At 43.9% G+C, this 56,021-nt stretch overlaps 1 protein-coding gene across 1 annotated transcript; it reads right to left on the reverse strand.

Moving 5' to 3' along the window:
- Positions 1–6,404: 6,404 nt before the first annotated feature.
- Positions 6,405–53,705, reverse strand: LOC129705569 (vesicular glutamate transporter 2). Its single transcript, XM_055649163.1, has 12 exons — positions 53,036–53,705; positions 50,373–50,625; positions 49,422–49,540; positions 23,396–23,510; positions 21,814–21,901; positions 20,353–20,439; positions 18,027–18,169; positions 16,977–17,126; positions 13,577–13,709; positions 11,358–11,468; positions 8,223–8,350; positions 6,405–7,607 (listed from the first exon to the last, which is right to left on the reverse strand). Exons 1-12 carry the CDS (start codon positions 53,119–53,121, stop codon positions 7,278–7,280), a joined length of 1,743 nt encoding a protein of 580 aa, XP_055505138.1. The 5' UTR covers positions 53,122–53,705; the 3' UTR covers positions 6,405–7,277.
- Positions 53,706–56,021: the final 2,316 nt, after the last annotated feature.

Raw genomic sequence — 56,021 nt, forward strand, 5'->3', positions numbered from 1 at the left:
CCTTCTCCCCTTCTCCCCATAAGTTTATTTGGCCTTCCATCACAGCTATGTGATGGATGTTTATGTAAAATGTAATTATGTTGTGTCTGGGGTCTATTTGCGTGTAATGTATGGCTGCAGAAACGGCATTTCATTTGGACCTCCAGGGGTCCAAATGACAATTAAATATACTATTGACTATTGACTATTGACTATTGATATCCCCTGACTCCGCTAGTTTCAAGAGCCCCATCTAACTCTCTCTTGAAAGTATCCGGAGAACCGGCCTCCACCGCCCTCTGAGGCAGAGAATTCCACAGACTCACAACTCTCTGAGCTAAGAATAAGGAGTAAGCCATTTAGAATGGAAAAATAGCGTAGTCAGGGGATATGGGGAGAAGGCAGGAACTAATTGGGGATGATCAGCCATGATCACATTAAATGGCGGTGCTGGCTCGAAGGGCCAAATGGGCGACTCCTGCACCTATTGTCTATTAAATTACATTGAATTGGAAGATATGTCAGGATTATGGGGCCATTTCTGTTCTGTTTCTGGGGCGGCACGGTGGCGCAGCAGTAGAGTTGCTGCCTTACAGCGCCAGAGACCCAGGTTCAATCCTGACTACGGGCGCTGTCTGTACGGGGTTTGTACGTTCTCCCCGTGACCTGCGTGGGTTTTCTCCGAGATCTCTGGTTTCCTCCCACACTCCAAAGACGTGCAAGTTTGTAGGTTAATTGGCTTTGGTAACATTGTAAATTGTCCCTAGTGTGTTGGATAGTGCTGGTGTACGGGGTGATCGCTGGTCGGCACGGACTCAGTGGGCTGAAGGGCCTGTTTTCGCGCTGCAACTTAAAGTCTAAAAGGTTTAGGCCCAGGTTGTGGGATCCTTAATGTTAGATGCCGCCTTGTTGAGGCATCCATCATTTATTGATTTGTGATTTGCAGTGAAGACAAGAGTAAACAAGGCAAACGTTAGGAGATCCATGGTACTGCCAGCGGGCCACAGCACAGTAAAGATGGTGCATGGTGTGCTTGCCTTTATTGAGGGTGCATTAAGAGTCATGTTGCCACTTTATAGAATATAATCCAAACCTTAAACGCCACGTATCCATGTCCTCCAGATATGCCACCTGATCCGCTGAGTTCCTCCAGCAGTTATGTTTATAGGACTTTGGTTAGGTTCCATTTGGAGTGCCATGCTCTGGTTCTGGTCTCCCCGTAATGGAACGGAAGATGTTCAGTCTTTGGAGGGTGTTCACCAGAATGTTTAAGAAGGAACTGCAGATGCTGGTTTAAACTGAAGATAGACACAAAAAGCTCAGCGGGACAGGCAGCATCCCTGGAGAGAAGGAATGGGTGGCCCTGAAGAAAGGTCTCGACCCGAAACGTCACCCATTTCTTCTCTCCGGAGATGCTGCCTGCCCCGCTGAGTTACACCAGCATTTTGTGTTGATTACCAGAATGGTGCCTGGATTAGGGGAGACATTGGACTAACTTGGTTTGTTTTCTCTGGAAGGTAGGAGGTTGAGGGGAGATCTGGTTCGATTCCCACCAAGGGCACTGTCTGTGTGGAGTTTGCTACCAGGTATTAAAGACGTGCAGGTTTGTAGGTTATCAAGCCTCTGTAATTCACCCCTAGTGCATAGGGAGCGGATGTGAAAGTGGCGGAGTAGACTTGATGGGCGATGATAACATGGCAGAGTAGACTTGATGGGCCGAATCGCCCAATCCTGCTCCCATTCTTATGAACTTATGAAATCAGAAGACTGAGGTGTGGATCATGTTCTGTCTTGGATTTGTTTTTAAGCACCTCTGATTAACAGAGACATTTAACTAAGTGTTCATATTGATTTACATGGATGATAAAAATAACATTGACTGAAATATACATTTATTAGAGAGCAGCTTTGTTTTATGAATGAAATTAAAAAAAAGTTAAAATTCAATAAAATGCACAGTGGTAGAGCTGCTGCCTCACAGCACCAGTGACCCGGGTTCCATTCCGACCTCCGGGTCTGTCTGTGTGGAGTTTGCATGTTCTTCCTGTGACTGCCGGTTTCCTCCCGCATCCCAAAGCCATGCGGGTTTGTAGGTTAATCAGCCCTCTGTAAATTGCCCCTAGTGTGTACGGAGTGGATGGGAAAATGGGATAGCATGAAGTTCGTGTGAACGGGCGATCGATGGCCAGTGTGGTGGGCTGAATGGCCAGTTTACATATTTTATCTTTCACTCTACAGACTCATGCTTATGGCATTGTATGGATGAATATTGTAGATATAAATACGAGACACATTCCTCAGAAAATGTGATCTGTTTTAGTGCTCCATAGATGCTGCTGCACCCGTTGAGTTTCTCCAGCATTTTTGTCTACCTTCGACTTTCCAGAATCTGCAGTTCCTTCTTAAACATCTATTTTAGTGCATCATTTTATTACAGTTTGTCAATAGGTACCAATGATATAATTGTTTTTAAAGTGCCAGAATTTGTTCAATCAGCCCACTGCCTGTGTTGTCATCTTTTACATGGAGGGCCTGCGAGATATCGGAATCGGTGGGCGGCGCGGCTCTGGCCAGCAGCGGCCTCTGCAGCCTGTCCGCATTTTATTATTTTTCTGTCTGTGTTTTAATGTAGTTTTTGTTATTTTTTGTTGGGTGTGTGTGTGTGGGGGGGTGGGGGTGGGGTGGGAGGGGGGGGGGGAAACTTTTTAAATCTCTTCCTGCACGGGAGACCCAACCTTTTCTCGTCGGGTTTCCGTTGTCGTTGGGGCCGCAACGAGGAGCGGCCTACAGAAGGAAGAAGCCGGGACTCTGGTGCTACGACTCACCGTCACCGTCGCGGGGCTGGCCGAGTCCGGAGCGGGTGGAGCGGTGGAGGAGCGCTGCTGCTGCTGCTGCTGCTGCGGCCCGACCGGAGAGTCGGAGGCTCCAACGGCAGGTCTGCGGACGGCGGCACCGGGAGCCCGCGGGTCCCTGGAGGGAGACCGCTTTTCAGGGCTCTCGCAACGGCGACTTCTCCCGCCCGAGTTGCGGGGTTGAAGAGCTCCTGGAGCGGGGCCTAACATCACTGCCCCACGCGGCTTGGAATGGCCGCGGGACTCTGCGAGCGCACGCCGGGGGCTCTAACACCAAGACCCGGTGTGTGACCTCGCACCACCCGGCGCGGCTTTAATGGCCACGGGACAATTGCCATCGCCAGCCGGGGGCTTTGACTTTGACTCTGACATCGGGGGGGGGAGAGTGCAGTGGAGAGATAAGTTTATTTGGCCTTCCATCACAGCAATGTGATGGATGTTTATGTAAATTATGTTGTGTCTTGGGTCTATGTGTTTGTAATGTATGGCTGCAGAAACGGCATTTCGTTTGGACCTCAAGGGGTCCAAATGACAATAAATGTATCTTATCTTATCTTATCTTATCTTAGATACAGCTTGGAAATAGGCCCTTCGGCCCATCGAATCGATGCCGACCATCGATCACCTGTTCATAACGCGTGCTATATTTATTCCACTTTCATAACCGCTCACCACAGACAAAATGTGTAGGAAGGAACTGCAGATGCTGGTTTAAACCGAAGATGGACACACAATGCTGGGGTAACTCAGCGGGACGGGCAGCTTCTCTGGAGAGAAGGATTGGGAGGTGTTTTGGTCGTGCATTTTGTGTCTATCTTCACTACATATCCGAAGCAATTAAAAGAGGCCAATTAACTAACATATTCTGCATTGGTACATCCATCCATCCATCCATCCAAGGATGCTCAAGACCAGATGAACCAACATCTGATCTTGTGTTTAAGAAGGAACTGCAGATGCTGGAAAATCGAAGGTACGCAAAAATGCTGGAGAAACTCAGCGGGTGCAGCAGCATCTATGGAGCGAAGGAAATAGGCAACGTTTCGGGCCGAAACCCTTCCGGGTTTCGGCCCGAAACGTTGCCTATTTCCTTCAGGGTTTCGGCCCGAAACGTTGCCTATTTCCTTTAGGGTTTCGGCCCGAAACGTTGCCTATTTCCTTTAGGGTTTCGGCCCGAAACGTTGCCCTATTTCCTTCACTCCATAGATGCTGCTGCACCCGCTGAGTTTCTCCAGCATTTTTGTCTAACTTCGAGTTTCTCTAGGAGATGCTCCAGATTCCAGCATCCAGCTTTCTCCCACTTTCCCCTCCCCTTCCCAGCTCTTCCACAGCCCACTGTCTCCGCCTCTTCCTTTCTTCTTCCCGCCTGAAGAATGTCCTTCCTCAGATTAGAAGGAATGTCCTTCCTCAGCGGGTGCAGCAGCATCTATGGAGCGAAGGAAATAGGCAACGCTCCGGGCCGAAACCCTGAAGGAAATAGGCAACGTTTCGGGCCGAAACCCTTCTTCAGACTGATCTTGTGCAGGTTTCTAACCCTATTCACTGCCATGTATGAGCTTTGGAATGATTTGGCCCAATATCTGTCAAATCCATTGGCTTAATCCTTTAGAGATACAATATAGTGTGGAAACATTACATCTGTCAGGGGTTATGGAGAGAAGGCAGGAGAATGGGCTTGATAGGGAGAGATAGATCTGGCATTGTTGAATGGTGGAGTAGACTTGATGGGCTGGAAACTCCTATTACTTATGAACAGGCTCTTCGCCCACTGAGTCCATGCTAACCAGTGATCACCCCGTATAATAGCACATTAGGGACAATCTGTAATTTTACAGAAGCCAATTAACTTACAAATCTGTACGTCTTTGGAGTGTGGGAGGAAACAGGAGCACTCGGGGAAAACCCACGCAGGTCACAGGGAGAACGTACAAACTCCGTGCAGACTACACCCATAGTCAGGATCGAACCCGGGTCTCTGGCGCTGTGAGGCAGCAACTCTACCGCTGCGCCTCTGTGTTGCTGTGTCAAACACTCTTGACATCCTACAGTATGAAGCCAAGTACAAATATAGATGTATTCACGCAATCTAATTATTACATGTTATACCACCAGCTTTAAGAATATAACTTTTATGTAAAAGTATAGATAGAGTTTTTTATTAACACTTCTTGCAGCAACATAAGTGACACAGTCCACATCTTTCCAAAGTACACATTTCACATCACTTTGAGGCACAAAGCAAGGGCAATACCATTGGGTCAAGTAGGTATGTTTTCCCTCATTAGTAACAGAAGCCATTCCCAACTTGTATACAGAGACAACAGACGTTAAAACAGCCTCCATCCACGTGTATGGAATAGCCAACAAACAGAAATAGCCCATCGCCAGCATCTCCTCGAATACACAGTACAGCAGCGAATGATCGATATGTCCCGAACTGTGCTATCAATGAGTAGGACTGTCATTGTGTGTGGAGCAAAGTTTCAGTCGAGAGTGTGGTTTGACTCAAGTAGACATGAGTCGCTGATGAATCCAGCGTGTTTATCACCTACCTACAACCAAAAGCTAAAAATACCAAACTACACTAGAGGAGCCTAGAGCACGAGACAATGCCGTTGAGAATGGGGAATTATTGCTGTGTAAACAATAACTGCAGTCCTTGCTGAATCTAACAACGTGGTTGGGCAATGGGCTTAGCCAAGAAGGGACATGGTGCAATGATAATCCTACATCTGATGAGACATGCTACCTTTAGTTCTCCATGGGGACTATGAATCTATCCTTTTGTTCTGCACTTCATTCAAAAGTTCAGATGCAGATGATAAATCTGGGGATACGATAGATTTCTGTAGAAGCATTTTTTTTTTAAGTAAATTAATTTTTTACAAAACATGAACTCCTTTACATCCGATAAATAGCCTCTTACTTTTCAGTATTACTTATATTGAAATACAGATAAATAATAAATATGTGATTTTTCTTTCCATTACAAAAGCTATTTACTAATCTAGAATATCAATAGACAAATTATTTATTTTTTAAATATGTGTGCTCTATGGAACTTCTCCCTTGCATACTTTGTTCATGGTGATGGCAAGACTTGTATAACATTAGTTTGTTTCCGTGGAGAACAAGGTCAATTTACTACACATCGAAGAGTGACGTACCAATTCATGCATTTTGGTTATCAAGTGTATAAAAATGTCTAACCAGGAATGAAAACATATTGACTCAGTGGGATTTCACAGATACAGGTATTAATTTTGGAAAAAAATCCATATTTTGAATATATGGGTTTTAATTTATTAATATTTTGTTTGTCCCAAGTATCTAAACACAATAAGCTCTCACAATAACGGACCTCTCTATGTAACGGACTTCTGTTATAGGGGACTGAGGCCGCCATTGCAGTGGTCCCTACATCCGCCATGTTGCGTCAGCTTCTGATCACGGCAGGGGAGAGAATGAGCGGCATGAGGCGACGCGAGGCCTGTGTGGGACCGATGGCTCTGCGGCTCCCCGGCCTGGTTTAAACACCCCCCCCCCCTCACTCCCCACCCCCCAAACTCCACGTCTCATCCCTCACGGCCTTGGGATAAATTCACCCCCCCCTCACTCGGTTTTAGTTTAGTTTAGTTTAGAGATACTGCGCGGAAACAGGCCCCTCCTAGTCCGCGCCGACCAGCGATCCCCGCACACGCTAACACTATCCTACACACACTGACGACAATTTTACATTTTCTCCAAGCCAATTAACCTGCAAACCTGCACGTCTTTGGAGTGTGGGAGGAAACCGAAGATCTCGGAGAAAACCCACGCACAGCACCCACGGTCGGGATCGAACCTGGGTTGCCAGCTCTGCCAGCACTGGAAGGCAGCAACTCTACCGCTGCACCACCGTCCTGCCCTATGGCGGACAATCGGCAACAATGGACACTTTCCTCCCCCCCCTTCCCGGGTCCATTAATGTGAGGGTTTACTGTATGTATATAACACGCATTAAACTTTGGCTTGGATCCACTGAGACTACTTAAGATTTATTTTAACATCTACAACTCCACAATACAATTGGTAACTAGACATTCATCCAAGCACAAATGTTTTTTTAGTTGAATGGATATCCAGTTAAACTGCATGAGATTTCTCCTTTTGAATAGCCACATTATCTGGGATATCCCAGCCAAATGTCCTGCCAGGGTCACTGACCGTACCGCCCAGCAGACCCTGAAGAAGACCTTGCAAGTCCTTCTAAATATGACAAAGCCTGGGCTGAGATGATGCACACCACCATTTTATACAGATTGCACTCAAATGCTGTTTTGTACACCGCTAACAATTGTCGTTCGGATGTGTGCACATTCACACCACAGTAGTCAGTGCAAACAATCACAATGAATCTTAGACACAATACAAAATATCGAATAGACCTCTTTGTTTGTTGCCCCGTTATGAATAATCTCCTTCCTGGTCTTTACAGTAGTAAGAATCTTTCGCTTCCTCCTGTACAAACTCTTCCTTCTTCTCCCATCCGTTTGGCCAAACGCCGTTGCCACAAGTGGTGGCCCCGTAAGACTTTGCTGTGCCATAATTTTGGGTAATGTCACCGGTTTCCTCCGCCAGTTCGTCTTCGTGTATGAAGCCGCACTTTTCATCGCTCGTCTGCTCAGGATCTGCCCAAGGTTGTTTCTCGCCCGACGCAAAGAGTCCGTAAAAGATAACTCCCGCGTAGTGGACCAGCGCCGCAATTAGAAAGACATACTGCCACTCCTGCTGACTCTGTGAATGCAAACAGACAAACGCATTTAACCATTCTTATTCCTGGTACTCCATTGAAATAGAGGAACTACAGTATTGGAGTTAAGGTTCAGAGGCAATTATAGTTTAACAAATGGATACAAGGTGCTGGGGTAACTCGGCGGGTCAGGCAGCATCTGTGGAGAACATGGATAGGTGACGTTTCACAGAGTGCTGGAGTAACTCAGCGGGTCAGGCAGCATCTGTGGAGAACATGGATAGGTGACGTTTCACAGAGTGCTGGAGTAACTCAGCGGGTCAGGCAGCATCTGTGGAGAACATGGATAGGTGACGTTTCACAGAGTGCTGGAGTAACTCAAGTGAGTTTATTGTCAAGTGAGTTTCCATGTGTGATAGGACAATGAAATTCTTGCTTTGCTTCAGCACACAGAACATAGTAGGCATTGACTACAAAACAGATCAATAAGTCCATATACTATAATATAAATATATACACACATGAATAAATAAATAAAATGATAAAGTGCATTCTCTGGAGAAGAATACAAAGATATAATCTGAAATTAATCTGAAATTGCATGCGTTATATAGATTGAAATCTGCAGTTCGACAGTTATTGATCTGATAGATCGGTACCTTATTTTTGGTCATAGCACCGACAATCAGAGGACAAACCATTCCGGACAATGTTCCCACACCGTTGGAAATTCCCATGAGAATACTGGCATATCTCGGAGCAATATCCAGATGGTTGACATTGAAACCTGAAGTGAAAGTTAAAAAAAAAACAATTATCGATGAACGTGCGTGACTTGTGAGAATATAAACTGAATAGTCAAGTGAGGTTTTGGACAATAGATTTCCTTTCGCAACATAGGTAATTCATTAACGGTAGACAAAAATGCTGGAGAAACTCAGCGGGTGAGGCAGCATCTATGGAGCGAAGGAATTCCTTCGCTCCATAGATGCTGCCTCACCCGCTGAGCAGCATTTTTGTCTACCCAATTTTTCGAGCATCTGCAGTTCCTTCTTAAACAGGTTTATTATATTTGTAATCATGGCTGATAACAAGACCAACTCAGAAATTAGGTGCAGGAGTAGGCCCGGCCCTTAGCCTGCCATTCAATATGAACATGGCTCATCCAACTCAGTACCCCCGTACCTGCCTTCCTGATCCCCCTGATCCCCTGGCCACAAGGGCCACATCTAACTCCCTCTTAAATATAGCCAATGAACTGGCCTCAACTACCCTCTGTGGCAGAGAGTTCCAGAGATTCACCACTCTCTGTGTGAAAAAAGTTCTTCCCATCTTGGTTTTATAGGATTTCCCCCTTATCCTTAAGCTGTGACCCCTTGTCCTGGACTTCCCTAACATCGGGAACAATCTTCCTGCATCTAGCCTGTCCAACCCCTTAAGAATTTTGTGAGCTTCTACAAGATCCCCTCGCAATCTCCTAAATTCTAGAGAGTATAGACCAAGTCTATCCAGTCTTTCTTCATAAGACAGTCCTGACATCCCAGGTAAACTATTAAGGTAATTCATTAACGGTAGACAAAAATGCTGGAGAAACTCAGCAGGTTAGGCAGCATCTATGGAGCGAAGGAATTCCTTCGCTCCATAGATGCTGCCTCACCCGCTGAGTTTCTCCAGCATTTTTGCCCAACATCAATTTTTCCAGCATCTTTGTATTGTATTGTATTGTATTCAAATTTATTGTCATTGCCTCAATTTGAGACAACAAAATGAATTTCCCTTACAGGCAGTATCATAAAAACAAAAAAAAATCATTAAAATAAATAAATAAATATAAATAAATAATAAAACATATTAAAAATAAAATTGAAGTTGAATTAAAAAAAAAAAAAAAAAAAAAATCTGCAGTTTCTTCTTAAACAAGGTCATTTATTATGCAATTTAGTAAGCTGAAGTAGTTCTTAAACCAACAAGCAAGTCTAACAAGACTAAGATAGACACAGAGTGCTGGAGTAAAGGGCCCTGTCCCACTTTCCCGAGACCTCTGCCGCGTTGAAAGGACCTTAAAAAAAGAATCAAGATTTTTGTGATGTACGAACTCCTCCTCCCGACTATCTTTTCACGTGGACTTTTTCATCGGGCTGGAAAAAACGTCCCAACTTACCTGATGCCCCGAGTTCCTACGGTTGGCAGAACGAGCCGCTACGAAATATCTACGGACTCCGAGTCCTACGAACATTCTCCGAGTTTGAAAGAAGGGGAAATCTCGGGAGAGTCAGGAAAGTGGGACATGCCCTTAACTCAGGCAGGTCAGGCAACATCTCTGGAGAGAAAGGATGGGTGAAGTTTTGGGCGCTTCATGCTTTTTCTCCAGAGATGCTGCCTGACCTGCTGAGTTACTCCAGCGCTTTATGTCTATCTTCGATATAAACTAGCATCTGCAGTTCCTTCCTACGCATCTAACGAGTAAAATGCCGTCATGAACTGGTGTATTTAATATCGCAATACATTTTCTGTGAATATAAGTTCCGTTTAGTTTTCGTTTCGAGGTGCAGTGTGGAAACAGGCCCCTTTTTCACACAGAGTGGTGAATCTCTGGACTCTCTGCCACAGTGTGGCTATATATTAAGAGGGAGTTGGAACCAGGGCCAGGTCGGCTCAGCCACATATTGAGTGCAGGCTCGAAGGGCCGAACCATTTTCTATGTTTCTATGTTTCTATGACAATCAATCACCCACACTCTATCCTAGACACTAGGGGTAGTTTACACAGTCCAATTAACCTACAAACCTGCACGCCTTTGGAGTGTGGGGAGGAGAGCAGAGCACCCAGAGAAAACCCATGCGGTCACGGGGAGAACGTACAAACTCCGTACAGACAGCACCCGTAGTCAGGATCGAACCCTTGTCTTTGATGCTGTGAGGCAGCAACTCTACCGCTGCACCACCTTGCCTTCCACTTGAGATAAAGTTAGAACTGGCATGCCCACTGGCATACACGTTTCCTTAAATTTACTATAAAGCCACAGAGATCCATGATGGTTTAATGAAATTATACGGGCTCTTTTTTTAACCAGATGTCCCGGAAAATGAGGTTTACGCACATCTGATCGGCTTCCTGTAATTTCCCGGAAACCGTAAGGGTGGTTATTGTGGAAAATGAAGCGGTTCTCGTTAACAATGGCCTGTATCGCCCTTGTGAGCTGCTGTTCTCAAGCTAAAACATTATGTTTTCATTCCGCATTTCATAACTAGCAGCTTCGGGAAGTGCCAACCATGAACGTCGCTGCCATCTGTTTGGAAGCGATATTTTATTTGCACTCTGTGAGTAGAATTGAATATATTTTTATTGTCAATCTTGGCTTAATTTCATTATTAAAACTCATTAACTATGAATGAACGTCAAGTCACACATTGTCCAAAGCAATATGCCTCGGTAGACGGCTTTCTTGCCTAAGTGACAGTAATTCAATCATCTCACACAAGGATAGTGTAATACGTGGCGCTATGAACTCACTAATAGGAATGAGATACTGGTCACAGGCATTTTAATAAAGGCCGACAAAGGCTGTGAAGAGGTAAAATACTGAAGTGTTGTCTCTACAATGAGACAGGCAGAGGTACAATGGCCTGAATCACTGCATGTGGGAGTCCATTGATCTGCTGGGTCCACTTGGGTTGAGACCTGGACTTGCACAAAGAAGAAATCTCACTGCTAAATATCCCCTGCAAACTTTGTAAAAGCTTGTGTTTCTTAAAATAAGGTCACGGAATCGAAACGTAAATGAAATGCCTTACCTGATATCGCAAAGCCACTGAAGCCAACAGCCATGACAAGGAAGGAAATCGCCACGCCTTTACTATGTGAGTAGCCAACCACAAGAAGAAATGTTGCTTCCAAGCCAAAACCTGCAGGGAAATGAAATACAAGCAATTAGCAAATAGCGAGGGTACGTTCCCCTTGCACCCCCCTCACTCCCCCTCCCTCCCTACCCTGGTCGTTGTACCAGATTTGGATGAAGAAGGGTCTCGACCAGAAACGTGGCCTACTTCCTTCGCTCCATAGATGCTGCTGCACCCACTGAGTTTCTCCAGCATTTTTGTCTACCTTCGATTTTCCAGCATCTGCAGTTCCTTCTTAAAAACCTTCAAAACACGTCTTTGGAGTGTGGAAGGAAACCGGAGCTCCCGGGGAAAACCCACGCAGGTCACGAGGAGAATGTACAAATTCTGTACAGACAGCACCCGTAGTCAGGATTGAACCCGGGTCTCTGGCGCTGTGAGGCAGCAACTCTACCGCTGCGCCAGCGTGCCGTCAAAACTCAAAAACTCATATTCCTCAACTCATAAAGAATGCAATAGGTTCCAACACAATAATCAATGCAACAGGATTAAGATTTATAAATTACTCAGTATCGACACAAAAAGCTGGAGTAATGCCCCTGTCTCACTTAGGAAACCTGAACGGAAACCTCTGGAGACTTTGCGCCCCACCCAAGGTTTCCGTGCGGTTCCCGGAGGTTGCAGGTGGTTGCCAGATGTTGCAGGTATTGGAAGCAGGTAGGAGACTGACAAAAACCTCTGGGGACCTCCGGGAACCGCACGGAAACCTTGGGTGGGGGGCAAAGTCTCCAGAGGTTTCTGTTCAGGTTTCCTAAGTGGGACAGGGGCATAACTCAGGCAGCTTCTCCAGAGAGAAGGAATGGGTGAAGTTTCGGGTCGAGACCCTTCTTCAGACCGGTTAGGGATAAGGGAAACGAGAGACATAGACCAAAGATCCTATAGTGGAGCAAGATAGACCACTCCTGCTAAATGCAATGGGGCTGACGTGTAGTACGCAATGGAACGGAACGTGGGCCTATTATTCATCCATTTCAATAACCCGACCCGAATCGCAACGTTACGGGGGAACACTTTGTGTTAATAAATTATAATTCTGAAAATGAGGAGACGATTTTTCCCAAATAACTTTTATTTTTACGAGGATGTTTCCGTAACCGGCTTCCGTCTCCGCACTAGTTATCGTACGGGATCTTTGGTGTGGAGACGGAAGCCGGTTACGGAAATGGGGCCGAAAATGACCCATGAATCTGCCCATGACCGTACTACATCTTTTTCGTCGAGTGGACTATCTTGCTCGCTGTAGGATCTTTGAATAGACGGTGATGTGGAGAGATAAAGGACAATGAATGAAAGATACGCAAAACAGTATTCAATTCAATCCAATTCAATTCAATTCAATTCAACTTTAATGTCATCGCACAAATACAAGTATCAGTACAACGAAATGCAGTTTTGCGTCAGTCCGTAGTAGTTGTACATAAAGAAAAACAAAAAAAAAAAATAGAAAGAGGGAAGATACAGAATAATCAGGAAATACAGAATGATTAAACAAAGGGGACGGAGGGACCAGAGAAATCTATCGTCGGGACTCCGAGTTCAGCAGTGTGATTGTGTTGTTATAGAAGCTTTTCCTCATCCTACTAGTACGTGACCTGAGGCTCCTGTACCGCCTCCCTGATGGGAGGAGGGCAAACAGTCCATGGTTGGGGTGTGAGGGGTCTTTGATGATCTTCCCAGCCCGTCTCAGACACCGTTTTCGGTGGAGGGCATCCATGGCAGGGAGCGGGGCACCGATGATGTGCTGCGCGGTTTTCACCACCCGTTGTAGTGCCTTCCTGTCCGCAGCAGTGCAGCTGCTGTACCATACCGTGAAGCAGGTGGTCAGGATACTCTCTATGGTACAGCGGTAAAAGTTGGTCAGAATCTGGGGGGACAGGTGGGCAGTAAGGATGATAACAGAATCAGGTCGTTGTTGGCTGTTTGTTGGGTGAAAACGAGAAGCTGGTGCGACTTGGGAGGGGGAGGGATGGAGAGAGAGGGAACGCCAGGCTGCCTGAACCTAAATCACTCATACATTTTTGTGAGCGTACGCACATCTCAATATTGTAGGTCGAGCTATGAATAGAATATCCAGAGAAATAATTAAATACTGGCATGAAAAATAAAGTGTGTACCTCCACAGTTCATTATCTTTCTGACCATTGTGGTTGACATTATCCTCTTGGCTCTGAGGTAGTCGGCGATCAGTCCACCGATAGGCACAATAATAGTCATGACAAGATGCGGCAGGGCAGATAACATGCCGACCTGAAATAATAACATTGAACAGTCAACGAGAATAAGGGACATTATTTCTGTACGACCGTCGGGCACATAGGCAGAATTAGGCCCATTGAGTCTACCCCACCACTCAAGAATGGCTGATCTATCTCTCCCTCCCTCCTAACCCCATTCTCCTGTCTTCTCCCCATAACCCCTGACACCCGTACTAATCTAAAATCTATCTATCTCTGCCTTACAAAATATCCACTGACTTGGCCTCCGCAGCCGTCTGTGGCAATGAGTTCCACAGATTCACCACCCTCTGACTGAAGAAATTCCCCCTCATCTCCTTTCTGAAGATATGTCCTTTTATTCTGAGGCTGCGACCTCTGGTCCTGGACTCTCCCACTAGTTGAAACATCCTCTCCACGTCCACTCTATCTAGGCTTTTCATTATTCAGTCGGTTTAAATGAGATCTCACATTACGCATCCAGCTGGGCCTGTGGACTTTGGGAGCCGCGGTCTCTGGTAGGAAGCGGCCAATTCGGGAACTCTCCAAGCCGCTGAGAGTGTTCTCCGTTCCCACGTTGGAGTTCCGATCATTCTGATCATTCCAGCGAGAGGGCCTGATGGGTTCATGGCCTCGACCACGGGTGAACAAAGAGGAAGTTGACTGAACTTTAATGCCTTCCCTCTCAGTAGGAAACGTTGGTTCTGTCTGCTGTGTGGCCGATGTTTAAATTCTATCGCATATTGTATTAGTTTTATTCGTATGGCTGTATGGAAACTCAAATCACACTGTACCAATTGATGCATGTGACAATAAATGTAACTTGATCTTGAACGCTCACGAGTACAAGCGCAGTGCCACCAAACGCTCCTCATATATTAACCCTATCATCCCTATGCTTATGTTGAACAGTGAAAGATATTCATTGCAGGGAAATAATTAATTTACTCAAAATTCATTTTGAAGAACTTAAGTATGGATATCTTATGTGGTAGGAATTCCAAAAAACAGCATTTAATGCAAATGACACAAAATGCTGGAGTAACTCAGCGGGACAGGCAGCATGTCTGGAGAGAAGGAATGGGTGATGTTTCGGGTCGAGACCCTTCTTCAGACTGAGAGTCAGGAAGAGGGAGACATAAAGATATGGAGGGAACTCCCTCGCCCCTGACTCTCAGTCTGAAGAAGGGTCTCGACCCGAAACGTCACCCATTCCTTCTCTCCAGACATGCTGCCTGTCCCGCTGAGTTATGCCCCTGTCCCACTTAGGAAACCTGAACGGAAACCTCTGGAGACTTTGCATCCCCATCCAAGGTTTCCGTGCGGTTCCCGGAGGTTGCAGGTGGTTGCCGGAGGTTGCAGGTAGTGGAAGCGGATAGGGAGACTGACAAAAACCTCCGGGAACTGCACGGAAACCTTGGGTGGGGCACAAAGTCTCCAGAGATTTCCATTCAGGTTTCCTAAGGGGCATAACTCCAGCATTTTGTGTGTATCGTCTGTGTAAACTAGCATCTGCAGTTCCCTGCGACATAATGCAAATCAGATGTTATTTCAGAAGAAGTGACCCTAATGGGCCTGTCCCACTTAGCCGTCATTTGCGCCTCATTTACGCATCATATGTAAAATAGGTTGACGTGACGTGACGCGTGAGTGACGCACGCATTGCGAATGGTGAGGCGTGGAATCGCATACTGACACATTGACCACGCATGCTGGCGTCCCAACATCTCACGTGTATCGCCTGCTGTCCGTCAAATAATCGATTTCAAAATACTACTGCTGGTTTACAAAGCACTGAATGGTTGAGGGTCAAAATACATTTCTGATCTTCTGCTTAGCTACGAACCACCCAGACCTCTCAGATCGTCTGGGACACAGGTCTGCTCTCTGTCCCCAGGGTCAGAACTAAACATGGAGAGGCAGCATTTAGTTTTTATGCACCACATATCTGGAACAAACTCCCAGAAAACTGCAGGTCCGCTGCATCTCTCAGCTCTTTTAAATCTACTGAAGACTTTGCCGCTGCCTTTCAATTTATTAATTACCTATACTGCACTGTAACTTCTATTCCTGGATTAATTCTATTTTAAATATTTTATTTGATTGCTTTTAATTTTGTAATTATTTTAACTGAATAATCTAATAATCGTTTTACATCTAAATGTCATTTTATATGCGTTTCTTTCCAATGCTTTTAATGTATTATGTAAAGCACTTTGAATTACCTTGTTGTTGAAAGGTGTTATACAAATAAACGCCTTGCCTTGGTGATGCATGGTTACGTCACCGTGCGTTAATGTCCGTAACCACACATCGCCGCGCGCCGCAGGGTATTCTAATGATGTCATGCGCGCCTGACGGCTGTGCTGACACGTGATTTGCGCGCGACGTCACGCATCACGGTAGGCGGCGCGGCTCTGGCCAGCAGCGGCCTCTGCAGTCTGTCCGCGTTTTTATTATTTTCTGTCTGTGTTTTAATGTAGTTTTTGTTATTTTATGTTGGGGTGTGTGTGTGTGTGTGTGTGGGGGATGGGGGTGGGGTGGGAGGGGGGGGGGACTTTTTAAACCTCTCCCTGCACTGGAGACCCGACCTTTTCTCGTCGGGTTTCCGTTGTCGTTGGGGCCGCAACGAGGAGCGGCCTCCAACAGGAAGAGACCGGGGACTCTGGTGCCGACGACTCACCGTCGCCGTCGCGGAGCTGGCCGAGACCGGAGCGGTTGGAGCGGTGGAGGAGCGCTGCTGCCGCTGCTGCTGCCGCTGCTGCTGCCGATGCCGCTGCTGGGTTGGAGGCTGCTGCTGCGGGTCTGCGGAAAGCGGCGCCGGGAGCCCGCGGATCCCTGGAGAGAGACCGCTTTTCGGGGCTCCTGCAACGGCGAATTCTCCCGCCCGTGCTGCGGGGTCGAAGAGCTCCTGGAGCGGGGCCTGACATCACCGCCCCGCGCGGCTGGAATGGCCGCGGGACTTTGCGAGCGCACACCGGGGGCTCCAACACCAAGACCCGGTGTGCGACCTCGCACCACCTGGCGTGGCTTTAATGGCCGCGGGACAATCGCCATCGCCAGCTGTCTGGGTCTATTTGTGTGTAATGTATGGCTGCAGAAACGGCATTTCGTTTGGACCTCCAGGGGTCCAAATGACAATTAAATTGACTCTTGACTCTTGACTCTCTTGACTTGACTCTTGACCTATTGTACATATGACGCGTAAATGAAGCGCAAATGACGGCCAAGGTCCTTTGGAGACCACTTGGATATCAAAACGAATTGCTGACGCCCATCAATGTTAACTGTAATAAATTACCTTGCTGATCTCAAATCCAAATACTTCTTCAAAGTAGGCAGGTTGACTAATCAACAACAAGTAAAATGTCCAGCTTCTGCAGAAGTTTGCCACAATTATTGCGTAGACTGGCAGAGAGGTGAAGAATTTTCTCCACGGCGTCTTGTATTTCTAAATTAAAAAGTGCAGAAACAGTTATGATGTAGTTGTTTTTTTAACTTACGGTTGTGCATTGGTTCATTCATTGCCTCAAGCACATTTGTAAATTGGTTGCGTTAAAAATCAGAAAATTACATCACACTGTGACTTGAGAAAAATCAGCCCACATTCAAAAACCAACGCTGGATAGGGTGCGGAGATGATTTACAAGGACGTTGCCAGTTCTTCAGGGCCTGAGCTGGATGGAGTAAGCAAGGACTCTATTCCTTCGAGCGCTGGAGGATGAGGGGCGATCTTATAGAAATGTGCAAAATCATGAGAGGAATAGATCTGTTAAACACAGAGTCTCTTGCCCAGATTAGAGGAATCGAAAACCAGAGCACAAAGGTTTAAGGTGAGGGTGGGGTGGAAGTTTTAATAGGAACCTGACGAATAACTTTGTTTACACAAGGGTGCTGTGTGTGTATGGAACGAGCTGCCGAAGGAGGTAGTTGAGGCAGGTACTACAGCAAAGTTTTTCACACAGAGAGTTGTGAGTCTGTGGAATTCTCTGCCTCAGAGAGCGGTGGAGGCCGGTTCTCTGGATACTTTCAACAGAGAGCTAGATAGGGTTTTTAAAGATAGCGGAGTCAGGGGATATGGGGAGAAGGCAGGAACGGGGTACTGATTGGGGATGATCAGCCATGGTCACATTGAATGGCGGTGCTGGCTCGAAGGGCCGAATGGCCTACTCCTGCACCTTTTGTCTATTGTCTATAATGTTTAAGAAATATTTAGACGGGTACATGGATAGGATAGGTTTAGAGGAGTATTGGCCAAACACAGGTAGGTTGGACGACAATGTTAAAAAAAATGCTACAATGCTCACACACAACTAAACTAAAAGATAAAGATAGATGGAAATGATCATACATCGATCCCTCCAATTAGGTTGGCACTTTCCCCAATGCTCTCTTCAATGTAGGTGCGTTCTTCTTCTGTAATGGTTGGGTGAGCTGCAGGACTTTCATAGGATACCAGAACCCAAAATATATACCACACCATTCCAAAAGACCCTAGTCCAAAAACAGCAAATGAAAAAAACAAAATAGCTGGGTTAGTTGGTGGATTTTGTAATACAGAATACCTTTGTTCTATCACAACGCAACCACTAATTGCAAGGTGTGTCAATGTTCAATGGTAGTCCTTGCTTTCTTCCTTCTTCCCCCTCCCCCTTCCCAGCTCTCCCTCCGCCTCTTCCTTTCTTCTTCCCCCCCCCCCCCCCCCCCCCCCCCCCACCACCCCTACATCAGTCTGAAGAAGGGTCTCGACCCAAAACGTCACCTATTCCTTCGCTCCATAGATGCTGCCTCACCCGCTGATTTTCTCCAGCATTTTTGTCTACCGCTAATGACAAATTATTTTAGTTAACCATATAACCATATAACAATTACAGCACGGAAACAGGCCATCTCGACCCTTCTAGTCCGTGCCGAACACTTATTCTCCCCTAGTCCCATATACCTGCGCTCAGACCATAACCCTCCATACCTTTCCCGTCCATATACCTATCCAATTTATTTTTAAATGATAAAAACGAACCTGCCTCCACCACCTTCACTGGAAGCTCATTCCACACAGCTACTACTCTCTGAGTAAAGAAGTTCCCCCTCATGTTACCCCTAAACTTCTGTCCCTTAATTCTCAAGTCATGTCCCCTTGTAAGTTGCGTTTAGTTTATTGTCACGTACACCGAGGTACAGTGAAAAGCTTTTGTAGCGTGCTAACCAGTCCGCGGAAAGACAATACCTGATTACAGCCAAGTCATACACAGTGTACAGATGCATGATAAGGGAATGCCGTTTTGTGCAAGGTAAGGTCCGATCAAAGTCCGATGGTCTCCAAATGATGTGGGTACTAGTTCAGGACATGTTATTAATGTGTTATCAGGACTTAACATTATTATTCAGGTATTAATTGGCGTAAGGAGAATAAATCAGAATTCTGGACATTTGAAGGAGGAACCTGCTCCGTCTCCATTTGCAAGGTAATGTCAAAGCTTCTACAAGTAAGTTCAGCCCATCATTGGAGGCCTTATTCTGTAAAGAACTTTTAGCCCCATTTTCAAATATTGACATAATTCATCAAACATTGTGATCAGATTGTAGTGTCGGAGGAAGATATCGACAACATCGCCAGGCCAGGCCAACACCTAGTGCCGTTGCCAGGACAACCGGCCTTTATGGCCAGGTTAAGACTTTGAACTTAAAGTGTACAAGATGGCCCAGGAAACCAAGTTAAGACTCTACTTGGCAGCTCTTGTTTACTACCTCAGTGTAATCTATTCAGCTCACACTCTAGGGCGGCACGGTGGCGCAGCGGTAGAGCTGCTACCTCACGGCGCTAGAGATCGGGGTTCGATGCTGATCTCAGGTGCTGTCTGTAAGGAGTTTGCATGTTCTCCCTGTCGCCCGCGTGGGTTTTCTCCAGGTGCTCAGGTTTCCTCCCACATCCCAAAGACACGTTGGTTTGTAGGTTAATTAGCCTCTGTAGATTGGCCCTAGAGTGATGGCCGTGGATGAGAAAGATAGATCACATAGAACTAGTGTAATCAGGCGATTGATTGGGCGGCATGGACTCGGTGGGCCGAAGGGCCTGTTTCCATGCTGTACCTTTCAATCAAAGTTCAATAAAAATCTGTCTTAGAAAAGGCGCGGCATAAAAAGTATCATATAGGTTGCTTGCTCTACTCAACAATCAGGTCACAATATCAATAAAAATGAATAATAAGAAGCCAGATTGAACCAGATTTTAAGGCAGAGATAGATAGATAGATAGATTTGTGATTAGTACGGGGTGTCAGGGGGTATGGGGATAATGGGGTCTGAAGAAGGGTCTCGACCCGAAACGTCACCCATTCCTTCTCTCCAGGGATGCCGCCTGTCCCGCTGAGTTACTCCGGCATTTTGTGTCTATCCCAGGGATTTCTTTAGTCAGAGGGTGGTGAATCTGTGGAATGAATTTGCCACTAAAGGCTGTGGAGCCCAAGTCGATGGATATTTTTAAGGCGGAGGTTGACAGATTCTTGATTAGCAGGGGTGTCAGGGGTTATGGGGAGAAGGCAGGAGAATGGGGTTAGGAGGGAGAGATAGATCAGCCCTGATTGAATGGCAGAGTGGACTTGATGGGCCAAATGGCCTAATTCTACTCGTATCACTTATGGCCTTATGAAGCATTGAGTGAACAATACAGAACCTACCATACACATAAAACACAGAAGGCCACCCAGTGTACTGCACTAGAATCCCAGCGAGAGGCATCGCGATAACAGCTCCCGCGTAAGAACCTGCAATGAAACAATCCACACGTAAGATCACATTGAAAGGATGAAGCCCAACAACATTTATCAACATTTGATCTTTGTGACATTTGATGAGCCTATGTCAGTAACTGGGCCTGTACTCGCTGGAGTTTACAAGGTTGAGGTGGGATATAGAAACATAGAAACATAGAAACATAGAAATTAGGTGCAGGAGTAGGCCATTCGGCCCTTCGAGCCTGCACCGCCATTCAATATGATCATGGCTGATCATCCAACTCAGTATCTCGTACCTGCCTTCTCTCCATACCCCCTAATCCCCTTAGCCACAAGGGCCACATCTAACTCCCTCTTAAATATAGCCAATGAACTGTGGACTCAACTACCCTCTGTGGCAGAGAGTTCCAGAGATTCACCACTCTCTGTGTGAAAAAAGTTCTTCTCATCTCGGTTTTAAAAGATTTCCCCCTTATCCTTAAGCTGTGACCCCTTGTCCTGGACTTCCCTAACATCGGGAACAATCTTCCTGCATCTAGCCTGTCCAACCCCTTAAGAATTTTGTAGGTTTCTATAAGATCCCCTCTCAATCTCCTAAATTCTAGAGAGGGACCTCAATGAAACTTACCGAATAGTACAAGGATTGGATAGAATGGATGTGGAGAAGATGTTTCCACCGGTGGGAGAGTCCAAGGCTAGAGACCATAGCCTCAGAGTAAAAAGATGTTCCTTTAGAAAGGAGATGAGGAGGAATAACCAAATAGGCAAAGTTTCATTTGCATGCGGACTCTGATACATCGGCGAGACTGGGCGATCGTTTCGTTAATACTTTCGCTTAGCCTCCCTGGATCTACCTGATCTCCCGGTTGTTTCCAGTTCTCACCGAGCTAACACCTAACAACGGCCTGTTCCCTTTATCATTGTTACTTTTTCGCATATCTTTCATTCATTTGTTTTGCATCTCTCGCTACATCACCGTCTGGATCTCTTGTTTCCCTTTCCCCCGACTCTAGTCTGAAGAAGGGTCTCGACCCGAAACGTCACCCGTTCCTTCTCTCCAGGGAGGCCGCCTGTCCCGCTGAGTTACTCCGGCATTTTGTGTCTATCTGAGGAATTTCTTCAGTCATAGAGGGAGGTGAATCTGCGGAATTCATTTGCCACAAACGGCTGTGGAGCTCAAGTCAATGGATATTTTTAAGGCGGAGGTCGACAGATTTTTGATTAGTACGGGTGTCAAGGGTTATGGGGAGAAGGCAGGAGAATGGGGTTGGGAGGGAGAGATAGATCAGCCATGATTGAATGGCGGAGTAGACTTGATGGACTGAACGGGCTAATTCTGCTCCTAATATATGAACTTACGAACATTTACAAAAAAACTTACAGGATATAGAAAGGGTTAATTACCACAGAATGAGGTTGTTGCCAGTCGACTTCTCTCCAGCGGTGGAGCCCATTTACTCCAAATGCCATGGCAGGCCGGATATGTCACGCCCTGCAAACATATATCATTCATAGTTTTATACACAGCTTATGTATTAGACTATTAGTCAAACTTTTTTTTCAGATTCCATCGTTATTGTCATTGTGCAGTGTACACATTGTACAGAGACAACGGAATGCAGTTAGCATCTCCCCCAGATGAGCGGACATAGAATAATGAGCAATAAATATATATAGGTACATACAGTAGCAGTAGTGCAGTTTTTCTGGGGGAAGGGGTGTCCGGGGGGTGGGGAGGGGGAGGGGGTGACTGGCAGTCACCAAGTTGCAGAGTTAAGTAATGTAACAGCCGCTGGGAAGAAGCTGTTCCTCGACCTGCTGGTCCGGCAACGGAGAGACCTATTGGCGCCTCCCGGATGGTAGGAGCGTAAACCGTCCATGGTTGGGGTGAGAGCAGTCCTTGGCGATGCTGAGCGCCCTCCGCAGACAACGCTTGCTTTGGACAGACTCAATGGAGGGGAGTGAGGAACCGGTGATGCGTTGGGCAATTTTCGCCCAATGCTTTCCGGTCGGAGACAGAGCAGTTGCCATACCATACTGTGATGCAGTTGGTAAGGATGCTCTCGATGGTGCAGCGGTAGAAGTTCTATAAGACATTACTATAAGCACCAACACTACTATTACCAAACTTGTTACAGGTTGGGCGACAACGGACAGAGGCACGAGAATGATCCCCGGAATGTGTGGCTCAACATATGATGAGCGTTTGACGGCACTGGGCATGTACTCGCCAGAGTTTAGTGGGATGAGGGGGAGGGACCCTCATTGGAACTTACGGAATAGTGAAAGGCCTGGATAGAGTGGGTGTGGAGAGGATGTTTCCACTAGTGGGAGAGTCTAGGACCAGAGGTCACACTCAGAGTTAAAGGACGTTCCTTGAGGAAGGAGATGAGGAGGAATTTCTTTAACAGAGGGTGGTGCGTCTGTGGAATTTCTTGCCACAGAAGACTGTAGAGGCCAAGTCAATGGATATTTTTAAGGCAGAGATAGATAGATTCTTGATTAGTACGGGTGTCAGGGGTTATGGGGAGAAAGAAAGAGAATGAGGTTAGGAGGGAGAGATAGATCAGCCATTATTGAATGGCGGAATAGACTTGATGGGCCGAATGGCCTAATTCTTCTCCTATCACTTATGACCTTAAGACCTAACCAGAGTATGTCAATATTCAATGGCTAAATATGAAGTTTTCCCACACTTTGTCCTAAAATGTTTATTCTGAATAAAGTGTATTTTTGAAGTTAAAATAAGGGGTGGGCTTATTTTGGAGCAAGGTCATAAGGAATAGGAGTAGAATTAGGCCATTCGGCCCATCAAGTGTACTCCACCATTCAATCATGGCTGATCTTTCTTTCCCTCCTAACCCCATTCTCCTGCCTTCTCCCCGTAACCTCTGACACCTGTAGATGTCCGGGTCAGAAGGTCATTGTGAACGTTTGAGAAATGATCCCTCATTCTCTTGTTGCCTCCAGAAGAGACAAAACCTACCTCCACCAGTCCCTGCAGAATCCTGACACACATAACAAACCCATAATGGACTTTCGCTGCCGATGGGATGAGCAAATTCAGGATGGAGGTCAGGAAGATGGCAGCACCAAATACTCTGGGGAAAAAACAGCCAGAGAAATACCATCACACATGTTCTAGAAACATAGAAACCAGGTGCAGGAGTAGGCCATTCGGCCCCTCGAGCCAGCACCGCCATTCAAATTGTTCATGGCTGAGCATCCAAAATCAGTACATAGAAATGTAGAAACATAGAAATATAGAAACTAGGTGCAGGAGTAGGCCATTCGGCCCCTCGAGCCAGCACCGCCATTCAAATTGTTCATGGCTGATCATCCAAAATCAGTACCCCGTTCCTGTTTTCTCCCCATATCCCTTGATTCCGTTAGCCCTAAGAGCTTTATCTAACTCTCTCAGTGAAAACATCCAGTGAATTAGCCTCCACTGCCATCTGTGGCAGAGAATTCCACAGATTCACAACTCTCTGGGTGAAAACGATTTTCCTCAGTACCCCCGTTCCTGCTTTCTCCCCATATCCCTTGACTCCGTTAGCCCTAAGAGCTATTTCTAACTCTCTTGAATACATTCACATCTATTTTATTTAACAGTCAAGTATCACTGTTTTATTATCATGTGTCCCAGATAGAACAATGACATTCTTTCTTGCAGCAGCACAAAGAATATGTAAACATAGTACATTGTAAACAATATCATAAATGTGAGAGAAATAAAATGTGCAGTGTGTGTGTGTATATATATACATACTCACAAATACACACACACACATATATATATATATATATAGATCATATATATATATCATATATATATATATATATATACACACACACATATATATATATATATATATATATATATATATATATATACACACACACACACACACACAAATACGCACATGTATATATATAGATTATATTTATATATATATTATATATACATACCCACACACACACACAAACACACAAATACGCACATATATACATATAGATTATATATATATATATATATATATATATACATACACACACACACACACACACACACACGCACATGCTCACAATATATCCTGCCACACACACACATAGGGATATGGACCTAGGTATTATAATATAGTGATCTCCTGGACAATCGATATAATTTCCCGGATTTTTTTTTACGAACACCTGGGTTTTTACGCACACACACTTGGGGTGGCACACACACAGGGGAATGTCGCACATGTCTGTTTAGTGTTCAGCCATATAGAATTACCTGGTATGCTTCGCACCTACTTTATATGATTCTATATTCTATACACACACACACACACACACACACACACACACACACACACACACACACACACACACACAGGCTCACAAATACGCACCCACATGTACACACAAATAAACAAGCAATAATAGTGCAATTATAACAATAATAGTCTATGTGGTTCAGGGCTTATTTGAGGTTGTAGTGTTTAATTGCCGAATGGCTGTAGGTTGATATCTTGGGTGCTTTTCCTTGCCTGCGTCTACTATCTTTCACAGTGAATATTATCATTAATTATTGCTTTTTAATATATGCACGAGTTTTTCTCGGTTAATAGGTCATAAGGTCATTATTGATAGGAACAGAATTAGGCCATTCGGCCCATCATGTCTGCTGCGCCATTCAATCATGGCTGATGGATACATAGAAAAAATAGGTGCAGGAGTAGGCCATTCGGCCATTCAAGCCATTCAATATGATCTAACTCTCTCTTGAAAACATCCAGTGAATTGGCCTCCACTGCCTTCTGTGGCAGAGAATTCAATAGACAATAGACAATAGGTGTAGGAGTAGGCCATTCTGCCCTTTGAGCCAGCACCGCCATTCAAAGTGATCATGGCTGATCATCCACAATCAGTACCCCGTTCCTGCCTTCTCCCCCATATCCCCTGACTCTGCCATCTATAAGAGCCCTATCTAGCTCTCTCTTGAAAACATCCAGAGAACCGGCCTTCACCGCCCTCTGAGGCAGAGAATTCCACAGACTCACAACTCTGTGAGAAAAAGTGTTAAACACAGATTACACTCGATGAAATGTTTATTGGTAAACCAATTATCGTAGGTTTAACCTTACAAACCTTTTAAAAATGTTTATTTATAGTTGGTACTAGCAACTGGAGTGGATTTTAAAAGAAGAAACATAGAAACATAGAAACATAGAATTAACTCAGGAGTAGGCCATTCGGCCCTGCGAGCCTGCACCGCCATTCAATAGGATCATGGCTGATCATCCAAGTCAGTATCCCGTACCTGCCTTCCCGCGATACTCCCTGATCCCCGTAGCCACAAGGGCCACATCTAACTCCCTCTTAAATATAGCCAATGAACTGGCCTCAACTACCCTCTGTGGCAGAGAGTTCCAGAGATTCACCACTCTCTGTGTGAAAAAAGTTCTTCTCATCTCGGTTTTAAAGGATTTCCACCTTATCCTTAAGCTGTGACCCCTTGTCCTGGACTTCCCTAACATCGGGAACAATCTTCCTGCAAGAAGATAGGCCTAGAGTGCTGGAGTAACTCAGTGGGACAGGCAGCATCTCTGGAGAGAAGGAATGGGTGACGTTTCGAGTCGAGACCATTCTTCAGACGGGTTAAGGCGGATTTTAACATATGACCGATAGAAAACTAAGTCTGAAGTCCCAGAACGTCACCCATTCCCTCTCTCCAGAGATGCTGCCTGTCCCACTGAGTTACTCCAGCATTTTAGTGTCTATCATCGGTTTAAACCAGCACCTGCAGTTCCTAAACCAACATCAAGGGATATTCCCAGTTGCTGTCAAATTCGTTACATGAATAAAAATATTCCATTTCCCGGGGTGGGATATGTAGAATCATACGAAATATTCAGGAATGAAAAATGAATCGTTAGACCAGCCTTGTAAACGGAGGCAGATTAAGGCAAGTTGTGTCTGAAACCACGAATAACTGAAATGACAAATCGCTGAATGAAACTCACGATACATTTTAGTTTGGGTAGACAAAAATGCTGGAGAAACTCAGCGGGTGCAGCAGCATCTATGGAGCGAAGGAAATAGGGCAACGTTTCAGGCCGAAACCCTGAAGGAAATAGGCAACGTTTCAGGCCGAAACCCTTCCGGGTTTCGTCCCGAAACGTTGCCTATTTCCTTCGCTCCATAGATGCTGTTGCACCCGCTGAGTTTCTCCAGCATTTTTTGTCTACCTCCGATTTTCCAGCATCTGCAGTTCCTTCTTAAACATTTTAGTTTGGGTGTTTGGACGAAATTCTATGACAATCAGTAAAGATGCTTCTGCTGAAGATAGACACAAAAGGCTGGAGTAACTCACCGGGCCAGGCAGCATCTCTGGGGGGAAGGTAAGGTGATGTTTCGGTTCGAGACCTAACATATAAGCGAATGGTACTAGCTTACAGCATAGAAAAAGGCCAGTCTAGGCCCTACAAGTTCTACGTGTTGCACATGGTTTTTTCTCCCTTAGTCTGACCTGAAGGACACTATTGCCATAGAGGGAGTGCAGAGAAGGTTCACCAGACTGATGCCTGGGATGTCAGGACTGTTTTAAATGATACCAATGAACCTGTTTATACTCTCTAGAATTTAGGGAATTGAGAGGGGATTCCACAAACTTACAACATTCTTAAGGCGTTGGACAAGCTAGATCCCCCTCATATTGGGGGACCCCTAAACAAGGGGTCCCTTAAGGATAAGGGGGAAATCCTGTAAAACTTGTTTGAATCTTCCCTGTTCTCACACAGAGAGTGGGAATCTCTGGAACTCTCCTGCATCAGACTCTGTTGATCCCAGTCTCATTCATTTTAAAGACCTCTATCAAGTCCCTTGTGGCTTAACCTTCTGCGCTCCAGAGAATAAAGACCTAACTTATTCAACCTATCTCTGTAACTTAGTTGTTGAAACCCAGGCAACATTCTAGTAAATCTCCTCTGTACTCTCTCTATTTTGTTGACATCCTTCCTGTAATTGGGCGACCAAAATTGTACACCATGCACTCCAAGCGGGATTTGGTCTCACCAATGCCTTGTACAATTTTAACATTACATCCCAGCTTCTATACCCATTGTGCTATCTGTCGTTTATAGAAGGCTAGGTACCATACTGCTTTGGATGATCAGCCATGATCATATGAATGGAGGTGCAGGCTTCGAAGGGCCGAATGGCCTCTACTCCTATACCCTAATCCCTCTGTTTCTATGTAACTGTATTCTTCTAAAGATAGACACCTAGGCTGGAGTAACTCAGCGGGACAGGCAGCATCTCTGGGGAGAAGGTATGGGTGATGTTTCGGTTCGAGACCTGTCTTTAGATCGGAGCCATTCCTTCTCTCCAGAGATGCTGCCTGTCCCGCTGAGTTACTCCAGCTTTTTGTGTCTAACTTCGGTTTCAAAGTATTCAAAGGTTTTTATTAGTCACATAGGTGTAATGAAATGAAATGCTTTTTGCCATTTTGCAGCACACATCTGCAGTTTCTTCCCACACAAAGATGCTTCTGCTGTTCGTTTCCACAGCGGTTGTGCCTTTAATATGGGCGCATTCTCCCGATATCATGCAGTGTTTTTCTAAATTAAAATAGGTGTTTAATCGATTGGTTTCGATCACCGCGCGGTGCGGCCCCTGTCCGCATTACACCAGCAAATGCAGCAGAGAGAAACACTTTCCACAGGGACAAATTACAGACGTGTTAAACTGCCCAGCCCACCTGCCGTGTACTGCACTGCGCTCCGACTAGTGGTACCATCCCCGGGCAGGCAGAGAGAGAGAGAGAGAGAGAGAGAGAGAGACAGAGGGAGAGAAAGAGAGAGAGAGAGACGGAGAGACGGAGAGAGAGAGAGAGAGAGAGAGAGAGAGAGAGAGAGAGAGAGAGAGAGAGAGAGAGAGAGAGAGAGAGAGAGAGAGAGAGAGAGAGAGAGAGAGAGAGGGAGAGAGAGAGAGAGAGAAGAGAGAGAGAGAGACGGAGACAGAGAGAGAGAGAGAGAGAGAGAGAGAGAGAGAGAGAGAGAGAGAGAGAGAGACAGAGAGAGAGAGACAGACACACACACACACACACACACACAGGGAGAGGGAGAGAGACAGACAGACAGGTAGACGGAGATACAGATGGGGAGAAATATACAAACGGAGAGAGAGAGACACACAGAGGGAGATAGATAGATAGATAGATAGATGACAGAAAGAGAAATAGAGAGATAGAGAGATAGAGGGACAGAGATAGATAGAGAGACAGATAGAGAGATAGGTAAGAGATAGATAGATAGAGAGAGAGAGAGAGAGAGAGAGAGAGAGAGAGAGAGAGAGAGAGAGAGAGTGGAGAGAGAGAGACGGAGAGAGAGATGGAGAGAAATAGACAGAGAGAAAGAAAGAGAGATAGATAGAGAGAGAGAGGGAGGAAGAGCGAGAGAGACAGAGAGAGACAGACAGAGAGAGAGAGAGGGAGAGACAAGTGGGTGGGGGGGAATAGACAGAGTGGCGGAGACAGACTGAGAGGGACAGAGACAGTGAGAGAGAGAGAGACGGAGAGACAGATGGGGCAATTGACAGGCAGAGAGAGAGAGAGAGAGAGAGAGAGAGAGAGGTGAAAGAGTGATTGAAAGAGAAAAAAAGTGGACAAACTACACGAATGAGCAGAGTGAATTCTTTGTTTCGAGTCTGATAAACACCTCCCATGCCAGTGCAGTCGCCACATTCGGCTCGCACACGTCAGGATAAAAGATGTGGGAGACAGAATATTGCATCCTCGGGAAATAACAACAAAGTCCAGTCACATCCAACTAGATCTCTGGAGAAATCAAACAGCGGCGTAAACCCTCATGCTCAGTATTAATATCTTTACATTATTGTCCTAAGCGCATCTAAATATGATCCGTCAACATATGTTGCGTCGTGTTTCATAATTAAACAATCTAATCTGGGTGACTGAGGATCTTTTGAAATTTCCAATTAATATGTAAATGCCATTGCAGTGGTTAGCGCACCGTAAATCTGGGCTCCAGCGTCTAAATATTTAATGAGTCCAAATACATCTTAGATTCATCGGGGATGGGAGACTGTGCTTTATCCCCTCTCCCAGACATCCATCCATCTATCTATCTATCCATCTATCTATCTATCTATCTATCTATCTATCTATCTATCTATCTATCTATCTATCTATCTATCTATCTATCTATCTATCTATCTATCTATCTATCTCCCTCTGTGTGTCTCTCTCTCTCCGTTTGTATATTTCTCCCCATCTGTATCTCCGTCTACCTGTCTGTCTGTCTCTCTCCCTCTCCCTGTGTGTGTGTGTGTGTGTGTGTGTGTGTGTGTGTGTGTGTGTGTGTGTCTGTCTCTCACTCCGTCCCCCTCTCTCTCTCTGTCTGTCTGTCTGTCTCTCTCTACTTCTCTCTCTCTCTCTCTCTCTCTCTCTCTCTCTCTCTCTCTCTCTCTCTCTATCTATCTATCTATCTATCTATCTATCTATCTATCTATCTATCTATCTATCTATCTATCTATCTATCTATCTATCTATCTATCTATCTATCTATCTATAGTAAGGATGACTTTTCAAGTGACATTTCAATTTTGGGGGAGAATCATTGGGAATTAAGGTTGGAAATATTTGGGGATATTTCAAGACATCAGGACTTGGTAAAAACTATCTGGTAGAATATGGTGTGGGAAGAAACATCAGAGGCTGTTTTACACCGAAGATAGACACAGAATGCTGGAATAAGTCAGCAGGGGACAGGCAGCATCTCTGGAGAGAAGGAATGGGTGACGTTTCGGGTCGAGACCCTTCTTCAGACTCCTCTCCAGAGATGCTGCCTGTCCCGCTGAGTTACTCCAGCATGTTGTGTGTGTCTATGGTGGAAAATGGACTCTCCAAACAAATGTCACATGAACTATCAGGATTTCTGAAGGGAGAAGGGTTTCGACCCGAAACGTTGCCTATTTCCTTCGCTCCATGGATGCTGCCCCACCCGCTGAGTTTCTCCAGCATTTTTGTCTACCCAATAGATCGTTTGTCTCAGAAGGTTTTTACTAAAACTAGCAATTTGTAAATTTTGAATTATTTTGAAAGGATAGATAACCTGATGATATAAACGCGAACCGCACACTAAATAAATGTAGCGGTATATTGATATGGAGAATACGTACACACATTGTTGGACAATTGTCACCACACAAAGTACACCAGTAGTAAGTGGGACCGGCCACCGCACGTCCATACGGTACCCGCGCGCCTCAACGCGATCACGAGGTCGCCTAATTTGCGTGCCAAGGACGCGTAAGTGGGACAGGCCCTTAATTCTTAATAAGAACGGGCGTCAAGAGTTATGGGGAGAAGGCAGGAAAATGGGATTATGAGGCAGAGATCAGCCATGATAGAATGTCGTGGTAGGCTCGATGGGCCAAATGGCCTAATTCAGGGGTGGGGAACCTGCGGCCTTCTAGGCCATGAAGTGCGGCCTTTGGAATGAATCCGAATTTTGTAGAACAGGTCCTTTTATTATTAATTATATGTTTTTGTTCGTCTTTTATTATTTTTGTTTTAATCTTAAAATGAACGTATTTAAAATACCAAAGAGTGAAAGAAGATTCAACAAAATAATCCTCCCCGACTCATGGCTACAGTTAAAGCATTAGTAAGTCACAAGGGCTATTTTAACACCTGCTATGCTTATGATTTAAAGTCCTTATTTGACACCAAGAAAGATCCGATTGAAATATGGGAAAAATTAATAGAATACCCACGTCTTCGGCAACATGCACGGAGAATGGTTTCTTGCTTTGCAACCACGTATTGCTGCGATTCTACATTCTCCTACCCACCCCAAATCAAGACGACCTTAAGGTCACAAATGACGGATATCTACCCATCTAGAAGATCGGCTGAAACTGCGTACCTCCATGTTGCAACCAAATATTCAAATGCTTTCCCACAAAAAGCAGTCCCAACAAAGACATTAAAAGGTTAACTTTAGAATCATCAACATTTTTTCATTTTCTTGAAGTTAGTACATAGTGGTTAGATATTTACCAAATAATGTACTTGAAGTATATCTAATTGATGTTTCTTGGATGGGGCTTTATTAGATTACAGCTAACTTAATGTGGCATTCCAACATGAAAAGATTCCCCACCCCTGGTCTAATTCTACCACTATAACTTGAAATTGTAAAAGAGCACATTGTTACACATTTTCATTGGATTTCAGTATTTGAACCTGCAAGTCCAACTCGAAAAGTCTTTACTCCACAGATGCTGCCTGACCTGCTGAGTTACTCCAGCACTCTGTGAAATGTCACCTATCCATGTTCTCCACAGATGCTGCCTGACCTGCTGAGTTACTCCAGCACTCTGTGAAAGGTCACCTATCCATGTTCTCCACAGATGCTGCCTGACCTGCTGAGTTACTCCAGCACTCTGTGAAACGTCACCTATCCATGTTCTCCACAGATGCTGCCTGACCCGCTGAGTTACTCCAGCACTGAGTTACTCCAGCACTTTCAGTTTCAGTTTAGTTTATTGTCACGTGTACCGAGGTACAGTGAAAAGATTTTGTTGCGTGCTAACCAGTCAGCGGAAAGACAACACATGATTACAATCGAGTCATTGACAGTGTATAGATACATGATAAAGGGAATAACGTTTAGTGCAAGGTAAAGCCAGTAAAGTCCAATCAAGGATAGCTCAAGGGTCACCAATGAGGTAGATAGTAGTTCAGGAGTGCACCAGTAGCTCAACAACATTGTACAAGGAAGAGTTCAAACTGGGCAAATTGTTACACATTTTCTTTGCATTTTATTTTTTGTACCTACATCTCCAACTCGAAACGTCACCCATCCTCTTTCTCCACAGGTGCTGCCTGACCTGCTGTGTTGCTCCAGCACTTTGTGTATATCTGTGTGTATTGTGTCCATCTCCTGTTTAAACCAGAATCTCCAGTTCCTTTGTACATAGTAGATGGGTTATGTCGGTTTATATTATGCTATATTCACATATTCATAGCCCAAGCAATGGTATGAATATGTGAATAATTTCAATAACAGAGACTGTGGTAGGAATGGAACAACATCATCCAGGGGCTGGTCAGGCCACATGTGGAATATTGCGAGCAATTTTGGGCACCATATCTGAGGAAGGATGTGCTGGCTCTGGAGAGGGTCCAGAGGAGGTTTACAAGAATTATCCCCGGAATGAGTGGGTTAACGTTTGATGAAAATTTGACAGCACTGGGCCTCTGCTCACTGGAGTTTAGAAGGATGATGGGGTACCATAGAAACATAGAAAATAGGTGCAGGAGTAGGCCATTCGGCCCTTCAAGCCTGCACCGCCATTCAATATGATCATTGCTGATCATCCAACTCAGTATCCTGTACCAGCCTTCTCTCCATACCCCATGATCCCTTTAGCCACAAGGGCCACATCTAACTCCCTCTTAAATATAGCCAATGAACTGGCCTCAACTACCTTCTGTGGCAGAAGATTCCAGAGATTCACCACTCTCTGTGTGAAAAACGTTTTTCTCATCTCGGTTTTAAAGGATTTCCCCCTTATCCTTAAGCTGTGACCCCTTGTCCTGGACTTCCCCAACATCGGGAACAATCTTCCTGCATCCAGCCTGTCCAACCCCTTAAGAATTTTGTAAGTTTCTATAAGATCCCCTCTCAATCTCCTAAATTCTAGAGAGTATAAACCAAGTCTATCCAGTCTTTCTTCATAAGACAGTCCTGACATCCCAGGAATCAATGCCAATGAACTGGCCTCAACTACATTCTGTGGCAGAAGATTCCAGAGGTTCACCACTCACTGTGTGAAAAATGTTTTTCTCATCTCGGTCCTAAAAGATTTCCCTCTTATCCTTAAACTGTGACTTCTTGTTCTGGACCTCATTGAAACACAGAGAATAGTGAAAGGCTTGGATGGAATGGTTGTGGAGATGATGCTTCCAACTAGTGGGAGAATCTAGGACTAGAGGTCACAGCCTCAGAATTAATGGACATTCATTTAGGAAGGAGATGAGAAGGAGTTTTTTTAAGTCAGGGGGTGGTGAAAATATGGAATACTTTGCCACAGAAGGCTGTGGAGGCCAAGTCAGTGGATATATTTAAGGGAGAGATAGATAGATTCTTGATTAGTGCGGGTGTCAGGGGTTATGGGGAAAAGGCAGGAGAATGGGGTGAGGAGAGAGAGAGATAGATCAGCCATGCGGATCAGACTTGATGGGTCGAATGGCCTAATTCTGTTCCTATCACTGAACATTCCCTGGCAATGGGAAAAATTGTCAGCTCCATCTTCCCAATATTGAAGGACATCTATCCCATCCAGCACTAGATGATGAGCAGGTGGGAAGACAGAAAGAATAGGGGTGTTGAGATGAACTGTTATGACACTGAAGTGGCATCATCAGCAGATACATGAAGCCCAATACTGCGTGTTCAGATAATATTGATAATGGCCGGCATATGGATGAGGGAACAAATGATCTCCTTGATGAGAAGAACAGGTGAGGTCGATGGACTCAAAGGAAAGGCCAAAAAATCGACGATAAACACAAAATGTTGGAGTAACTCAGCGGGACAGGCAGCATCTCTGGACAGAAGGAATGGGTGACGTTTCGGGTCGAGACTCTTCCCAGGACTGATAATATTGTCAGCTATGGTTTATTCTACAAGAATGCAGCTGAATAGTCTTGCTCCTGGCCAAGATAGATATAAAATGCTGGAGTAACTCAGCGGGACAGGCAGCATCTCTGGAGAGGTGGAATGGGTGACATTTCCCTGAGACTAGTCTGAATAAGGGTCTCGACCCGAAACATCACCCATTCCTTCTCCATTCCGTTCCTCTCCGGAGATGCTGCCTGTCCCGCTGAGTTACTCCAGCATTTGGCGTCTACCTTTGGTTTAAACCAGCACCTGCAGTTCCCTCCTACACATTTTGTTTGCTCCTGCCCAACTTGATGATGGTGAAGAACTGTTGATAGTGGGAAGATTTATCATGTAGGTCAAATGTCTCAGACTGGCTGAGAAGAGAGAAAATGAATGGTTTATCTTTGTCACAGTAATCTTGATTTGCGACTTTAATAAGAACCATTTAATGCTGAGGCTGGGACCTATTAAAGGGAATCAAAGCTGGAGTTCCAAGAAAGATGGGCATATATAACAATGCAAGGCCATTGGTGAAGGAAGGAAGAGTGGAAAAAACATTTCTGTAATCGATACTTATTTTAGCTTAACTGTCCAGTGTATATTTATGTAAGTTGTTCAAATAATACATCTAAGTAAAATACATAGAAACATAGAAAATAGGTGCAGGAGGAGGCCATTCGGCCCTTCAACCCTGCACCGCCATTCAATATGATCATGGCTGATCATCCAACTCAGTATCCCGTACCTGCCTTCTCTCCATACCCCCTGATCCCTTTAGCCACAAGGGCCACATCTAACTCCCTCTTAAATATAGTCAATGAACTGTGTGGCCTCAACTACCTTCTGTGGCAGAGAATTCCAGAGATTCGCCACTCTCTGTGTGAAAAATGTTTTTCTCATCTCGGTCCTAAAGGATTTCCCCTTTTTCCTTAAGCTGTGACCCCTTGTCCTGGACTTCCCCAACATCGGGAACAATAGAACTGATATACTAAAACTATTTGGGTGAGGCAGCATCTATGGAGCGAAGGAATAGATGATGTTTCGGGTCGAGACCCTTCTACAGACAGAAGAAAACTACCCCTCACTACACTAAAGGTAGACAAAAATGCTGAAGAAGCTCAGCGGGTGAGGCAGCAGTCTGAAGAAGGGTCTCGACCCGAAACGTCACCTATTCCTTCGCTCCATAGTTGCTGCTGCACCTGCTGAGTTTCTCCAGCATTTTTGTCTACCTTCGATTTTTCCAGCATCTGCAGTTATTTCTTACACATACTAAAATTATTTGGATATTGTCACTATTATCTGCACTTTATTAAGCACTTTTAAGCTCCTGAATTGGGTGAGAGTTAAGTAATCCACACAGAACACGGATAAATATGAGATAGACCCAAAAAAGCTGGAGTAACACAGCGGGCCAGGCAGCATCTCTGGAGAAAAGGAATAGGTGATGTTTCAGGTCGAGACCCTTTTTCAGACTGCTGAAAATAAATATAGATATCCATATTTTGTTTAAGAAGGATCTGCAGATGCTGGAAAAGCGAAGGTAGACAAAAATGCTGGAGAAACTCAGCGGGTGCAGCAGCATCTATGGAGCGAAGGAAATAGGGCAAACGTTTCGGGCCGAAACCCTGAAGGAAATAGGCAACGTTTCAGGCCGAAATCCTGTAGGAAAGAGGCAACGTTTCGGGCCGAAACCCTTCCGGGTTTCGGCCCGAAACGTTGCCTATTTCCTTCGCTCCATAGATGCTGCTGCAACCGCTGAGTTTCTCCAGCATTTTGTATCTACCTCCGAGCGAAACATTTTAGTTTGGGTGTTTGGAAATGGGCCGACAATCAGTAAAGATGCTTCTGCTAAAGATAGACACAAAAGGCTGGAGTAACGTTGCCTAAACGTTGCCTATTTCCTTCGCTCCATAGATGCTGCTGCACCCGCTGAGTTTCTCCAGCATTTTTGTCTACCTTAGATATCAATATTATCTGAATCAGATAAATATTCATATATATGCAACAATATAATATGGAACTCAACATTAATGACTTTGATGGGCATGTAATTTCTTGAGCTTGTGTAAGCAAATCAATCATCAGATGATTAGAAATAACACAAATCACTGTTTTTCCAATATATCTTTTTAATGGTAGTAAATTTGACCTCTCTCCTCATTGCTATGCCCTCTAGATGTACGTCGTATACAGTACCTGGAATCCAGATGTGACACCACTGCACACTACGACACCACATAGAACAGGAAAACCAATACATAATATTTTAAGATTATAGTACTCCAGAATATCATAATATTGAGAACACGATTTATTCTCAAAATTATAAAATATGGTTTTGGTCCAAAGGTTATTTATTTTGTCATTAAATTATCCAAAAATGGAGCAAGCTGCGTAAACAAGTAAACAATGCCAGTGGAAAATATCAATACATATTTAGACCATTCATCTTTGTCCGAAATAGAGTGTTAACCGAAGATATTTTCCCATAATTGAGGTCCGCTCAGTACACATGAAATAAAAGTCTTCCGACTCAAAACGTCATCAATTTCTTTTTCCAGAGATGCTGCCTGACCCGCTGCGTTACTCCAGGATTTTGTGTCGATCTTCTAAAATGGTGTCGGGGGTTATGAGGAGAAGGCAGGAGAATGGGGTTGAGAGGGAAAGATAGATCAGCCGTGATTGAATGACGGAATAGACACGATGGGCTGAATGGCCCTAATTCTGCTCCGAGAACTTATGATCATAACCATATAACCATATAACAATTACAGCATGGAAACAGGCCATCTCGACCCTTCTAGTCCGTGCCGAACACATAATCTCCCCTAGTCCCATATACCTGCGCTCAGACCATAACCCTCCATTCCCTTCCCATCCATATAACTATCCAATTTATTTTTAAATGATAAAAACGAACCTGCCTCCACCACCTTCACTGGAAGCTCATTCCACACAGCTACCACTCTTTATTAAGTAAAGAAGTTTCCCCTCATGTTACCCCTAAACTTCAGTCCCTTAATTCTCAAGTCATGTCCCCTTGTTTGAATCTTCCCTACTCTCAGTGGGAAAAGCTTTTCCACGTCAACTCTGCGTCATGAAAAAGGACGCAGACTGATTGGAGAATATGGCATGGAAAAGTATTACTTTAAATTACAAACTGGAGGGATGTTAACATGCCTGTAATTTTATGCTTTGAAACAAAATGTAACTGCTTATTTTATTATGGTTTCTTACTAAATAAATATGGATAAGACTCTAAATCAATTCATTGTCTGTGTTTCTATCCTATCTCCATTCCCCTTGTGAAAGACATCAAAATGACTTGGGGTTTTTCTCATTCTGATGATCTTGGGGCGGACAAAATGATCTCAGCAATTCCTCGCATAATTCGAAAGAGAAAGTGGTATGGTGTTGTGGTTCAATATTCTTAAACAGACAAAAACACAAATAAAATCAGTGATCAAACAGTACAATGTTTACTTCGCCAGGCAGGTGTGGTAAAACTCTTAACAGTATGCAGATTACAGACTATACAGAGTTCTCATCCCCACCCAAAGGGACAATGATCTCAGTACTTGTGTATATATATATATATACTCCAATAATCAATGATTCTGCAATACCTTACCTACAGAGCACCGTACAGCCTCTTGCTTCTTAAGATTGGCAGATCCTTAAGATTGACAGGTTATTTTGACAGAGGCAGGATTAGCCATATATGGTTATATGAGAAGGCTATATTTCTTCAGAACAAGCATTTTGGTTTTTCCTACTTATGATGCACATTATAAGAACAAGGGTTACACCAAGAATCTGAATTCTCTCTCAATGTTTATATTCTAGAGGAGACATTCATGAAGCTGTGCTTGTTATCTCGCTTATGTTATTGGAAAGGGAACATCAACAGTTTGTTAGCTTTGTTACTGAAAGAAAAGGTTAGTGCATTTTGCTGACTTTGCAATTTAATCGGAGAAGGTGAAAGCTTGTCGTAGTTTCAGCTGAATCCATTTTGTAAGTTTAAATCTTTTTAGCTTCCACAATGGAGTTGATGTAAATTTAAGGGATGTTTAAAAATACACATGGTAGGAGACAGAGAAATTCCCATTTGATGATAAATACATTTTAAACGCATCGAAAAGAAGAAAAAACAAGCATGGAACAGAGATCAAGAACAGTGGGCTAATATTATAAGTGAATAGGAATCTGACTGCGGGAGAATAAAGTGGAAGAAGATTGGATTTTTTTGCCTTCCATCACAGTGGGGAACGTGGGGAATCCACTGTGGTGGATGTTTATGTTAACCTTTATGCAGTTGTGTGTCTTGTTGCTTTATTTTTTAGTGTGGCTGTACGGTAAATCGAATTTCACTGTAAATTAATTGGTACTTGTGACAATAAGCTGACCTTGACACCTTGAAAATTGGAGGTTTTAGAAACTAAATAAAAGAATACAGTTACCATACAATTGTTTCTTTTCAATATAAATGTTAAGATAGAAATAGCATTCTAGTTCTGAGTCAAGGTGGTGATGATAAAACATTTAAAAAGTAGAATAATGTGTGTGGGATTGTATGCAATTACATTTGGAACATTCATATTTAATTCTAAACCCAGGCAAGCTCAAGGTCTCTAAGTAATAGGCATACAATGACTTGTACTACATGGCTATATTTCCCCTGGGTGGAGAGGTATTGGTGATTATCCATTTATAACCGGACTTTCTCTATAGTTTGATAATATATATTTTTTATAGTCCAATCCTCCTGTACACTGTCATGACTGACTTATTATGCCACCTTGATAACATTAAGATCAACATCCATAAAATAAGTACCTCTCTCAAAACAACATGCCAACTAATTTTGCATCAAACACGCATGTTTCCTCTCCTGTCTTAAAATTATCCAGCTATTGTTTTGCAATGTGTCAACAAAAATATTCTGCAGAAGTTAATTATTTCAGCCACATTGTACAAATGTCATCAAGTTGCCTTGATTTAATAGGAATCTGAGGGGTAATTTTTTCACACAAAGGGTGGTGGGTGTATGGAACAAGCTGCCAGAGGAAGTAGATGAGGCTGGGACTATCCCAACACATAAGGGCTTGTCCCACTTTCACGACTTAATTCTTTCATCCCCACCATTTTTTTACTCGTGGACATTTTTTATCGGGCTGGAAAAAACGTCCCGGCTTACCTGATGCCACGAGTACCTACGACAGGCATAACGAGCCACTACGATATATCTACGAGCTCCTACGACCTCCTACAGACTCGTTACGAACATTCAGTGAGTTTGAATCAGGGGAAAACTTGGGAGAATTCGTGAATTACCTCGTGAATGTTGGGACAGGTCCTTCTAGAAGCAGTTAGACAGGTACATGGATAGGACAGGTTTGGAGGGATATGGACCAAATGCTGGCTGGTGGGGCTAGTGGTGCTGGGACATGTTGGCTGGTGTGGGCAAGATGGGCTGAAGGGCCTGTTTCCACACTCTCTGACTATCTAGATCGGTTTCGCTATTGTTAAGACGGGATTCAACAATAATCAATTTAAATTTACCAGATATGTTGGGGGAAAATAATTATATGGGAATGTTAACTCAATCTTTGCGTCAATAATTTAATTTTGTGGTCAGCAAAGCAAGAGACAAATAAGAGAAAAAAGAGCCTTTCCATTGGGAAGACAATAATACAGAATTTGACGGAAATTACAGAAATGATGAAGACCTTTTGAATTGCAGGACCAGAATATAGAACTAGAATTAAACTAGAATCTAATATTGAAACAGTTAACTCATCCACTTAGAAATTAATCTTCAATTAATTATTTACAGCTATTTATGAATAGAAGCATGCATTTTGTGTACGCATTAGAGCACATGCATTAGTGCACGCATATGTCTTGCAAATGTGTGCATTTGGCAGCGAGGATTTGGTGACCAATAACATTAAATGGTAGAATAATAAATACAATTGTTCAATGTGGTCTGAAATGTCATCCCAATGCTTTCATAGAGAGGGAAACTTACCTTACGTGGTTTAATCATCAGTTTAAATATTATAGAGATTTGGTCTTAATGTCCACATGTAATTTCAGTATCTAAGTATTTTGACGTTTCTCAACAGAGGTTTTGAAGTTCCCAAAATAAATTTGCTCAAAGTATTTCTTAAACTTTTTTGATTGTCTACTCAAATTTGATCTACTATTTTATGGATAGGTAGGTGGAATGAGCTGCCAGAGGAGGTGGTTGAGGCAAATACTATAGATAGGATTTAAAGGACATTTGGATGGTACATAGACGGGAAAGTTGTCCCCTTTAAGGTGAAGGGGAAACTATTTAATAGTCAATTGTCAAGTATAATATCTCATTTCTTGAAAGATCTTTGCAGATTATTATTTCAGGTGGTCCCATACTGAGACATTTTATTACCACCAAGGGCTTTTGAGTTTTTAACTTAATCTGGCTGGAAGCATTTTAGTTCTTCATCCTCATTTCCTGAGCTAAACAAAGTCAATGTGGCGACCCTTCAGGCAAGGAACAACCTTTGGGGCACAAATGAATTCATTCTATTCAGGGTTTAGTCCTACATCTGGTTAAGATAGTTTTATGACATGTTTTGCTTGCATAGGTTCATGGTTGCTTCATAGATGATCAAGCCACAAATTATTTCTTGTAGAGATAGCACAAGTATTATGGTTGGAAGTCCGACTGGAATGTTTTTTAGCTAATCCCACTAGGACAATTGTCTGAAATGCCTGTGTTATATATTAGAGATCATGGTATTAAACACTACAACCTCCAATAAGCCCCAAACTATATAGACCAGTGGTTCCCAACCTTTTTTTGGCCATGCCCCACCTAATCACCTCTAAAATCCTGATGCCCCCCCCCATGTGGTGATATATAATTCTTATCATTTAAAAAGTGAACTCCGTTTCAGCTGAAGAAGCTTAAAACGCCAATACCTTGGTTGTAATAACTACACAATAAAGACCTTTTTTACCCCAAAAAAAATATTTACTCAAAATAACATCTGAAACATAAACTACATATGTTTACCTGATGGAAAATCCAAAAAAATAAAAATCGAAAATTTGGACCCAGACCTCAGTCGCGCTCAATTGCCCCCCTGTGGGGCGTACACCCCACGTTGGGAACCACTGATATAGACTATAATTGTTATTATTGAACTATTATTGTTTGTTTTCCATGTGTGTGTGCACGCATCTATCTATCTATCTATCTATCTATCTATCTATCTATCTATCTATCTATCTATCTATCTATCTATCTATCTATCCCCTAGAATAGAATAACCTTTAATAATCCTTTACAGGAAATTACAGTGCCACAACAGCTTCAAGACAGACATAACACCACACATTTCAACAGATATCTTCAATACATAATAAGTTAAAATTTTTGTGCATTATAAAACCTTATAGCAGCTGGTATACAAGACTTCCTATGTCTCTCCGTTTTGCACATTGGTGCAATCAGTCTCTGACTGAAGATGCTGCACTTGATCACCTTCAGGGCGTGGAGTGGGTGAGTGGGGTTGGTCATTATTGAGCCTAGTTTTTTCAGAGTTCTGGCCTCTGCCACCTGCTTGACCGTTAGTTGCTCAGCCCCAACCACTGAGCCGGCCTTCCTGATCAGCTTATCCAGTCTGTTTTTGTCCGCTATTCGGGCGCCTTCTCCCCAACAGGCCACAGCAAAAAACAGAGCACTGGCCACCACTGAATGGTAGACACTGCACAGTAGGGGTTGACAGATATTAAATGACTTTAGCCTCCTTAAAAAATACAGTCGACTTTGTCCCTTCCTGTACACCGCCTCCATATGACTCTTCCAGTCCAGCTCACTGTCAAGCTGCACACCAAGGTACCTGTGGTTGGCGACCACCTCCACCTCAGTGCCCCTGATGGTGATTGGTGTTGGTTGAGTCCTCCTCCTCCCCCTCCTGAAATCCACAACTATCTCCTATCTCCTGACTTACTCTGAAGAAGGGTCTCGACCTGAAACGTCACCCATTCCTTCTCTCCAGAGGTGCTGCCTGCCTCGCTGAGTTGCTCCATCATTTTGTGTCCATCTTCTACACACACTGATTTTTTTCTCTCTCGTTTATTATACTGTTTACAGTGCACTGTGTTTACACATTGTGTTGTGCTGCAGCAGCAAGTCAGAATATCATTGTTCTATCCGGGGCACATGACAATAAAACACTCTTGACTTGATATCATAACCGGATGTAACATTGACCTTCCAGCCATCCAATTGGTAAAGGTGGGATGGCTGAATGGGAGCCTTTGATAGGATAATGCAATGCGTCATTTGGGGGCGTCAAGGGGATGAGATTCCTTTTGCATCCAGAAATGTCGGGGTTGCATTGAAATCCCAAGAAAGAAAGTTGACTTTGAAACTGAATCACAACCTTCTTCTCTGCATACTTCGTTGTCACCTTCCCCGAGTCAATGAGCATGGACTTCTCTAACTTCAAGTAGCCCTTGCTTTCCCTCTCTCTCTCCATCCCTCCCCCTTCCCAGGTCTCCGACCATTCTGAAAGTCCTCCTGATTACAATGTATCTCTGTTTGCTTTGTTGTCAATTTCTCCTCTACTAGTCCTAGGTAGACACAAAATGCTGGTGTAACTCATCGGGACAGGCAGCATCTCTGGAGAGATGTGGGTGGCGTTTCGGGTCAAGATCCTGAAGAAGGGTCTCCATCCGAAACGTCACCCATCCCTTGTCTCCAGAGACTCTGCCTGTCCCGCTGAGTCGTTTTTGTGTCTCACGACGTCTTTTCAACTTCTTCTGGCAAAGGTAAAGATGAAGGGCGGTCAACATTTATGAATGAATCCTCTGCACACATTGGTGTGGTGTTGAAATACACAAAGAACGGATCATAGAAACATAGGCAATAGGAGCGGGTGTAGGCCATTCGGCCAGCACCGCCATTCAATGTGATCATGGCTGACCATCCAGTTTCAGTACCCCGTTCCTGCTTTCTCCCCATATCCCTTGATTCCTTTCCCCAGGTACAGCGATAAGTTTTTGTTGCGTGCTAACCAGTCAATGGAAAGACTATACATCATTTCAATTGAGCCATTGAGCCAGTGTTATGTTGGGATCAGTTGGAATTTTGTTTTTAAATTTACATTTAACGCCATTTAAAATCTTTACATTCCATTAATGCTGATTGATGGCCGGGAGGTTTTAATATGTTATTCGTTGCAGTTCCTTTGTTGTAATTAAGCGGGGAAGATCACACATTGTGGTGAAGGCTGTGTAGGAGGGAACTGCAGATGCTCGTTTACACCGAAGATAGACACAAAATGCTGGAGTAACTCAGCGGGACAGGCAGCATCTCTGGATGCTAAATGTTAAACACGGATTTCCTTACTTCGAAGGCAATAATATTATATTAAATAGACGCATGCTGACTTGGATTGCATTTTCTGATTCTTTGCCGCAAGAACCGCGTTGGAAGGCAGCGATTGTAAGATGGTTAGGAAGGAACTGCAGATGCTGGAAAATCGAAGGTAGACGGTGTTTTGGTCACAATTCAAAGTGAACAATGAAAGAATGTGTGTAGACATCTAGACTAGGCCTCGCTCGTCTAATGTGTAGGAAGGAACTGCAGATGCTGGTTTACACCGAAGATAAACACAAAATGCTGGAGTAACTCAGCGGGACAGACAGCATCACTAAATACATCATTCTCTCCAGAGATGCTGACTGTCCCGCTCAGTTACTCCAGCATTTTGGGTCTAAACACTGTATCCCTGACATTCGGAAATTTAAAGAATATGCTTACAACGGCTGTGCACAAAATGAATCTTATTTATACACTTGTACCTAATCATGTACCTGTATTTGTGCCGCTGTTCTTTGGATCCTAAATGACTGCTAATTATAAAGTTAACTGATTTTTATTTGGTAGAAAAAAATATCCACGTAATTCTTGTTTTGTTAAATAGATTAATAAAATACAAATTAAAATCCCCAGTAAATTTGTGGATAAACATGCCCGGATAGGTAACAGACGATGCTTTAAACTTGCTACAGATGGTGAACCAACTGAGACATGTACGCCTATTTTGTCTTCGTTTTCATTCCCCATTCTAACGATAATTGTAACGAGAAAAAAATATATATATATATATATATATGTACGGGCAAAAGACGCTTGCTCTGCCCACATCCGTGGTGGATGTAAAACGGTGTAGGAAGGAACTGCAGATGCTGGTTTAAACCGAAGATAGACACAGAAAGCTGGAGTAACTCAGCGGGACAGGCAGCATCTCTGGAGGGAAGGGATTGTTAAGGGCTGGGACGCGCTAGAGGCAGGAAACATGTTCCCGATGTTGGGGGAGTCCAGAACCAGGGCCACAGTTTAAGAATAAGGGGTAAGCCATTTAGAACGGAGACGAGGAAACACTTTTTTCTTATAGAGAGTGGCGAGTCTTTGGATGCTTTCAAGAGAGAGCTAGATAGGGCTCTTAAAGATAGTGGAGTCAGGGGATATGGGGAGAAGGCAGGAACAGGGTACTGATTGTGGATGATCAGCCATGATGACATTGAATGGCGGTGCTGGCCCGAAGGGCCGAATGGCCTACTGCACCTATTGTCTATTGAATCGGTGACAATTCGGTTCTAGATCCTTCTTCAGATGGAAATAGATTTGGCTCAAAATGCTGAGATGCATTGCCTCTAATATCTAATATCCAACATCTAAAGATGTTCTTCTAAAGATTGTGGGATTGTGAGAAGAAAAAAACGGCGGGACAGGCAGCATCTCTGGAGAGAAGGAATGGGTGACGTTTCAGACTGAGAGTCGGGGGGAGAGGGAAACGAGAGGTGTAGACGGCGGTGTAGAGAGATATAGAAGGAACGAATGAAAATTATGCAAAAACAAGCAACGATGCAACAAAAGTGGAAATCGAGACAAAAAGGAATCGTTTAAATAAAATAATAAAGTTGCAGGTTTTACTCGCCGAGTACTGACCACAACAAGCTGACACTGAAACAAAAGATAGAAAAAAAAATGCTGGAGTGGCTCAGTGGATGTGCCTGACCCGCTGAGTTACTCCAGCATTTTGTGTTCATCTTTGGTATAAACCAGCATCTGCTGTTCTTTGTTTCTACGTTTTTTTCCACTGGAAACCTATTGTTACCGGAGCTAAACTCAGCGATTTCTGCGTCTCAGGAGGTAAATTTTAATGAACTCCATCGATATCCCATCGAGGGAAGATAATTCTGGACAATATTGTGCGAAGCGGTCTCCGCCAATGACGAGAAACTCTCAATCACCGTTTTTACCGCATGAAATAAATAATTTAGCCGTCCTGCGAATGCAGCAAAGGTTCTCCCGAGCCTGAACCTTGTTAAAATGAAATCGTTAAAATTCTGACACGTGTTGTGTTATTCCCCCACCAGGTTGACAACATTCCCAAGACTTGGCGTGCTTGTTTTGTTCAGATTACTCCACCACACGCGACACGGGGGCGCAGCTGGTGGAGCTGCTGCCTCACAGCGCCAGAGACCAGGGTCCCGGGTTCGATCCTGTCTGTATTCATTTATCTAACTTCAAGTAACCGTTGCACCCAACCTCTCTCCGTCAAAGCTGTCACAGCCAGACATCAAAACAGTTTTTATCCACGAGTAGTTGCTCCCTCTAAACTGCCCTATCCATGTACTTGTCCAAATGTTTCTTAAACGTTGCCTCAACTACCTCCTCTGACAGCTCGTTCCATACACCCACCATCATTGTGTAAAAAAAGCTACCCCACTACACTTAAAGGTAGACAAAAATGCTGAAGAAACTCAGCGGGTGAGGCAGCAGTCTGAAGAAGGGTCTCGACCCGAAACGTCACCTATTCCTTCGCTCCATAGTTGCTGACTCACCCGCTGAGTTTCTCCAGCATTTCGATTTTCCAGCATCTGCAGTTATTTCTTAAACCTCACTACATTAAGACGTAGTGAGAATTTAAAATAACCTGGAACAAAAAAAAACCTCATCGGCAATTGAAAAAGCGGAATTAAATATTATGTTGCAGAATGCAGCGTTAAAAGTCCTGCATCACATTCCAACAGGAACACGTTTAAATAATATTGGGGTCTAACGTTTGTCTGTAGAGGTGTTTAGGGCGCAGTGGTGTCCCTGCTTTAACAGATACATCCAAATATGTTCTGTAGACCGACACAAAATGCTGGAGTAACTCAGCGGGACAGGCAGCATCTCTGGAGAGAAGGAATAGGTGACGTTTCGGGTCGAGACTATTCGGGTCTATCTGAAGAAGGGTCTCGACCCGAGTCGTCACCCATTCCTTCCCTCCAGAGATGTGCCTGTCCCGCTGAGTTGCTCCAGCATTTTGTGTCTATCTTCGGTGTAAACCAGCATCTGCAGTCCCCTCTTACACAAGTATTTTCTGTATTTGATTGGGGGAAGGGAAACGAGAGAAATACGGTGGACTGTGATATAGAGAGATATAAAATAAATGGTTGAAAGGTCTGACGTTAGCGACCTTACGTTCTATTTTTCGCTACATTTTCCACGTAGAATTGCGATATTCGTCTCGTAAGGCAACAGCCTAGCCGTTCGCACGCAATGTGTTGTTTTGCAGAATCCTGTAAACAGCAGATACTCTACTGTTGTGAGCGTGTACACGGTAGACTGCGTGGTCGAGGATTCTTCCTCATGTTCCCGAACACCTACTCGTACCATTGGGGGGGGGGGGGGGGGGGGGGGGGGGGGTGCATTAGATTATTTAATACGAATTAGTCACATGAAATAAACACCTCGTGAAAAAAAAAACCCCACTCCTGTCCGCATTTCATTCAGGATCTGCGCAAGAAAGAACTGCAGATGCTGGTTTAAAATCGACCCGAAACATCGCCCATTCCTTCTCTCCAGAGATGCTGCCTCACCCGCTGAGTTACTACAGCATTTTGTGTCCGCCTTTCATTCGGGGTTATCGGGTAATGCACGAGAGGTAGATTTTTAAAGGTAGATTTCAATTTGAAGCCATTGGCTTGGATGACGATAGACCCCCAAATGCTGGAGTAACTCAGTGGGTACGGGCAGCATCTCTGGAGAGAAGGAATGGGTGACGTTTTGGGGTCGAGACCCTTCTTCAGAAATCACCCATTCCTTCTCTCCGTGGACGCTGCCCGTCCCGCTGAGTTACTCCAGCATTTTGGATCTATCTTGATCCAAGAGAATGGCTTCAAATTGAAATCCAGCTTTAAAAGTCTATCCTTTGTGTGTGTGTGTGTGTGTGTGTGGGTGGTGTGTGTGTGTGTGTGTGTGTGTGGGTGTGGGTGTGTGTGTGTGTGTGTCTATCTTCGGTTTAAAACCAGCATCTGCAGTTCCTTCCTACGCTCGATTCTTCCTGCGAAGATCGAATCTTGTCGCAATGTCTCGTCTGACTGCAGTATAGACACCGGAACACGTCTCTCTGCAGCTGCTAAAGTATTGCACTCACGGCCCCGCGCGTTTGCAAACGGGTTGAGCACTAGGCTGCTAGTATTGGAAAGTGAGATCGCTTTTACACCGACTGGTTGAATCAGACGGGAGGGAGTGTGCGTGACTCGGATTAAGATGAACCCAGTCGAAAGCTCAGGGGATCCAATTAACAGGTTGCCTCCAACCCGCTGTGGACCGGGATATCAGCGGACTCCATGGAAACGCGCTCTCCACAACCTGCTACCCAGTTCCTCTCTCTCCAAACTCAAACAACAATCCTTTCATCATCTCTTCAACCAAACTATACTGTGAACGCGAATCCTTAACCCTGTACAGAACCCAGGGGCGAAAATGATGCTTAAAGAATTGCACGGTTATTTCATTCTACAATCTTGAGAAATTTACAATGTTCTGCAATTTAAATAATGGCGGAATTATTTAACACTTGCAGAATTATTTTTCAATTGCTGAATTAATGGGAAAACAAACAAAAAAAACAACAAAGAACGCGATATTGGAGACGAAATTACGATCCGTGATTTTTTGCAAAATAAAACATTATTAAAATATTCATTGCAACATATTTATTTTTGTTTTTTAACAGTGTGAAGCAAAATGATCAGATCTCTAACGAGTTATCAGCGTTCCTATGTTTAAAACACCGAGGAAGGGCTGTGTTAATGGATTCACTGTTTAAAAAATAAAGGCGTATTCGATCTATGTTCAAAGAGTATGAATTCATTCAGACTGGATCCTAGGATCATGAGACATAGGACATAATGACATTCGGTCCATCGCGTCTGCTTCACCACTCGATAATGGCTGATTTAACTTTCCCTCTCAACCCCATTCTCCTGCCTTCTCTCCATAACCTTAGACACACTTTACTAACCAAAAATCTATCAATTCCCGCTTTAAAAATACCCGAACGACTCGGCTGCCGCTGCCGCGTGCGGCGATGAATTCCACAAATGCACCGGAAAGAAATTCCGCCTCATCTCCAACTCTAAAGATACACCCTTTTATTCAGAGGCTGTGGCCTCTGATCCTGGACTCTCCCAAACCGATTCCAGCCAATGCGTGAAAAAAAAACTCGGGGGATACGATGCAATCGTGAAAACCCCACCATTTACACAGCTTTTGTTTAAAAAAAAACAGCATTCATTTTCCGTGCAATCATTTTTGTTCAAATGCCTGCATTAAAATCAATGTATTTACTCTACAAACTGGGTCACTGGTAAAAAATAGTCGCTAATTCCCGATGACTGACTCCGGGTTAGAATGTTAGTTACTGCGCCTGGTTCCCAAGATTTTTGTTTTTATCTTGGCTGTACGTATGTGTATGTACATATATATATATATCCATTACACATACGTATATATACGCACACACACACACATATACATGATCTATATATATGTATATATATATATATGTGTGTGTATTTGTGTGTGTATGTATATATATATATATATATATATATATCCATTACACATACGTATATACACGCACACACACACACACACACATATTTACATGATCTATATATATATATGTGTGTATTTGTGAGTGTGAGTGTGTATGTATATATATATATATATATCCATTACACATACGTATATACACGCACGCACACACACACACACACACACACACACACGATCTATATATATCTGTATTTGTGAGTGTGAGTGTGTGTGTGTATATATATACACGGAACATTTTTTCTCTCTCTGGTTTACTATATTGTGTACAGTGGACTATGTTGTGCTGCTGTAAGTAAGAACCTCATTGTTCTATCTGGGCCACATGACAATGAGACACTCTCGACTCTTGACTCTTGGAATCATTTTGTTACCTGTTCGCTGCCAATCGAGATGCGATATAACCTCCGGGAATCTGAGTCACGATATAACCCCAGAAAAACGACCCGTGGATCATCCCAACAGTCTCGGGGTCCCAGTTAAACTTCGCTTTCTTGTGGAATAAGAGAGGGAGAGAGGGAAGAGAGCGCAAGTCAGTTTAGATGTTAACAAAACGGGATTTCAATTGTTGAGGTACATCTAGGCAGTCATTTCTATTTCAAAGCGATCGGATTCGTGTTATGTTTACGCTGCAAATCCGTTTAAAAGGACTTGTTCTATTTGTATAAAACCAGCAAAGTTGGGGACGTGAGAGGGGGGGGGGGGGGGGGGGGGGGGAGAGGGACACGGTATAAAATTTGATCTCATTTGAGCTGATCCTAACCCTCCGGTTTTTCATTTTAGCTGAGAAGCGTTTTAAAATTCCACGAAGATTGTTGATGCAGTTTTCAAATGGAAAGGCAAAAACAGAAGGGACGATTTAACCATCTAAATATCCAATGAAACAATTTCCCAAAAATGCATTGAAGTGTAGGAAATTAACATGGATGTTTGTGATGTCTTGGGATTGATCAGAATGTGTTGGAAGGAACTGCAGACGCTGGATTTAGCCGAAGAAAGATACAAAATGCTGGAGTAACTCAGCGGGACAGGCAGCATCTCTGGAGAGAAGGGATGGGCGATGTTCCGGGTCGAGTCTGAAGAAGGGTCTCCACCCGAAACATCACCCGTCCCTTCTCCCCAGAGATGCTGCCTGTCCCGCTGAGTTACTCCAGCAGTGTGTGAATATCATTGTTAGTTGGTTGTCTGTTGGGTGAAAACGAGAAGCTGGTTCGGGAGATGACTCGAGTGGGAGAGGAATGGAGAGAGAGAGGGTTGGGGTGGGGGGGGGGGGGGGTGCCGGGGTTACTTGAGGTTATTGGGGCTGTGGGACTAGCCCTTCTCACCTTCTTGATGATTGTATTCCCGTGGTGTATGGTGCTGTTGTTCACCATGTCCACGATGGCCACGCCTAGGTTACACCGGATACCGAAGGAGATACAGAAGCCCAGACCACTCATGATGGCGATGATGTACCTCCGCGGGAGCCCGAAGCAGGTGCAATCACACAGAGGCGGCTTCTTCGGGGCAATATTCTGTACCTTGCCATCTTCGGTCAACTCGATATTTTCTCCTGGCTGTTGCCTCTTTTCCAAGACTCTGCGCCACAAAACAGTTACTTATTGCACAGAAACACGCTTCTAATGGCGCTAGGATTGCTCCCATCTTTCGTAAAATAAGATGTGTTATTTTTTTCTCAATTGGGAAAAAATTGAGGAAGAAAATTCTCAGTTATTTTTATACAATTGGTAAAATGGATACAATGTCACAGGGCAATTTAACATAGATTATTTTACCTTTAATAAATATTCGTTTCACATTCCTACATGAATCGGAAATAACTTGCCTGTTACCATAAAGTACCGGGTTAATGTTAAAAGAAGCCTGAACGTAGAACGGAATTGGTTACAAATCGGGGAAAGTACTCCGTATAATAATTGACATTTTATATAAATATTCACCTAAAATGAGGGCCGTGATTTTTAAGCAAATGTATTTTAATGCATAGTATATATATATATATATATATATATATATATATATATACACACACTATGCATTAAATATATGTTAAATACAATAAATATATACATGAAATATACACACACACACACACACACACCTACACACACACACACACACACACACATTTATATATATTTATATTATATATATATACAATGCATATAATAATATAATATATATATTTTCCACCATTTCCATATATATATATATATGTATGTGGGAATTGTGACCATTTATTATTAACTGTGCGCCAGATTTTAATCTGGAATAAACATTCCTTGTATTACAATTTTTCGTTAAAATTGAAACGAAATCCACTGTTTAAAAGGGTAATCTGTAAGATATTAATTTCTTCATTACAATAATATTTGGAGCAAATATATATATATATATATATATATATATATATATATTTAAAAACCCGTAGATAGTGAACATCTGAAATATGTTAGACATTTGGTGAGATTGATCAACTTGAAAATATTACCACGATGCAAGACAAACAATGTGTAGAATGAACAGATGAAACTCCGATTTCTTGGGCACAATGCTGCTGCATGTTCAGTTGCAAGAAGCAGGAGAGATTTCCACTAATAAGGCACGAGAATGTAAAAATAAGTATAATTTGGCGAAAATATAATACAATATTGAGTGTGTGTGTGTGTGTGTGTGTGTGTGTGTGTGTGTGTGTGTGTGTGTGTGTGTCTGTGTGTGTGTGTGTGTGTCTGTCTGTGTCTGTGTGTGTGTGGGTGTGTGGGTGTCTGTGGGTGTCTGTGTGTGGGTGTCTGTCTGTCTGTCTGTGGGTGTCTGTGTGTGTGTGTGTGTGTGTGTGTATGTCTGCATGTGTGTGTGTATGTGCGCGTATTTGTGTGTATGTGCGTGTGTGTACGTGTGTGTGTATATATATATATATGTGTGTGTGTGTGTGTGTGTGTGTGTGTGTATATATATGTGCGTGTGTGTACGTGTATGTGTGTACGTGTGTGTATATGCGTGTGTGTGTGTGTGTGTGTATATATATATGCGTATGTGTGTGTGTGTGTGTGCACGCAATTGTATTTTAATCACAACCTCTATATACAAAACTAGTGAAGCGCTATTGTTTAAATGTAAGCATTATAAAACAAAAAGGCGAGGGATAATGAATGAGTAGGCCAAGCAATATTTTAGGAACAGATGTATTTTAGATGCACACCATCCAAACATCAAAATATCAAACTCTACACAATTAATCGTATTAATAGACGGATCAAAGTTAAAACAAAAAGGCTTGGACAAATATCACCACAAAGTCCATGTCACAATGATAGTTGGTTAGTTGATGGGGTGGGGTGGAGTGAGAGGGGGGAGGGGGGGGCGGCCTGGTGTAGTTGGTGTTTTGATTGAAAGCCACGGTGGTGAATATATTATTAAACAGATCGATATGTATGCAGCGCCCTGGACAGTGCGGAGACGCGCCAAACGTGGGCACAGACATCCCTTATGATATTAATTATTTACACGTTTTATGAGTGGTTCCAGTGGTCGAGATTGCCCCAATGCAGCCGTGAAATCATAATGCTACAGGCATCGTTTTCGCAACGTTTCAAACTCCTGCCTTTACCTTTCAAGCTAAAAAAATTGTTTCGCACCCTATGTTATATGTTACCTTGTTTCGCACCTTATGTTATAATTGCAAACGAAAGGATATCAAACCTACGGGGAAATGTTATCAGCCATGTTGAACTTACTCCGCTCTGAGTGTTATCAGCCGGTACAGTACAGGTAGTAAGGGGGTCAAAAGGCAACGAGAATATATTGGGCGATGGAACATAATCTACCATCATTCTGCAACATGCTTCATGTCAACAGCAAAAAATAAACCGCTCTGCACTTATAATATTATTTTTCTCAATAATAATAATTTCCTCAAAAGGCCATTCAGATGTTCTGTAATGTGTATCTTGATTCGCAGACTGACTGACAAATATTTTGGCTGTCTTACCTGTACAGGTGACTGAGAGATTTCCCAGCAAAATTCTTCAGCCCCTCCTTGCCCGGAGCCAAGACTCGCTCCTTCACCGTCTCCATGCCGGCCAGAGGATCAGACACCAAACTCTTCGGAAAGTGTCATGCTAGAGATAATGGCGAGGCCGATCAAGCTCGCTGGCTGGCTGGCTCGACCTGTAGCCGAGCGTAGGAGAACCGATCCGCTGCTGTGATTCGAAGTTCACTGAGGCAACGAGACACTCGTGTCTGCCTGCCCGTGTCCCGCCATTGAAATTTCACAAACAGCCATGGTGTTCAGAAGACAGAAATTCACTGCCGCTGTTTAAATTTGTTTAACAAATCCCAAGATTATAGCTCGAAGATCGGGGTTAATGAAGTCTATAGACGTGCGCGACTTCTAATGTAGTAGCTAATGCAAAGACACAACAAAGCTACCTGCTGCACTGGCTGTTGGAGATTGCTGTGGAGGGAACTGGCGGCTGGCGTGTTTCAGCACCTTGGACAGCGGCGGCGCGCAACTGGATCGCCAACTTTCTCTGTGGGATTTGAGCGGATTACAGACAGCAAATCCCTCCCCGTCACCAACCCTCCCCTGTCTTGAGAGGAGGATGGAGAATGCTATGGAAACGGCTTGGAGGCTTCGATCATCTCGCCCCCAGGTCCGCCCTGTCTCTGCCCCGCGCCGTTGTTTGCCTCGTCGAGATTGGACTTTATTGCACGTTGACAAATTCGCATGCAACCACCCCCCCCTTCCCCCCTCCACGCTCTTCCCCACCCCCTGCGTCAGTCTAATCCTGTACATTCACAAATTAGACTTGAATGGGAGTGAGTGGAAGGAAGGAAGCCCGTTTCTTTCATCTGTTGAATGCATTTCGTTGCCTCTGTACTGTACACTGACAGTGACAATTAAAATTGAATCTGAATCTGAATCTTGAATGCTCAGCAGTAAAACACAACGTACACAAAAATGCTGGAGAAACTCAGCGGGTGCAGCAGCATCTATGGAGCGAAGGAAATAGGACGAAACGTTGCCTATAGGCCCATAGATGCTGCTGCACCCGCTGAGTTTCTCCAGCATTTTTGTGCACTTTCGATTTTCCAGCACCTGCAGTTCCTTCTTAAACAGTAAAACACAGCGTGTTCGCTGCTCCAAATCGTCGCATATTTGAGAAAGAGCAAGAAAAAACAAACAAACAATATCTACATTTTGCACAAAAAAAAGACCCACTGCAACACACCTTTACAGTTTCTTCAAATGGAAATATCGGTTTCCATGTTTGTCAAAATGATCAAAATTAAAAAAAAAAACAAAGATATTTAAAAATTCTCCCCGGTTTTCTTTTTATATGATTTTGTGTCATATTTTATTAATTTGTAAAATAGAACAATGTGAATTCTTAAGCAAGGTGGAGTGGGATAGGTTGGGTTGGGACATGTTGCTGCACCAATTAGTCCTGCTTGATTTAAGGCCAACTCGTATGGCTCACGTCTCCACCTAGCGGCTCTAAGCGTCACTGTCAGACTCGTGACAGACACAAAATGTTGGAGTAACTCAGCGGGACAGGCAGCATCTCTGGAGAGAATGGGAGGAGCGGAGATAAAACTGTGTCGAGCCAGTCAAATGCCACCCACCCGGGGTCACTGTAAGCCATGCAGTATTTCTATCAATGCCCCGACCAACAAATCTGTTTCCATGCTGAATCTCCGAACTAGTTGTAAATCTAATCACTATAGAGTGATTTCACCAAATGTCAAATGAGCGTAGATCCCCCCTCACGTGACCGAAAATTTTAACTGGAGGACATATGTCACTTCGGTACATGTTAGTGAATGGGGAAACACGCACTTTCCCAACCGTTAAAAACATGGAAAACGGCCGATTTATGAGCTGAAATTTTCTGTGCTAGTCGGGGTGACCGTGAAGCACAGCGACCTAAATTTTCAGGCAAAAAAAAGATAGAAAGTAAGGTAATTACAAGAGGGAACTGAAGGTAGAAAACAGCGAAAGTGAACAGCCGACATTTGCCGTGGCGATTTAAAGATCCAAAATATCGGGAATTATCGCGTTTGCTCGCTGAATTTCAACAAAAGTAAGTTAATAATGCCTCACTTTTGATGAAATTCAGCGAGCAAACGCGATAATTCCCGATATTTTGGATCTTTAAATCTCCACGGCAAATGTCGGCTGTTCACTTCCGCTGTTTTCTACCTTCAGTTCCCTCTTGTAATTACCTTACTTTCTATCTTTTTTTTTGCCTGAAAATGTAGGTTGCTGTGCTTCACGGTCACCCCGACTAGCACAGAAGGTTTCAGCTCAAATATCGGCCGTTTTCCATGTTTTTAACGGGAGTGAAAGTGCGTGTTTCCCCATTCACTAACATGTACCGAAGTGACATATGTCCTCCAGTTAAAATTTTCGGTCACGTGAGGGGGGATGTACGCTCATTTGACCTTTGGTGAAATCACCCTATTGTAATTTATTTACTCCTGCTAACATTTTTGAATTTTGGAAAAAAACAATAATTTAGAGATACAGCGCGCAAAACAGGCTCTTCGAATCAACAAGTCCACACCGTCCAGCGATCCCCGTACACTAACACTATCCTACACACTAGGGACAATTTACATCAAGCCAATTAGCTTGGAAGTTGGCTTTGAAGTGTGGGAGGAATCCCGGACACCCGCAGAAAACCCACGCGGTCACGGGGAGAACGTACAAACTCCGTGCGGACAGCACCTGCAGTCAGGATTGAACCCGGGTCTCTGGTGCTGTGAGGCAGCAACTCTAACCGCTGCGCCACGGTGCTGTCAGAACTCAGATCCAATTTCCAACTTTCTGTATTCATTAATCTATTTTGTTTGTTGCTCTCCGCCTTTGAAGCATAGACTATATTAGGCTTCTATCAGGAGCAACTCAATTGCAGAGAACACCACTCATTCAAAACGGCATAATCTTTCTGATATGCATCCACACTCGACAG

Source organism: Leucoraja erinacea, chromosome 18 (assembly GCF_028641065.1).
Source record: "Leucoraja erinacea ecotype New England chromosome 18, Leri_hhj_1, whole genome shotgun sequence".
Lineage (NCBI taxonomy): Eukaryota > Metazoa > Chordata > Chondrichthyes > Rajiformes > Rajidae > Leucoraja > Leucoraja erinaceus.

Excerpts from the sequence above, each read along its gene's own strand:
- LOC129705569 (XM_055649163.1), bottom strand. The coding sequence starts at position 53,121 with ATGGAGACGGTGAAGGAGCGAGTCTTGGCTCCGGGCAAGGAGGGGCTG. Across the intron at positions 23,511-49,421 it reads TCTCGATTGGCAGCGAACAG|AGTATTTGGTGCTGCCATCT; the intron begins GTAACAAAATGA and ends TTTTTTCCCCAG. Across the intron at positions 18,170-20,352 it reads TTCTGTGTTTTATGTGTATG|GGTCTTTTGGAATGGTGTGG; the intron begins GTAGGTTCTGTA and ends TTTTTGGACTAG.